Raw genomic sequence first — 72089 nt, forward strand, 5'->3', positions numbered from 1 at the left:
TTATTATCCCCTCATCCTCTGAATTTGCAATTAGGTATGCAGTACAGACTGTCATCTTCTGCAGAGAATTCAGGCTAAATGAATGTACCGGCGTATGCTCTGATTGCTATGCATATCCAGATGAAATATTGATTATGAATGGCAGAAAGAAACCTGGGCTATTGGTTGGAATAACATTTTACAAACACCGGCCTTCACCTTAATGAAGTTGAGACATTAATACGTCAGTGATGCACAGCTATCTGAGTCCTGCCTGCCACTAGGCATTACTCTGGGTTACTGCCTAAGGCTATACAAATATGAGCTGAAAATGAAAGCAACTCCATAACTGTTTGGATGGTGGATGGTCTGATAAACGTGATGAAAATACTCATGCTGTTTATGCCGTCTCAGCTGGTACTCCTGCCTGCTTTCTAACTAAATCCACATGAGAGCAGGGAGAAAGGTGATGGTCAGCTGAATGATCATCGCTGGTGCGGAACAGGGACATAACGCCCAGCAACCGAAACAACATGTTGATACATGCATGTAAACATGATGCACACACTCTTAAACACACAGCACCACCCTGTCAGACAACATGACACAACATGAATGCAAATGTATACACTGCAAGCTAATTACCATGTTAACAAGTAAATGACAAAATATGTTTCCTCATTATAACATGCATACAAAATTAGTAAAACATGACCAATCCCATGACTTATTCAGCACAGAGAAAGAGTGCAGTGTGAGTAGGATACTATCATGGCTGCAAATGATCACCAAAGAGACGAGCAGAGGCTGTCACTAAAGGCACAATGTGTGTTACCGTGGCAACATCACAGAGGCCTCCATTTTTGTAATGCTCTGGTTGTGAACAATCAACGTTGCACCCAATCCCCCTGTGAATGAAAAGCACATAGCTAAATAAAGCTCAAGTACCCTGCTGCCACACTTTTGCAATCCACTGTTTGTCTCTTCTCCGTGGGGAACTCAGTAACAACCTGTTTCTGTGGGGGAAAGTCGGAAAAGTATCAACACTCGACAATCAAAGTAGCTCTGTGTTAGCCAGAAATTTAATTTTAAAACAATTACTCCAAAGACAAAATGACAAAACTGTCACATTTTGATTGTCACACATGTAGGTCAAAGTAATTGAACGACAACACAACACAGCTGTGTCTCTCTTCACTCCTTTACAAATACGACGATTAAACACTGCTGACATATTCTTTCTTCTCCAGAAATTACATTCAGTGTCCAATTGCTCCCACGGTTAAATGTAACTAAGTTCAACTCCCCACACAGTTACTTTTCCATTATGTTCCACAACGATCTCTCTGACCAAGGTAATTACCTCCACTCTTGAGTCACTGGAGTCGAAGATAAAGCCTGCAGAGATCTTTCTGCATCAGATTAGCAGTGTGGTTTTTGCAATCCTCAGAGAGCTTTGGCACATCTTGTTCATTTCTAGACTTGCATGGTGATTGTTGTTTGTTTATTCATTAGCATTTGATCTTTCAGCCAAAGGAAAGATGTCTTTAGTTTGCCGAAGAGTCTTGTCAGCATGAGTAACGGAGATAAGGTGGAATAGTATTTAATTAAGAGGGTAGGAAGCATCCCTGGTATCTGGGTACATACAGACACTACACAGCAATTGACCTTAGTGAACATGTCAAGACTTTATCTTTCTCCCATCAGCTCTAAGCAGGAGCTGTGAAGACAGTAAATAGCTGTTCTCTCAGACAGCCCTCTGTTTTCCACATCCAGAACATGGAGAATTTTCAAGCGTTGGCTGTTTGGAATATATTTTTTCAGCCAAATGAGACAACATTTTTCATGCTTCTTGTCAGTTTATGAAATACTTAAGCGCTAATTAATGAGTGTCATGTTTGTTTTTTTCATCCTGCACAGCTAAATTCAATGTTTTCTGTCTTACTTCCAAGAATTGCAGAAAAAAAAAAAAGACGGATTTAAACGGGAAATGCACAAAAATGTAATGAGCTTCTGTTGAACCATCAGGTCATTAACTCCAAACAAAACCGTCACCCAGAGCTGCAAATCAGAGTCACGATTTGCATACAGTATTAAACCATGTGGTCAATGTTTGGAGTTGGTCCATCTACAATAATCTTTGAGATTATGTTCGATATTTTCGTAGCAAATGATTATATTTGTAATCCAGCTGTGAATAGTTAAATGTCTCCATGTCCTATTGATAGAAAGGAACAAAGAAATGAGTACAAAGAAAGGTAATCCAAACCAAACTCTTTCCTGAGTCAGCAGTGACACCCTGAGGTTTGAGGTAAAATTACATAATTTAACTAAATGACTTTGTTCTTTTTACAGTTTAAGTAAAAAACAATTGTCAAATTATATCAATCAAACAACTTTAGCAATAGTGAGAGTCATATTAATAATAATGATATATGATATGACAAAAATGATGATGATTATTATTAGTAGTAGTAAAACTAGTTGTTGTAGTAGCAGTAGCACTAATAAGAATACAAATGAAAGACAAGACTAAGGAAATTAATACTTTAAAGACACAAAAGAAACAAGAGCAGAAATGTCATACATTTATTTTCTGTTAAAATATATTATATGTTTAGCTACAATTTTCACCTGAGTCATTATAAACTTGCAGATGTTGGAGTGAAGTACTCTTTTCTTGTCAGAGATCAAAGACAGTTTGTGCACGTGTGGCTACCAGCAGTAAGAGTTTAGTAACCTGACTGAACCTGAAGCAAATAGAAATGGCTGCAATACAATTTCACTCCAGTTATTTCTCACTGTATGGTATAGACATGAAACGGCCAAGGATGCAAAATTACATTCTGACCATGGCTGTTGGTGATAATTGTTTCCTGTTTTTTCTTCAAGGCACTATTCTTCAGATGTACTGACTTACCTCTTCAATGGACTGTTGTATTTTCTAAAGCAAACTCGAAGCTCAACTGTTAACAAGGTTAAGCCAGTAAAAGGAATTCAGTTTTTCTTTCGTCGATTTCTCATCACCCAAAAGTAATTTCATTTGATCTGACCTGTGGTGAGAGATTATAACTTTAAATGTTGCCTTCTTCTCATCCTTCTATTTCCAATTATGCAGGGTTACGGCAACAGTGAAGGCTGACTTTTCATGACAAAGTACCATGTCCTTGTCACCTACGGATTAACTATGATAAGGACAAATAAGGCAGAAAATGTACTTGCAAGTATTTGCATTTTCTTTATACAGATCGAATAATGAGAAGAACTATGTCTACTCATACATAAGGAGACATCTGAATGCATCACTGACCACCAATTACTCTCAGGTGCAATCCTTCTTTTTATCTCCTATTCCTCCATTGTTTGTCTACCCCTCCCTATTGTATTTCTTAACATTGACCAACAGGTGGTGCCAAAGCATCTAGCATAAAAACAAAAGCTCTGATTTAGTTGCATGTTCTGAGCAGCAGTGTCCCTACTGAGGTTCATAGACCCCCAGCAGCACTTAAAAACATTTCCACGAGATCTCAAAGAAAATGTGGGAGAGCTTCAGATTATTGACGGGAAAGAATGAAATACTTCAAAGCAGTAGTGTAACTCAACACATAAAGTATAGACAGTTTACCACAAAACGTATTCTAAGGCGCATCAGTCATCCGCAGCAGGATGAGTAACGAATGGCGAGCCCTTGATATTAAAAGGTTATGATGAGTATGTAAAATTATGGCTACTATGAAATAGGAAAAACTTTATAGATCTCGCGAGGGAACCTTAAAATGTGACAGGAGAAGGGCAGTCTAATAAAAAAGCAGAGACATTTTATGATTCTCCCACACCACGCCGCTCCTCCGCTCCCTTCACTGGCTTCCAGTAACTGCTAGAATCCACTTCAAGACACTGGTACTTGCGTAGCCTACCATGCTGAGAATGGATCTGGCCCTTCCTACATCCAGGACATGGTTAAACCGTACACCCCAGCACGTGCACTCCGCTCTGCATCAGCCAAACAGCTCGCTGCACCCGCACTGCGAGGGGGACCCAAGTTCCCATCAGCAAAAACTCGTGGGTTTGCTATCCTGGCTCCAAAATGGTGGAATGAGCTCCCCATTGAAATCAGGACAGCAGAAAGCTTACACATCTTCCGGGGCAGACTGAAAACTCATCTCTTTTGACTCCACTTCAAGCGATAGAATTACTAACAAAGAACTGCTAACAGAGCACTTATATACTAATAAAGGACTGGTATATCTAAAGCCAGTTGAGTAGCACTTGAAATGTTTGGCTCTATGAAACCTTATGTACTTATATGATTCTGTTTTCTTCAAGGTTGTATCTTCCTGGTCGAATGCACTTATTGTAAGTCGCTTTGGATAAAAGCGTCAGCTAAATGCAATGTAATATAATGTAATTACATTAGGCTACATTGTAATGTAATGATTGATACAAAATGTGTAATAATATATTGCTCCAATACTAAGGTGTTCAATAAATAGAATCTCTTTGCCTTTTCCTTTGTCGTCAAGTTGATCTGTTATTGTGCTAATAGCTACTACATTAATATCTCAATGGGCTTTAACGGAAAATACAGCAACACTTTCTAACTCAGCCCTTTATATAGGAGGTAACACCATACAAAAATGGGACTTTGTAAAAATAATACAGAAGAGCGCAGGAGCACTAATTCAAAGAGAGACACACACACACCCTCAGGGCGTAAGAAACTGTTGTTGGGGAAAATGTCAATTATAACACAACGGTCAGTCCTTTAAAGGTCAAATGGAATAAGCCCAGAAATCCACTTCAATGTCCATACTTCACAAAGTCCAGGGTGCCAGTTGGCGGTGTTAAGGGATATCGGAGGTCAGGTCTGGATGAAGTGGGGTGGCCGATGAGTTAAGAGAGTGTAGTTTGGTGGGCTGCGGGTATGGTTTAAAAGATGAAGACGCAAAACCGCCATCTTGTTTTCAAGAACACAATAAATGACATTTGACTTCAAGAAATTCAGTGTCATATGCAAATTAGATCAGAGTGATACAATGTATGTGACAAATAACTAAAAATGTATGAGATTGCACAGGAAATAAAGAAATTAGAGTTAATTGATTATAAAGTAAACAGACATAAGGCTATGAGTAGAACTTCGATGAAAACATAATTGTGCTGTAAATAAGTGAATGAGAACAATGTTTACATTAAATAATAGCATTATATAGTATGTTTGACCAGCCTTATTTAAAAAAAGGTAGATATACCCATATTAATAGTTCAAAAACATTTTTAAGTATAGTTTATTCCGTTATTTATGAGAATAGTAAAGACTGCAGGGCCTTGTGGCAGTGGAAATGAAAAACATGTTGTGGAGCCGCTTTTTTATGGAGCTGCCTGCCAGAGAAGGAGCTGCTCTGGGCACTTGGAGATCCATGGGGAGGTAAGAGGTGTCGTCCATGATGGCTGATAATATGGCCATCATCTTTTTCTCCCCCATCCTCCTCTAGGGAGACCAGAGATACTCTGCGAGGCATGTTCTCACACTGTTAGATTTCTTGTAACCAAGATGTTTTTCATCCTCCTACAAACTTGCTCATATTCTTTTGCTGCCCTCTCCTTCTCCTAAGCCTTCCTCCTGAAACGGTTTCCGCCATTCCTGATATTCCTATTCTGCTTTTTCTGTACCCACCTTTGGCACTGACATATGCGACCTCTTTCTGTCATTCAATAACGGCTTCATTTCAGGGAAGACTAAAGGGACTTGTTGGAGAAACACTGTACCTCCCCAACGGACGTTATTTTCAGAGATGATGCAGTGTGTCAGGCAGACTGCATGTCCTCCCCTCGCGGCCCATTCTCCCCAGTCCTGTCTCTTAAAGCCTTGTCTGACCATCCCCTCACTCCATCTGCGGTTCTTTCATTTCCAGCTGACCATCCCCTCACTCCATGTGTGGCTCTTTCAGTTCCAGGGAGTCCTATTCTGGCCTGCAAATACAGTTTTAAATGCAAATTCCTTTCGTTTTCCAGATGATATCAAATTATATTTCGACCACTTGAGTAAATATTCAAGGGTCCAAAAGCTTTAGCGTGTTCTCTGTGGGGAGAAAAATCCTGCATAATGTGTTGACCATACAGTCTATGGTGTTGACACAGTAATGTGAAAAGGACTGTGTTGTTTGCTTTTTTAACACCACTTGTGAAGCTTTTGAGATCCCTCAGATTAATGTTTCTGTCAGACAGTAGCAGAAAAAGTTCATGGGATGCAGAGTGTTGGACAAAGATGACAAAGTGCAACCCACCATCTGTAAGGGACGTATATCAGAAGAAATACCCATCATCCTCTGTGGCACAGCTCCAACTCCATTTGTGTATTACTGACCTTGGAGCACATTATTAGTCATCATCATGTTTTTCCACACATTTGTTATGCTGATTTATTTTGTGTGTGTTCGTGTGTGTGTGCGTGTGCGCGTGTGTGGTTACTGTCTTCTGCTCCTAGTTGGTGAAGATTATGTTCAGTGTCGTGGAGGACTTGGAGGGGTATTAAATGAGGCTCGTATCATGCATCGCCTGTGTATGCCTCATGTTCCCTCTGCACATTTTGTGACCATGGATGAACAGTATTCATTATCATACTTTAGGGAGATGCAAAGATTTGTTGGAACGTAAGCAAAAATGTGACCACACAACATGTACATAGTCAAATTTGAAATAGCATTTCCTTAATATTTAAAAAAAAAAAAACCTGAATCCTTTCATTCAGATGATGGTGATGATTACTATTTTGCACCAGCTGAACACTTTATTATCATATTGCAAGAAACCTAAATGCTAATTTATGCTAAAATAGTGGTGTAATGATGTGGTTTAGCTAATTCTGAGAGCCAAATATGCAGCAAAAACCTCTGAAGGCAGAGAAAACAGAAGCAAATGAAATGCATGCAGGATGAATACAGTCTTCATACTCTCTAATATGAGCCACAGGCAATGTCCCTGATGTGCTTCCTCTCCTCCCATGTGAACAAGAGCCAAGTGGGGAGGATGATGGATATAGCTCCGCGAGGACACAGCGATATACAACACCATGCTTGACATGTTTCCACATGAGTGCAACTGCATCAGGTGGGGATGAGCATGACAGGTCTCCTTCCTTACCTTTTGCGCTCTGTCACTAACTGACACGACATTTCGTACCAACATGTCCCACCAGATGCTCCATCTGATATATGAAAATTAGAGAGTTGAATAATTCAGTCTAATTATACTGCCGCAAGAACTCATGCCAAAACTGTTTGTTTTTTTCCATTACTGTAAGATCAGGTGAAAACAAACTCAATAAGGGCAATGAGTCATACTCTGTGACTCATAGTTTTACATTTTATTTCAAAAATAAACAGGCAAATATAACACCATCACAAGACTACTTTTAGTTATATGTAGCTTGTTGCTAGCAGGGGGTAGATCAATATACATACCATGGAAAAGCCCTAGTGTGTGGATGCATTAGGCAGTGGATGACATGATTATTATGGCTCTTTTGCACGGGCCATATAAGCACTTTAGTGCAGCTTTTCACTGGCTGTAATGGATTCCGTTTTACAGTTCATTCAAGGGATGACTGTTACCTGGATTTTTACAAAATATTCTCACTGAACCTTTACCATTAAAACTTAACAACCTCTGACCACTGAGGTAGTTTGAGATATGGGCACCTGCAGAGCACCTTATGCACTGTGAACTACTGCTTTTCTCAAGTGGGATGTGTAAAAAAAAAAAAGCAGAGAATAAACATTACGGGATAGACAGATTATGAAAATCCAGTGGATTTTGTTTTCAGAATGAATGACATGATAAACTGTTCAACAGACCGTTTGAACGAAGGAGCGCTCATAGCACGGTGATTTATTGATATTTTTTTGGGACATATTTTCTGTAGGTAGGTCAACATCTTTTGGGGGGATGTATCTCGATGCTCCACTGAGCTGATCCTTTGTGCATGAAATGACTTGACATCCTCCCGACCACCGAGCGAGCGTGCGTGCGTGTTGCGTGCGTGCGTGCGTGCGTGAGCGTCCGTGGAGAGAGAGAGAGAGAGAGAGAGAGAGAGAGAGAGAGAGAGAGGGAGCGAGGGAGCGAGGGAGCGAATAAGCAACTTTGTTACCAGGCATAGCTGTGTCTCCTCCGGCACAGCGTCGTTAAACAGAAGCATTTGGCAGTTATGATTTATCAGCGTTTCTTTCATCCTCTCCGGTGCATTAAAAACGGCGAACATAAGCTTGTGTTTCCTCCTTCGTTTTGACGGATTAAAAATAAAAGAGGCGCTGAATTACAACCCAACGAGTGTTCATCTTCATCAATGTGCGTGAGGTATGTATGTCTACCAGGACTTGGTCAGAAATTAAGCTGACTGTTTGACGTCTTACAAGGCGTGCTTTGTCATGCAGAATCTCAGCTAACCTTCTTTACTTTACAAATATTTCAATTCAACTGATTTTATTTTCATTTTTATTTCTTAACAAGCAAACGTGATGTGGCTTCCCCTTACATTGGATTAAATCCATTGTTTCATGCTTATTTACAGCTTTGACCTTGCTTTTTTGATGTTTACATAGCTTGAGGAGTTGCTTTCTATGCTGCCTTGTTTAAGCCATTATAGAATCAGCAGCCACACAGCCAGAAGTGACCCTTGTGTTGGATAACAGCAAATTAACCTTTGACTTATGCAGGCTACAGCTTGTTGTGTGGAAGTTGCTTTCATTGCAGTCTGACTGTTTTACATCACCATGTGTCTTTTATTTCTAGATGACATTGAGGATACCTTAGCAGGACTGTGAGCTCGGCCATCATTGTGCACGAAAATGCATCTTTGGATTTCATATGTTTTGCTAAGTGCAATGTCAGTGTGCATTGTTGAGATGTTTGGCAGTTATGGAGAAATATGTCAACGACTGTGTGCCTGTGAGGAGAGAGAGGGCATTCTCACAGTGAGCTGTGAAAACAGAGGAGTTTCAAGTATCTCAGACATAAGCCCAGTGTACTTCTCCCAGTATCATCTGCTGCTAACAGGAAACCTTTTGAAAAAGCTATCTGCTAATGACTTCGTTGACTACAAAGGACTTACAATATTACATCTGGGAAATAATGACATATCTGAAGTGGAAGCAGGAGCTTTTAATGGACTTCAGGGATTAAAACGATTGCATCTCAACAATAACAAAATAGATGCCTTGAAGGAAGAGATTTTCTTTGGCCTTGAAAGTCTGGAATATCTACAAATTGATAATAATTATATCACCCACGTGGCGCCTAATGCCTTGAGCAGATTTCAACATCTGGAGGTCCTGATTCTAAATGACAACTTAATATCTTCTCTGCCAGTGAACATTTTCCAGTATGTACCCTTGACTCATTTAGACTTAAGGGGGAATCAGCTTAAAGTCCTCCCCTACTCAGGTCTGCTGGAGCACATGAACAGCGTTGTGGAGTTACAGCTGGAGGAGAATCCGTGGAACTGTTCGTGTGAGCTCATTGCTCTTAAAACCTGGCTCGAGAGCATATCATATTCAGCTTTAGTTGGAGACGTTGTTTGTGAGTTCCCTTTCCGGCTTCATGGGAGAGATCTCGATGAAGTTTCAAAACAGGAGTTGTGCCCGAGGAGAGCCATTGCTGAATATGAGATGCCCCAGCTGCCACATTTGAGCACCGATGCATACTATAGGACCACACCAGCTCTACTCCCAGCCTCCTTCACCTCATCTGCAATTGCACGGTCCTCATCAAGACCCACTAAGGGACCCCGCCAGTCAAGAAAATTAAAATCAAGGCCCACTGCTCTGATCTCATCAAACAAACCACAAAATTATGGGCAAATTATTTCATATCAAACCAAATCCCCTGTGCCTTTAGATTGCCCAACTGCCTGCACATGTAACCTTCAAATTTCAGACCTTGGCCTGAATGTGAACTGCCAAGAGCGAAAAATTGAGTCCATCTCCGACTTAAATCCCAAACCTTACAATCCCAAAAAGATGTATCTAACTGGGAATTTTATCCCTGTGGTGCGTCGATCAGATTTTATTGAGGCAACTGGATTAGATTTGCTTCACCTGGGTAACAATCGAATATCTCGCATACATGACCGAGCTTTTGGCGATTTGACACATCTAAGAAGACTATACCTTAACGGGAATGTGATTGACCATCTTACAGCTAACATGTTTTATGGCCTGGAGACTTTACAGTTCTTATACTTAGAATACAACATCATTAAAGAGGTGACTTCTGACACCTTTCAGCATGTTCCCAAACTTCAGCTTCTTTTTCTGAACAATAACCTCTTGAAAACGTTACCAGTCGGAACATTAAACGGCCTCACATTGGCCAGACTGAATATTCGGAGCAACCATCTCCGATACCTGCCGGTCAGCGGCGTGCTAGATCAGCTTACAGCACTGGTGCAGGTAGATTTGTTTGAGAATCCCTGGGATTGCTCTTGTAGGATACTGGAGTTAAAGATGTGGCTGGAGCAGCTTAGCACAGGCACGGTTGTAAACAATGTCATCTGTGGATCGCCTAAGAAGCTAGCTGGGGAGGATATGAGATACATTAAGACAACAAATGTCTGCCCTAATAACTCTGATATACTTGCCTCCATGATCCCACCCTCGGAAGAATCTTTTCCTGGCAGCACTATCACCATAGAAACATCCTTGGACTATGACACACAATACAGCGCCATTCCTTTATCTGTGATGATTCTAGCCCTTCTCCTCATCTTCATTGTGTCTGTGTTTGTGGCTGCAGGATTGTTCGTGGTAATGAAAAAGAGACATCAAAAGTGTCAAATAGAGCATAATAACTCCATGAATGCTTGCATTAGCTCTCTCAACATTGAATACGGCCTCTACAAAAAGGGATCCATTCCCAAAGTCAGAACATCTGCAGGACATGTATATGAGTTCATCCCACCTCCCGCAGAACCCACATGCAGAACTACTGCCCAAACCCCGACGGACAGCAAATCAGTGGATGGATTTAGAGACTTTGACGAGTTGAGCGGTGCTTTTCTGGGTAACTCGGATGAAGAGGCAGCCAGTAATGTAATAAGCTTGGAATACAGTGCCACTACTCCAGAGCCTCTTAACAAGTCCTCCATCCCTCACCGAGATGATCATGAGTGTTACTACAGAGATGTACTTGAACCTGACAAGCACACACACTACAGCAATACGTTACCATGCAGGCATGCGGCACGCTCTTCAAGTCTGTATACCTCAGACTTTGATGCAAGGAATCAATACGTGCAGCCAGACAGAATACAACAGACAATACTGTATTGTGCAGCACCAAGTACTGTGTATGTGGAGCCCAACAGGAGCGAGTACTGGGAACTGAAAGCAAAGCTTCATATTGATCCAGACTACCTTGAAGTTCTGGAGAAGCGAACAACATTTTCACAGTTTTGAGAGATCTGACACCTGGGCGGTCAGATCGGATGCATTGTTGCAATGTTTCTATTTTTATCAGGAATCAGACCCTGTTTGAAAAACAGGCAGAACTATTTCATGACATTTATAAGTACAATGCAATGTGACCTAGACTATATGCATTTCTGGACATTGTGTGTTACAGCATTGAGTAACAAAGTGGAACACTTCTCAGTTTAAAGTAACCCTTAACCCCTGTGGTATTCAACAGTTTGATCATTTGTAAATATCAACCAGAAATGATTGGGTTTTATGACTCATCCCTACCTAAAATACATCCTAGAGCTGTTTGATTGACCATAATGCGAGACCGAGCTTTTTTCTCTCAAATTAGCTGCATTATGATGTCAATGAAGTGTGCAGATAATGTTCTTATCCCAAAATAACTTAGATTTGTTTAACAGTTATACCCATGGCTACAAAATTGAACAAATCAAATTCATTTTAACAGGAAATGTATCTGTAAACATTAATTTGACCTACGTGTGTAGGTGTAACAAAAGACGCATCTGTTTTATACCCTGAAATTGTGCTCCAGTAAAAAATGTAGTCACACATTAGGGAGGCACTTTTTCCTCCCGCTTGCACAGCTCTGGGATGATAATATTAAGTGCATGAGGTCATAAAAGTAATTACAATTTAATATCTCAAATCACAGATTATGAGACCAGTCAATGCTCTCTTGTTGCAGATTTGTAAGAGATTCATTAATATTTCCTAAAAATACACTGAACAAACCTAATCTGTGATGAGAGCCTCCCCATCTCCAAACCAACTACAATTGTGGATTATGGACACGTGTTGCTCTTTTATTGAATTACATATCAATGCATTGTTTTAATCAGAAATGTTGCAACTAAAAGATTATAATCAAAGTTGTATTCAGATGTACTGTAGCTGTACTGGGAGCTTTAAAGATCTATATCATTTGTCACAAACCTGTATGCTCTTGCAAACATACAGCTTGAAAACATACTTGTTGAGAAAATGTAATGTGTCTTTATTTATTCGTACCAGAACCAAAGCAAAAGAAAATCGTCTCATAACATATGCAAAGTTTGACACTCACAATACTACATTTCTGTGTTTTATTGTAAACTGACAACCTTTTTTTACGTCTGAATACACTTACAAAAGCTATCTTCCAGTTGCAACATATTTGAGTAGATTGTCAATACAATATGAGTATCTTCCTGCTCCTGTCGAAAATTAAACTGAAAATGTTTCAAAATATTTTAAATGATTGCACATTTTTGTACAAAGGGATATTTATTTTTCTTCATTTCATTGTATTTTAAAAAACTGCACTATTGACTTCTAGAGGTTAACAATGATGTCACTTTATAAAATGCACAATATGGTAACATGTGCGTACTGTATAGCCATAGAAGTAGGTATGATAGCTGTGTAGGTAAAAGTACTACATGTTAAATCATTATGCGCTATGCATAGCTATGGAGTTAACTCAGACAATCTTTACCAAATGCAAACAGCCTATCCTCTCAGTTGCTCATTAACATGATATTAAAGCATATTATCAAATGTCGTAAATCTTTATTTAAAAGGGAACACTCAGAAACTCCTCAGAATATTCACATTTTGGATAATAGTTTTTTTCTAAGACTTCATTAATGTTTAATTTAATGTGTTTAAAGCAACATGCTGAGAGGATGTGTGTGTATTGCATCAAAATGAAAAAAACAATTTATTTAACATTGTTTCATTTGTGTGCTTGGTTGCATGAAATCTGGCAATTTGACTGCAATTAGCTGTCTCGTTCTGTCTCACTAAGAAGGGATTGATGGTGTGTGTAACAAATGCATAAAGGTCTTCAAGAGCTAATAGATTGAGAAGAACACCGAATGAATGCTTGAATGGATAGAGGCGTCTTTATGCACAAAATGGTCTATGCTCTAAGAAAATCAAAGCACATCATCCAGTCCTAATGCAGTCAAACACATTTCTGGGTCAATAGTGTAAGCACAGAAATGTGACTTTCCCTAACAGTTTAATACACAGTGTACATTCACCTCATATGCAGTATTATGCCCTAAACCTGTCATCTTTACTCAGCTAATTAGAGGATATGTGTATCTGGACTGTGTCTGCATGCCACCAGATACACTGCAGCATTAGTCATGCTTTTTATCAAGTATACAGTCTCGGTGGGTTGCCTTTTACAAGTCCACAGTCATTTTGTGATTATTTCGTCATTTGATCTGTGTCTGCTATGAGAACAGTTATTGGAATTAAAATGAAGTCACCACAGTGCAGCATGATGTTAACCTGCAGAGATTTGTACTACATGTAGGATTTCTTTAAATCAATATATTGGTGTAAAGTTAGTGGTGAAAACACTGTAAACCTGCACAGAAAGTTACACACACAATGTTTGTATTCTGAGCGGTGTCCAACATTTAGTTAATTGTTTTATTTCTTTAAACAATCGCTTTTTTATAAATGCTTGGTACATTTTGTGAAACAAAAGGAATGCAACAGAGGACAAAATAGAACAACACAAATACTAATAACTTAATTTTCCAGGGTTGATGGAGGAAAATCCAACATCTTTAACATTTTGTTTGTCATGATGTTTCTTTCAATCTGTATGAATCTTGAGAAGGCAGCTGTGTAATGGAACACAGTATTTACTGTATATAACAGACATTTGATATATGTTTTGCTCTTTCAGCTTTTTGTTATCAATGACCGATATCTGTCACATGTGAGAAATACTGATAATCCAAAAATATGTTGAATTGAAATGTGACTGTCCTGTGTATGTGAACAAATGTTTAATTTGCAAAAAAAGAAGAGATCCAGACAGTGTCTTATTTGACCCCAATTTTTTTACGTTTGATTTTCTTTTTTTTCATACGAAACACTGCTTTTTTCTATGTCAACCTCAGATCTGTATATAGAACACTTCATCAGCATTTCCATACAAACTTAAATTAGATCTGAAAAGCAAGAATCTGGTCTCTTACTGTAAAAAAAACACAGTACAACTAGGATTATGTGGGGTAAATATATCTACATTGTGCTGTTTCTTTAGTTGTTAGCTGATGAATAAAAGATATGCATTCGTTTGTTATACCCTGGTTTCTGTGTTCCCTTCACCCTCTAAACAAATGGTGTGTGAAGTAAATGTCATAGTGCACAGAGAAGACAGCTTTGAAAATATTGCAAAGAAAAACAATGGCCTTTACTACAATTATAATATACAACTCAAATGTTCAGATCAAGCCATTGTCATGGTTTCAAATAGGCAAATGGGATATATCAAAAATGGGTGTGTTGCATAATCAACGTTGAAGTGGCACAGATAGTACTGTGTGGTGTCTTAGCTTCACTCAGAACCACAATGTTGACACGTTGACTAAGAACTCAAACGATCAATTCTCTCATGTATAAATGAAATGATTATCTGATGCCTACAGCGTTCAAGCAGATGCACAAATAACATTAGCAGAACAGGCCCAGGGCAGTGTTACAAAAACTACTTTTCAAAATATGAGTATCTTGTACTCTTTAGATTCTAAATGTTTGTTCTCAAGCATCTCAAAGCAACAAAGGATGTTTTGTAGTGTTATTATTGGTGTGTTTAAAGGTTGGGTAAGGATATGTGACCTTACTGTAACTGTGCAATATGAACACATCTTTTATGCACATGCTACCCGACACTTGCATACATAGCAGTATCCATGGAAACATCCAATTACCTGACACAGAAAAAAAAACTCAGGAGCAAAAATATACTGCGCTGAATGTGAACTCATTTGTAACTCAGCTCTCTGACATGTGTGTTTGTTGCACGTCCTAAATTGTAAACATTGTTTATGAAAGACTCAAGCTGAGTTGCAAGAAATGCATACATCTGAATTGTATTTACTTGTGAATTTGTTGTTGTATTCTAATTTTAATAAGACAACAAAGCACAGTGGATCACCTTTGACTCAATGTGTTTGTCAGATTGATGGTGTTATGTTGCTTAGCTGCTTGAAGACCCCAATTCAGCTAGGGAGAGGGAAATTAGGGCAGATCTACATTATGTAATCTTGAATAGATGTGTCAGGCAGTGTGAAGACGGCACATGACTGTAAGAATTCACCAAGGGAAAAAACCTTTACTATTTGCATCAGGCTTACAACATTGTAGAAATACCACTGACTTAAACAACCTTGATATGTCTATATATTTCTTTCCTAGCAAAGAGCACAATCTCACATCTGGCAACATATGTATGTCTTCCAGTTGTTAGTCTCAGTCTGTGTTTCTGTCCCTGAAGCTTTTTTTGAGTCTTCTGTTTTCCTTTGCAGCAGTTCTCTCGGTCTCTCTCCGTCGCCCTTTCTATGTGTGTGTGTATGTGTGTGTGTTTGACTGTGTGTGTCTGGGTGAATAAATTATTGACTCAGAGTGTATTCATGCCTGCCTCAAGGACTTCAGCCAGCCAATGGGGCATACCTTTATCTTTTTCTTTCGTCTTTCAACGTTTTTGTTCCGTCCTACAACTTTCAGGCAAGGTAAAAGGCTTCAGTAATAATTGATGCATTACATCTTGAACATAAACTGACATTCATGTGTGTCCAGTGTCCTTGAATATGTTGTATGTCGTGGTAAGGTCCATCATTTTAGATTGATATGAAGAGAAATGTATTGCTGTTGGGGTAGCGTGGTATTTACTTAACCCAGAAAGGGGGATTTGGATCCGAGATGTGCTAAACTTTGCCAGTATATTTGCAACAACTAGAAACAGTATGTGTGAGACACACTCATATGTATGAGGGCTTATCCAGGCTTATGACTGCCAACCTGAGAAAAGTAATAAAATCCCTCTTCATCCTCCCATATACACTAAACATGAGAATAATATTTCACATCAAGAGAAAAGAAAAGCTTTGGCAAAAGGTGAAATAAAATGCTGTGTTGTGAATACAGTGAATTGATGTTTATAAGAGGCTTTCATAGCTGGAGTGCTCTGTATTACAACGTCAGTCTGTTGGCTGTATGCATAATTTCCTTCTCTGAGATTTTCCTGGCAGTACCCAGACAACTAATAATAGTCACCAATTCAAAATTATCCACTTTGAATACAATGTTGTCCCTCTTTCAGTCACTGGCACACTATAAAGCTCATATTCTGCCTGCAGAGTCACTCATCTCACATTAACCTCCAGTCCGTGCCTGATACGCACCCACTTTTTATCATCTCGTTTTCCTCATGGCTCTTCAGCACATCAAGGGCATGTCCGTCTCTGTATCTCGCCGGACTTGCACGCTTTAGCGTGTAATTTATAGTGCCAACAAACAAGCCTCGATGGACAACCTTACCACATTTGTGAATATTTTGTAAAATGTGTCTTTACACATCTAAAATATGTTTCTTGTCTCGTGGTGGGTTTATTTATAAATGCGGCTCACCAGTGATCCTCGGCAGGGTCTCTTCCTGGTTTGAAAACGATTGAACCTGAAAGGGCTCTTTTTTTCCTTATTCAAATGAGAGAGGGAGAAACACAAATCTCAAAATCAACGCCAAAATAAAAATGACATACAACAATTTATAGTTTGTATTATTTTATACAATCTTTTCTTAGTGATATAATTTCACTCTCCACATAAATCTGACTTGGCTGTGAAGCTTTTGAATCAAGTACTATGAAGTGCGAGTGGACTATTACAGATTGCCCATGTACTGTGTCATCCTGAATTTAAATGCAGCTATTGCCGCACTGTTGCACATTTCCTTCATCTCTTCCCTGACATCTCTCACAACTGAACCGTCAGCTTTAAGAAGGAGACTAACCACTCGTCTGAAAATGTTCAAGTGTTCAGTTTGTTCTGACAAGTACAGTACAGCTGATTAAACCTTTAAATGGGGGAAGAGACTTAAGTATTATTCCCCTAAAATATTCCCTATTGAGTATTTCTTTGAAGGCCATAATTACAAAGAAAGAGACATTACATGCTGTACTAAATGGCCATGTTACATTACTTTAGTCCCCCACACGCCGACATGCAATTCATAAGTGTACTGTATGTGTTGTGGTTTATTCCTTATTGTGGGCAATGTTACATCAGATTGATGATGTGAGTAAAAGTGATGCCAGCTAGGCATGGAAAAGGTGTAAGAAAAGTGTAAGGGCATAATCTCCGGGAAATGTAGGGACATGTTTAATTTGATGATTTCTTAGCCATTTATTATTACTTCACGATTTTCAAGATTGTTATAGATTCCTGCAACAATATTCTTGTGAATTGTCATTGTTGAAGTACCCATAGAGAGATTGGAAAAGATTGGATGTGATGTGCCCTGAAATACCACCATTGAGCATACTTCAGAGGTACTTTACATTTAACTGTAGATGTGTGTTCAAAAGTTAGATGGTTTGAGAGAGTTGTTCACCTATGCTGTAAGAAACAAAATTCACTTTATCCTGGATCAATTCCCCCTTTAAATCAATCTTTTTTTTTTGGGGTGGGGGGGGGGCAGGGGGGAGTCCATAAATGGAGTCTTGTCATGTCTTAATATAACTTGATTACTCACTACACTTTGGCCATATGAGTAAAAGCCATTTTCATGTTAATGTTTTTTTGGAAATGCAATATGTTTTGCCTTGGAACAGTGTCAGATAAATAATGTGCCACCTACTGAGCAGATACGGATGTGGTTTCTTGCTCAAGGAGACTTAATCAGAATAGACATGTGAGGACACAGGACAACCCAGATGCCCTCATCACAGCAAATCCTTTTGGCATCTTGTTCGGTAACTTGACCACCGCACAGGACAAGGTTTATAAAACTGTAACATCAACCCTGACATGTCAGACACAGGCTATATCCACTCTGATCACTGTTCTCTTAAGCTGTCTCACAGAACCGTGTAAAAACCTATTTCAGATTTAATGCATCTCAGAACACCCAGGAATAAATATTTATGTACACAGCATTGTCTACAAACACCAGTAGACAAACTTTCCTCTCTGTTTTCTTGGTGGCAACTCAGACACAATTATATTTAAACTTGAATAAAACTTTTTAAGCAGTACATAGTTCAAGGCATTGCAAGACTCTCATTTCATACTCGACTCTCGTGACAGGCTGCGAGCTGCTGTGTTTCCTAAAAGCACTTTTCTGTGTTTCTGTCTCTGTGCACTGAAAGTATCCTTGTGGGATTTACAACAAGCTACAATGGATCCAGACAGATGGCAAGGTGGGGGTGTTGGGTAACCATCTTCTACACCCCAGGGAGCACTGCTGTCAAACAAATGTCTTCACCCAGAGGTTTTTTAGTTATAATATAATAAGATCCTGACTTTGATGCTCATTTTCACAATTGCTCAGACATCCAAAAAAATGCAAAAACAGTGTTGAAGTCACATCCTTGGTTCTCATTACAAAGTTTATACATGCACTCCCTTTTTAATTATATTATGGTTGTGCCAAAAGCATCTTTCTATCCTCTATGAAAGCATCAGGGCAACAAGGCCATCGGGAATTTACATAACGTTAAGTAGCAAATAGGTCATGAATTGTATTAATATTCAAAAAGCAACACTTCAAAGAGGGGTAACTCAATGCCTCAGCTACATTTGACCATTCATATCTCTCCTCATTAACTACACTGGGATACATTATTTGCTGAAGGCAACTGCAGGCAGAAGCAAGTGCATCAAAAACACTTCTTTCAAGTTTCTCCTTATGTTAAGTATTGTTACACTTCACAATTCCTAACAAGCCAAAAGACTGAGAAGTCTGTGTGTCAGCTCTGGTAAAGCTGATGAAGCTTATAACAATGTATGCGAGACACTACTTCAGTTGTTTACTGTTGACTGGATAATTGACAGGCTATTGTTGGTGGACTGCCAAGATTTCCCAAAAGACATGTCAAATTTGTCCAGCCAACCACTTATAAACTTCACCAGTTTTGACAAGGATTGTTCCACATTGCTACAAACAAAGACTTATGCCTTTTGAATATTTGAAGTGCCATAATGAAGTTTAAAAAACAACAAAAACAAAGTGATGCTTTTAAGTACACTAGGTTTTGTAACTATAAACTACACCAATGTGCCTAACCTAGACGTTATCTTTTCAGTGATCCACTGCAAACTAGCTAATGTTACTATGATAAAACACTAAACTAAAACAGTGGTAGATGATAAGTATTATACTTGCTGAACATCAGCATGTTACCATTATCATTGTGTTGCCACACTATAGTGTTATTTAACTTAAACACTGTTGAACTACTCGTATGCTAAGTCTGATTCTGCCATGCATTCTTTAAACAAAATGATGCTAAATGAAATCGTTACCTGTGTTATCGAAAATAAATGTGAGATTGTCAAGCTGGAGCAAGGCACACCATTTATTGTATACCTATTTATCTTTAGAAAAAAGTTAGGATATAAAATACTGACATAAATCTAAGTGAAGGAAAAAAACTCAAATGTGCTTTGCCCTTACCCAGCACAAGTGTAATGACAAAAAGCTGAGGTTAGCACTAAATTGTTCATAACACATCCAAAGAGAGAGCGACCAATCCCTGATGAATGTTGAGCACAGCTGTATCTGCACACACAGCACAGCAGCTCAGGTGACTGCACACACTCAGTCAGTCAACACAACATGCAGAGAAGAGAAGAGAAAACCCCCTTTGCGTGTATCCTAGTTCTAAAGGCCTTGATTAAAACATCAAAAAGGTTGTTTCTTATGTTCATGAAACACAAAGCAAGCTGCAAACTGACAGATTTCTTTGTAAGGACTGAAAGGCACGTTTTGTTTGCTGTATTGTCACAGAAGAATGTGATCTTACCACAACAGGCCAAGACTGTGCTACAAGGATCCTTGAAAATACAGCACATTCCTGTGGCAACACACTCAGGTGTGAGCTAAGTGATCGCCCCTCTGGAAAGCATAAACAATAATATTTGCATATTGCGTAACAGCAGAGCCACCTGCTGCAGCTGAACTCCCTGAGCAACCTCCTCAGAGCTGTCCTGAGTTAAATATATATATAAAAAAAGGTAAGAGATTTAAAGTGATGTTCAAATTAGAAGAAATTCTTTAACAATGTGTGATAAGTTAACAAATCTATCCCCAAACTGCTCTGCGACAAGAAACTCATAAGAATGTAAGATGAATTATTCAAAGACACTATTTTAGATTTCACAATGTCTGTTAATAATTAACCACATATCCTGCATATTTGAAAATACCTGGGTTTCTGTAGAGGTTTACATGCATATTTATAGTATATTTTTATTAAAAAGTGAATGAATCCAACAAAGCAATCCTGCAGAAAATAATAACATAAAAACTAGAACTGCTTGTCCTTTTCTGTCTGTATCCTTCTAAATGTCATGCAGTGAGACACACCAGACCCTTCAAAGATAGAGATCCGTTCCTACAAGATGTGACACTCATGCGACCAGATTACGACAATTTCGCTCCCACTTCAATCAGAGTGTTGATTGTGATCCGGATGAGGTTTTTCTTTATCCATGGGGGGGGGCTCTCCCACTGGTTACAACACAGTTAAACTCCTCACCTAGCCACTGGCTACTACATCAAAGCAACATCCACCCGCAGGAAAACAGTCAAGCATGCATGCATCCCTGAAGGTCCGTTGCTATAGCAACTTATACCATTGCTTGTATGGTCTCACACTAATGTTATTATTAGGACAGAAGCATATTAAGTATGTTAATCAACCCAAGCTTTGCTCTTACACAGCAACACGCTCGCTGTGTTTATTATGGTTTACAGATATTCCATACAGTCTAATAAACCTCAATATAATGTGCATTAGATTTATTTTTATTTTTCTCTTAAGAGTATGTAGATTATGGTTTCGTTCAGATTATCAATGTTTTAACATGTGATTTCTTCATGCATGTATGTATACTGTATATGTGTATTTTTCCCATTCCCAGGAGACCGCATTTCTATAGCACAGGATGGTGGCAACATCAAATATTCACTCTTGGATTTACCACACTCGAAATAAGAGCGTCCTTGGGAGTCTGACATCTCCTGTATAATTAAGTTGTCCGGATTAAAGCAGGAATGGAGCCTATAATCAGAAGCAGGATACGTTGAAAAGCAATAAGCCACAAAGAAATTATTAAAACCCCTGTCTGATCAGAAGGTCCCGTAATGCGTCAATCCTCAGGAATGAGGTTAACCACTTGGGGTTGCCATACTGTCAAATCCATTAAAAATGTGGTTTTGACAACCGCTGAAACCTACATTGGCTGAAAACTGAGTATAAGCTGTGAAGTGAGAGAGAAAGACAACCATTAATGTCCTTCATTTGAGTGTCATTGATTTGAGTTTATTTCTGCAAATATAAAAGGATATGTCTGATACTAGACCGCTTGTTGAAGTGCAGTTTCTCTAGAGACTTGACATTTCTGGGTAACTTGAAATAGCTACTGTTTATGAATCTTTTTCAATAGGAAGCATCCTTGCTGTGCTTTTCTTCTGTGCCCGGAAATGTGTCCTTTCCCTTTGTAAACCCTCTCATTTACTGTCTACTTTGGCTGTTTAAAAGCTGAGCTCCAATTTAAAATGTTCCAATCAGTGAAATAGCAGCACCTTGAAACCTACTGGCACAGGAAGAAATGTTGTTAATGTCGCTTCTTACCGCTTCTGTCAAAATGGCTGTTTGTCAGTGTTTGTCATGAAGTGGGTATGATTCAGAAAGGCAGTAGTCCTATTTGATTAAATTGAGTCTACTCTGTTAAGGAATAAGAGCACAATACATAGTCACAATCACCATCTTCTTCACCCCCCCACCATACAATCATGAAATGGGAACGTTCTACAATATTGTGCAGCAGAGCATAATGTTTTTGCAATGTCAAAGCAATGTGAATGTACTGTAAAATCCATCAATTATTCATTAAAAGGAAGTTGGAACATTGGAAAGATTTTAAATTTCTCTAGCCATTTCATCAACTGTCTTCCCCAGCATGCCTCCTGATTCTATAATGTAGTAAGGACAGAATTCATTTCCGAATATATGTGTGTGTGCGTGTGTGTGTGTTAGTGTTCAGCTTTAGCATCTGTCTCTATATTTACCTGATCCCTCAGTGTTCAAGAATGTGTTATTAATCATTACGCAATAGTTAACCCATCACTTTGAATTTGTCTACCAGGGTTACTATAGGGTCTAATTGCTGACTAAAATATGAACTCCCATTAGGCAGAAGATGGTTTCCGTGCACTTAAAAGCAAGAGATGTAGTGGATAGGTTTAATACAGACTCATGGGTTTCCTGTGCATCTCTCCGTGGAACCGCATCAAGGAAAACCCCGTCTTCATTTCATGAGACAAATTCTGATTATGCTGTCGCAGTATTTTGCAATTCTATCTTGCACTTAATGCATAAAGGTTTTATGTAAGAGGCATGTTGGATTAAACTTTTATGGTTCGATGTTTGTACCACTTCCTGATGTTGCAATTCCTGCATCAACTGTCCTGCTTCTATTTATGACAGCACAAACACAAGAAATTACCAACAAAAAAAACCTAGAAATGTGTCACAAATCAGGTCTTAAAGTCTCAAATTTACTGCCAACAGCATATATAGCGACATAGTCATATAAACAAGAAAGATACATGTCTGTTTAATTGATGAGCTGAGAATGTGGAAGGCAGGAAAAACATAAACATTTTTGCGGTGGGCATTTGGGGAAAAAGTACATTTAGTGTCTCACCACAGCACACTGATCTACATGTGAAGAATACATGTAGCATTTTGAAATAACTCATTAAATTTAAATTATAAGGAAGGGAGACAAAAGTCATATTGAAGTGCTATCATCTTTGGAATATCTTAACACTCAAATATCAACATAAAAATATACGATTGTTCTTATTTCGAAGTAATTTATGACATTATGTATTCATTTATTTGTAAACCTGTTCCTTAATTCATTTTTTTCTTAATTTTTTTTTAGCAAGTTGTAGATCCTTGTCAGGCTATACAACTTGATCGATCTCACACTGCCATCCTGCCCTTGGTATCTTTCTGGTAGTCACTCAAGTATCTTGAATATGCTTTTTAATTTAAGATTCTGCAATCGTTTTTTTCTCATACTGATATTCTGAACAATCTGTGCTATTGTATAAACTGTAAAGTGTCTCTACTGTAGGCTATTTTTATTATATGTACAGCACTTTGGCTCGACCAAAAATCGTTTATAAATGTGCTATATAAATAAAACTTGATTTGATTTGATTTTGAATAGCTCTGTACATATATTATCCGCTCGTGCACTGAGCTAAATGCGCCTAACAAAAGGATGTAATTGATCCATGCCAAAATTGCACTCCTGATCTAGCTCATTCTCATCTTCACCCATCCTGCGGAGTAAGCATCCGGAATTCTCATATGTGTCTTACTGAAAATGAAATATACTGACTAAGCTTTTGTAAAAGATAAAGCGCAAATTAATGAAGCACAAAACCTGATCCCATTTGAAAAATACATTTAATAAATAACTGAATCTACAACCTCAGATCCCTAGACCTCGCCAAAAAAAATCCAAATGGCATGCATATATGATAATGATGCGGCTGTAGCTTAATCTAGGTTTGAAAGAAATTAGAAAAGCAAGCTTTAATGTTAGCTATAGTACAAGATAGCATCCGTTAGCTGATTGGTATATTAACCTAATTTTTTGTTTGAAATGACACACTGTTTAAACCCTGGGGGCGGCAAACAAAGCTTGAGTGGCTACTCTGTCAGAAATGCAAGAGAAGTTGCATAACTGCAGCGCGCCCACACAAAATATAGGCTCATTGTTTAGAAGGTACAAGCTTTGATGTCCAAATGTAGGCCTACATGCATCGTTTCCAAATTTGAATATCCAGCATGCTAGATTACTCCTGAATTTACATGATTATGGAATTTCCTATTGGCATGATGACCCTGTATTAGTGATTCTTCTATGCACTTCCACTGTGTTTATTGGGATGACACCCATCCTGCTCTGAGCCATCAAGATTGGTATGACTAAATGTAAAGTGTAGGAAGACTGCAATGTGGTTATGCAACACAATGCTGCTTGTGTCCTCATGATCTTATCGCACACAGTGAGGAGGACACATAATGTTAATTAGTTTGAAAACAACCCCCCACCCCCAATACCTTCATCCTAAACAAGCTGGCTGAAAATAGTCCCTGCAGTATGATGGAGGGGATTTTTAATTACAGCAGCATATGCTTTAATTACCGGAATTTCTCCTACGCAAATGTTTATTTCTTATGAACTTTTGAACTGAGAATCAAAGCTGCATATTATAATAATAATAAGGCCTACTGTTGTTTGTGTTCAACCTTCTGGTTGTAATATGCCTTCTGGTGGTGATGGATCCTTTCATGGGGAAAATGTTTCTATGTATAGCATTAACTAACTAAATCCATTAAGATAAGCAACATTTACACACAAATAGAAATCTAAAGCAGCGTAAATGCTCTAACAGAATGGTTGTGCGACGGCTTCATCATATATTTCTATGGGAGACTATAGCTTGAGTGGTGGTGTAGACATTGGGGTGAAAAACTAATAATCTAAATCCAGCCAAATCCACTGTGTCCTTGAGGTGAAAAGGTTTATCCCCAGATCAACTAGGAACCGAGCTGCAAATCTTGAACTTGGTTAAGTTAACACACGTCTATCAATGGCAGCAAAGACAAGGGCTGAATGCAAACACTCCCTATCACTGGCGTCCCTGCGGCAGTTGGTTTAGCAGAGAGTGTGTGTTTGGAATCTTAAAGGCAAGGATCCAGACACATTATTGAATGCTGCTGAATAGGTCAGAAAGGAAGTGGCACTGAGAGAGGTTGATACAGAGACAATTAGGAGTAGCAAGATTGTGATGCGCTTCATTTGTTGTCAATCCCCAGAGAAAATAATTTGCACTCAAACTAGATTAAGCCACCAAGTGGATTCTTTCTTTGACAAGAGTAGTGGTGTTTATTAATATGTGACACTAGGATTTGTGTCTGTCTCATACAATAAACCAAGTCAAGGAATTATAGCAGACAGACAGTAGTATCTTTAGGTTGAGATAGTTTAAGAAATGATGATGTAAAGACGTGAGGTTACATTGAGACGGCGCTGGATTAGTTTCCAAGCAAGCAAAAATAATTCAGATGCAAATAAAACAGGGATTACTGAGAGAGCATTCACTCTGCCGAGCCTCCTCCATTAACGGGTGAAATACTGGTCACGTTTGAAGAGAGTGTCTAAACTTAATAATTATTCTCTAGTTACTTGTGTTGAGCAAGGTAATAGAGAGAGTCATGAAAGAATAAGAGAACGTTCAGCAACTTGCTTTGTAGATTACTCAGAACACATTTTAACAGCAGCATAATGATCCAGCTGATAATCAGTCCCATTACTCCACACACTCTGATCTAACTAGTGTAATGTGGCAGTCAATCCCAAATCCCTGAGCATGTTTGCCACTGTTAGCATCAACCTGAAAACACAATGGAGCTGACACAACATCAGTGAAGAGAGGTAATGTTCTAACCCCACGTGGATACGGGATTTATTTTGATATCCAATGAGTTGCATTTGAATCCAGAGAGAATGGCGCTAAATTAGAAACTGAATCATCTCGACTTCAAAAGCATGCTTCCTGCACACCCAGCAGTGTGAAATTTGTAGCTGCAGGGATGGCACTGACTTGAAAGTGCCCGAATGTGAATTCCTTTTTGTAGTTTTTCAGATCTCTGAAGAACAGGAGAGCTATTTATCGTTCTCCTCTACCTTGTTAAAACGTAGGAACTACTCGTAATGTATTTTTGTCTCTTTTTGTTGGGTCTGCAAAATAACTGTGCAGCTAAAAACATGATATATTAACACAATGGAAATGGATGTTCCTTTTAAATGCTATTCTAAGCGTGTTGAAAATGCTTATCTTGACACAGCGATGCACAATTTGCATTTATACTAATTTGAGTTATATGAACAATTTCCACCGAGATATCAAGGATTCATGGAAATACTTCATCGTTTGCATACTGTTTCCTAAGTTAAGAGTGCCCTCTGCTGGCAAGTTGTAACATGCTTCTATTCATTCTCCAGATCAGGGAGCAACAGAGCAGTCAGCAGCTTCCTCTAGCTCCTCCTGGGGGGGTCATCAAGCGCTCCCACGCATGCTGGCTGATGTAGTGATGATTGAATTTTTCTTTCCCACTGCTCATTTCCTTTTCTCCATTCACACCACTTTTCTCCCATCAGCAAGTGAGTTAAAGAAAGTGTGTGCATGAGACAGAAGAGAAGAGATTTAGGAAAGTTCTTTGATGATTCTGTATCCTTTATTAAGGAATGCAAACCTAAACTTTCAGTCTAAAGAAATATTACACAACCATGTGCTGCAAATTCTGTCTAGGTTTCGACTGTCGACTGTACTGAATCAACAAAGAGATGGGGGGAGATTATACTCAATACAATTGTATGAGTTAAGCCTTTATGCTGCAGAATTATTTTTCTTTTCTTTTCTCTCAATTGACACATTTAGATGATCAGATCGGATATTGAGATTTTAAGACTCCTTTTGTGTCTGGGCCTTAGTGTGTGCTCTTAAAAAAATCTCCCTGCATGAAATTCTTGCCTTTTCTTCAATGTCTCACTAGTCAGGACCTTGAAGCTGTTTTTTTGTCAATGAAAAGTCTAAGGACAGCTGGCAAGATGGAAGCCTGAACATTTGTTTCTTGGTAACAAAAGAAAAGGAGGGCGAAGGGAGGGAAAGGATAAATATTTGAAGGGGAACACAACACACCTGTAGTCTCTGCAGCGTGCCCTAACACCAAGCTTTTTCTTCAGGGAGTAACAAGGATGTCCTGCATACGGATGTTCCCCAATCTGGATATGACAGTCAGCAAAACATAAACAAAAGCTTTTGTATACCTTTTTTTAAATGTGTTTCTTGTCATGTATTTCAAAGCCTTTATAATAAAACAATCTGCAAATAAATGCTGTCATGCTTTTCTGAAAAGGACTGAAGTGATGACTTTTTCTACCACTGCTTTATGGTGATTTTGGTGTGAGGCATCTCAGACCTTGAGCTGTCATACTGAATTGCATTCAAGATACATTGTCAGAAAAATAAAACACTTAAACCTTACAATAAGAACATCTGACAGCTCTTTACAATATAAATGGATCGGTTTGTTTTGTTCTACTATTCCTCCACCACTTCGTGTTTATACAAAGGTGATAGAAAAATGTTGTATGGGTCAAAGAACATGGAAGTTTTTCATTACCTCTGAACCAAAGGAAAACAATTCAAACCGTGACATCTGTGAACACATCCGGACCCTGCTGCATTGCAGGTTTGAGAGACGGACAGATGACCTAAAGAGAAAAGTCATTTTAAAACGGCTTGGGGGAGTCAACCTGGGAACATCAATTGTATCCCAGTGTGAAAGGACTCATTTCCCAGAGTCAGTGGGGCTGCAACCAGTCTGTCACTTGATATGCTCAGATAGTCCCAGAGGTGGTGTTTACAGTTATGTATGATCCGCCATGTAAATGCCATGGTTTGCATCAAGGGTTGTCACAAAAAAGTGACAGTGTAATGTACTTAATGTCATACATTCAGTTTGTGTAAAGCCTTTCACATTTAATATATTTTGGGCCTTTCAGGGAGGTGCACAATACTGCTATGGTGTTGCAGTTAGGGATAGTGATGTATTAGACAGTGCTGAAAGATGTTATTTTGTCCAACGTAAAACACACATTTATATTTTTAATTGAATGCCACACACTAGTGATTGTTATTTTAATATAATAGGTAGCTAATAAAAGTTACTGAAAAGATCAAGTAGGACGAAAGCAGGCCTCTTAAAAAAACGACAAATATTCACTGACCTCTGAGCTTTAAATGTACAGTCTATGTCTCTGAATCAGGCATTAGTATGTGTAATTAAATATGATGGAAACATTTCAAGAATGTCTGTAGCTTGTTTCTTTTTAGATAGAAATGGTGGAATTATAAAGCCTCCTTGATTTAAATGTGTATTTAGCTGTTTTAATGGAACTGTATACATGTGGCTATCCTGGTAAAATATGATGATATGCAATGATATAATACCACAACCTTAACAAGGACAATGAGAACTTGATTTTTTTTATTGCATTATTTTCACAAACATTTCTTGAAATGTCGCATTTTGACAAACTTCTTCAGAAATATATTTTTGAATTAAACACAAACAGAAAAAGCAAATTATGGATGTGGATAAATGAACAATTAACCTGTTTTTAAAAGGCCGTTTTCTGTGCTCTGCACATACTCATAACAATCCTAGACTGGCCATAAGCCAAATTGCCAACATAGTTTAAAGTCTGAGTCTGCTGGGACTTGTTGGGGCTCTTACAGTTCAGAGAATCATAGCAGACTGTTATACACTTTAGAGTGCAGGTGTGCGAGCTTCTCAGCCCTGCTTTTCCTCAGCATGGGAAACCACTCGTGAAAGCTAAGCTCTACAACCCTGTATCCTGCCAACTTCAAGTGTCTCCTCTTCATGGCATGAAGGCCCATCAACTGCTGTGAATGGAAGCAATATTGGTTTCTGCTGGAAACTTGGATGGCAAGTTTCAAGGTGTTTGTAGAGTCCTGGGGTGCTGTGTCTCGGCTACAGGGATTGGCAAGATTTTCTATAAGTTCACTGGTCAGGCGCAGCCCTGTGTCAAACCGTCTCCAACCATCATCAGGCTCTACTCCGTGAGGAGATGTACGCTCAGATGTAGGAGAAGGGGTTAACGGTTTGGTGGTGTTTTTGTTATTTGTTAGTTGTGCCAACAGTTCATCAGTTACAGTTGCTTCTAAATTCATTCTTCCCCAACCCTTATGAGAAATAGATGTTGATGAATTGTTCTCTGGAGGTATGGTCGTTGTGCGCAATGCTGGGTTCACAGGTATTGGCTTTCCACTGGAGTCAAGATGCACTTCTAGGTCGATTGAGCGAGTGTGGGGGAGAATCATTCTCTTACAAACAAACTTCTCTCCACCGAGCAGAATCTGAAGCGCAGATTCTGCCTCCAGAACCTCTGGTTTCTGGCACAAGTCTGATTGAGCAAACTTCCACAGTATTTCTGCCACTTCCTCTCTCAGTTCACAGCTCAGCCGTGGGCCACTCCAATGAGGTAACTCCAAACCCACGGTCTCATCTAAAGTGAGTAAGTCTTTTTTCAGCTCCAACTTTGTAGACTTCAGTGCCAACTTGACAAAGTCAGGACTCAAAGCTATTGTAATAAGGTCCTCTGGAAACTGGGAGACAAAGGCCAGGCCTAAAAGAGCCGTAAGAAGATGCTCAGGGTAGCTCTGGAATTCAGCTTTTCTCTCTCTCAGGGCATTTGTAAGGCTCGGATAGAAGCTTGGGCTCTGGACTGGGGGAAACCCTAATGTGCCTAAGGCCCACAGCAGTTTACATGAGTCTTTAATCCTACAGTGTGCCACCAGTGAGGGGACTCTCTCAGCAATTGCCATTAGGATGTCATCATCACGGTAATGCAGCACTGAGCAGGCCAACGCCACATGCATCAGCCCCTTGACACCCATCTTTTGGGCCCGCCGAGGAACTTCCTGAGACATTGCCTGCAGCCATCCAATGTGATACAGGTAGCTGAAACGCAGGAGTTTAAGCACATTCACAATGGCAAAGTCGCTCATGTCTTCTATAAGGGAGTGCCCCTTATCAACAATACGAGTCACTGCACCCTCAGATACTGAGAACTTGGACTTAAAGAGCCCCAGGCATACAGCACCAACCTCCTCAGGGAGAAGTTTGTGTATGTGACGCATGAGTTGCTGCTCTACAGGATGCATTAAGTGTTTTGGGCACTGCCTACCCTCTCCAATGATATACAACAGATGCACCACTTCAGTGACCCCCATCTCTTCCCAATACATACAGACTGAATCATAGAGGTGCTGTAAGAACTGGGGGGCCTGCCTCCCAATGCAACGCCACAAGTCAGCAGCTAACAGCAGCTGATGTAAACTCATCTGGTTGGCCCGGCGGATCAGCTCTGCCTCATAGAGCCCGAGGATAGTGTGGTCGGAGGGCATGCCCAGCCACACAAACGCCTGGAGCACCTCCAGAAGCTGCACCTCAGTGAAGAGGCTAAGGTGTTCCACGGAGTATCGGAGGAGCATGATGAAGCGTTGGTCACTCCACACCATTGGTATCTTGTCACGGTGCAAGCGGCTGAGCTCCGTAATAAACTGACACACATCAGATGGTTTCATGCTGCCTTTCAAAACAATCACCTTTCGGAGCAGTGGCAAGGCCTCTTCCATTTCAATCAGGCGAGGCCGTTTGGTGAGGTCAATGGTCATCGAGGCATACTCAGGCCGACATTTGACGAAAGCACGTGCATTTATTCTCACATCTGGCGGTGTGGGTTTTCTGAAGGAAGAAACTGAAGGCCTCTCAGGTTCAGGATCTATGAATGCTAAGTCAAGGAGTATGCTTTTTGAGCTGGAGAGGTGCCGGGAGCAACTCACACTGTAGCGATTTCTCTGTTGCCAAAAGGAAGGTGCGAGTGTGGAGGGACACTGTTCATCCTCATCATTATCTGTCTGGCCCCTGGAGGATGCAGCGGTCCACACAGAGGGATGATATGAGGAAGGGTTGTAAAACAGCCTGTATACTTCTTGGGGTGAGGCCTCCTGCTTTTGCAATGCTCCTTTATTTCCCTTGTGATCATCAGTCTCATCCTTTTGTTCGACAGACACATGCTGAGCTTGGGTCCGGTCCTTTCTCAAGCCTAGGAGGTATCGTGGCCTCGGCAGCCGTCGACACAGCACACAGGCAGCCATCAATCTACCAGGCTAAAAAGACAAAGACAGAATCTTTAAAGGAAGCTAGCACCAAAATCAGTCAACACCATGCAATTCTTTCTGAACATCAATCATTTACTGCAAAATATATTGTTACTTTGGATAGGATTATATTTGAAGTTATTTTGCAAAGCCATTTGTTCATCATTTACTAAAGGTAACCTATATGTATTGACATAGAAACAGTACAAAAGAAGTGTATTTCCCTTGATGAAAACCATGGTAAAAAACATTAAACGTTTAGTAAGCATAACTGTATGAAGGCTACATGTAGAACACTTATTGCACTTATTTTGGGTCGCTGTGGATAAAAGCGTCAGATAAATGAAATGTTATGTAGTTTAATGAATATTTTCTGCATGGACAACGAAATTACGTTTGACTAAAACATCCAATTAAAACAGGTACGTTTTCATCTCGTAGAAGGACTCTGCTACCTCATATTTTGTATGATGAAGTGTTGTGCAAGTCGTTTGAGTAGAACGGAAACATTGCAGAATGGTAATGTAATGTCAGACTTCGGGTTGCGAGCGTCCGAATGGGCTTACATGTCTTCCTGGTATCCGGGAAAATTCATGCAGTCGTGTATATATTTCCTATAACAACACAGTTGAACTCACCTTTGATTATACAGTAAACGTGTAAGAACCTCGTGAAGTTACATGATAGCAAAGTCAAAGGAAGGGTCCCTACTGGAAAAATGCTAGAATCACACTTTAACAGAAGTACCTTCAAAATAAAAGTCAAAGTCGTTATAAAATATACGATTATGACGATAAAAACATTAATATAGTAGAGAAAACACTTAAGAAGTCGAGTAGATGTACAGGGTATGAGATTTTTGGTGAAACGTAATGTCATAATTGGGTTTTTTAATAAATGATGTTAAAGTACTCTGTTAGAATTTTGGTATGACTTTATTGTGGTAGGGTGATACAGTGATACGACTTCCGCGGAAAGCAGCCATGTGAGTGACCTACGGCAGCCGATTAGGTTCACATTGCAGGAAGACGAAACGGGTTTTGAAAAAGAAAATAGTACCCTAACGAGAAGGGTTGGCATAGTAGTGCCAAGAGTAACATATAATTTTCTGATAACAACAGTGTTAAGATAAATGGCAAAATATATATTTGAATAAAATATGTGTATTTTGTTCATTATATTTGTCCAACATAACGTTTTTTTTTAAATAACTTACCGTTCTAAAATGTGGGATTTAATATTTTTAATCTTTTAGAATACCATTGTAGGGGCAAATCAGTGGCAATCTTTTATATAATTACAAGCATAATAATTACGCTATAATTGTTATAGTCATTTGTTCTGTAACTGGAGACTTTTACATTTAAATCCCAGTTTTTACTTTATTGCTGTTGTTATTACATTTTGAGTATTGTTCCTTATGTATCTTATATTTTGCCTATTTCTGACTATTATTATATAGGGACATTTTAATTTAAGAATCCTCCACATGTAAGGCATTTTTTATTTCCCTTTGTGCATCTACATATTTTGAAGTTAATATGTGTGCAAACACTTTTGCACATTAACTTAATCAATGGTTAGCTAATATTTTAGATGTTTGTAAAATAGTTATATTCTTTCAATAAAAAAAATACTGCCAAAAAAAGTTTGATATTAAAAAATTCTGTAAGCTCAGTAATGTTTAGGATCTTTCAAGGTCAGTATAGTGTTGGTGTTTATTTTTGTCAATGTAAGCACAACACATCGAACAGCGCCTGTGTAATAATCTCTAACCAAGAATAAAAAAATGATGTAATTGATAAACCGCAGTGAGAGACAACAAACTTCTGCATTTTGGTTGGTCATTAAGATTTTTTTAATTGAACTTGTATTGTTCTGAAAAAAGGTGGGCATTTAACAATATTGTCAGATATGAGCCATTTTATATTTGAAATGCATTTTAAGAAACAGCCTATATCCAGTCAGACATTCATTCATTCATTTGGGACCAATTATGTCCTCAAGCTGTATAGCGTTAGAGAGACTACTTACAAAAAATGCAGAGGGAAACATTTAACAGCATCCGAAAACAAAGTAGGGGTCATCCTTGCCTCCTCCTAGATCACTTAGTTTTCCTCATCAAACTAAAGGGAAATAAAATGTAACAATAAATCACATAAATTAATCCAGAGTAGATTTCGGAATATTTTTTAACAGTTTCGTTAATTGTGCAGTTACTTTATTCTCATATGTTAAGCTAAAACAAAATAGTTTATACATTTAAAATCCAGCAGTTCTTAACATCCTTGTTTTTTTACATGTTTGAGCAGGAGCTTCTGTTTTTCTTTAAACATCCATGCCCCAAATCCGGCAATGATTTCATGCATGACTAAACCTAGAGGTGAAAGGTCAACTGACCCGTGGTCAAAAGAAAGACAACCCCCGCTTTACAGCTTGGAGGAAGAACCCTCCATGAAGGTGGAGCTTGGGCAGCATACACTTTACATGTTGATTTGAATTGTTTTGTATTTAAACCTTGGCTGAAATAAATGAGTATGTCTAATGTGCATGAAGATTTGGCTTAATTAAAGTTTTACATTGATGCCGACCAGCAGTATATTGTTTATATATATAAAAAGAACAAATTAAAACACAATGTGGCCTAAAGTTTGAGAGTAATTTGTGGTTTCAATGTAATACAAAAGCAGGCCACACTCAATTTGCACTGGTTATGTAGTTTTTTTGTTACTATTTCATTTGGATTTTGTTGTGAAATGATTATGCAAACTAAAAGATCACAGTATAAGCTATTATAAGAAATAAATAACTGTATTTGAGATTAAGCTAATTATTTGTGTACTAATAAATCAAGTTTTATTCAAATAGGCCTATGTTTGACATTGTACAGTACAGATATGAGCAGGAAAAAAGTTCATGTTTAGCAATTCATTAAAAACCTTTGTATCAAAAACATAGCTTTTTCTTATGATACCTCTTAACACTTTAACCTGAAATGTACTAATTTCATCTTGCTTCATGTAACAAAAACCTTTTACATTTTGTTTCTTTAGTAGCAAAGGAAACTAACTTTTTTTTTACGTGTTCTTATTTAATTAACAATTATTTTCCTTGATATCGATTGGGCAGTAATTCTACCGCATGTTGTTTGAACAAATAAGACACTGAAACACACATGCATTTTTTTTATTTTGAGGTTTCTTTAAAGTGGTATGAATGTACATGTAATACATATCAAGACAAAAATATGCTCCTATCTGATTGATCTATTAAATTCCTACCTTAAAAAGTGTTGGTAATTAATTAAAGGATATCATTTCGTTTACTATAGAATACAAAAATTGAAATAGTGGATACAGATTGTTGTTACAGATAATGAGAATAATGTGTGCCATAATTGTATTGTTTTCATAAAATGCAATTTTTTCGTTAGAATGAAAGGATATATCTATTTCTATTTTTGTTTTGTTTTCAAAATACATGTTTTTCAGATCACAACCAAGGGAAACAACATAGTTTATACACATTTGTGGGCGCCTGTTTACTGTTGTATTAAGCTCGTTTTATGTGTTTGTTTTAATAAGAAATAAGTAAATCGATTGCGTATTTGGTGTTGATCAACAGTGTAAATCAAGGGGTGAAACTTGAGAGTGGCACTTGGAGAGGAAGTAGTTGATTTATGCTAATGAAGGAGTTGGGGTTTAGCTACGCTGGCTGGGAGCCGCCCTTCATTCACCACATGGTTAAACCTAGACTCTACTCGCGCCACTTTCGCAATCTTACTACGATTCAGAAACTCCTAGCAAATCATAATAGTAGCACATGGTTGTGCTTTATGGATTATTCGTGCTAGCTGTTACTCAATTCACCAAGTCTTCTTTTTCTTTTCTCAGTTTTGCAGAGAAGCCCTAAACAGTTTGAGTAAACGGTAAGTCTGTACAAGTGAGTGAAGATGGTGGATTTTTAGTGTCTTATAACGCGCATGTTATTGGCAGGAAACCTGTTGTTAGCATTTTCAGGAGATGCAGTTAATGTCCGGAAAGTAAAATGTTCAGCTCTGTGCAACACCGGAGCCACACTTTCGCGTTTTACATAAATGAAAACGTTTTAATCTAAATGTCCGCGTTTGAAAACAATGTTGTAAGCGGCTCATCGCATGGCAACCTCTCCTCCATGGTTCGAGAATGAGGGAGATTTGAAAAGCATGTGTTGCTGCTGCACCTCAAGTCGGTACCTCGGGGAAGTGATACTCACTCTTGAAAATTGTGCGTTACACACTTTGGTTATTGCTGCAAGTTGTAGACTCGTGGGCTATGGTTGTCGGTCACATGTTGGTTGAACATTAAGTTTTCAGTTTATCTGTGCACCGTGGTGTACACTTATAAGAGCCTGCAGAACAAAGCAGCAGCACATGGGGTTGCAGCAGGCCGCGCGCCTTGCTATCCCGTGAGCTTCTGAGTTAGCTAGCCACTGTGGCTAACATATTAAATATAACGTTGAGTTGCATTATGTTTCTTGGCTTTATTGACCACAGTTTGTGTAATAAGTGGGAATGCCAGTGTCGACAAGCACTCGGGAATATGCACTGATATTTAATGTGTTAGCCTGTAACTTAATAGAATAGCTTACCTTAGGGTAAGCTATTCTAAAGCAGCTAAATTGGCTAAGATAAGAGTATGCTGTGAAGTGGATTGAGGGTGCTATCCAACAACAGCATATTAATTTAGCGCGTCTTTTAAACCAATTGCCCCAACCAATTATACATTATGAACAATAATTGTTCTGTAAACCAGCCGTGCTTACAGGCTACACGCGTTAGCATGTTTGGCTAGCCCATGCTTACATTAGACTGTTTTGATGAGCCCTCGGGTACTACTAGCTTGTTGTGTGCTGGATTTCTGGCTCAAGTTTGCAGTAGCTCGTATCATACGCTTGGTGCGCTCAGTCACAATGAGCTCACGTTTAACATGCACCTGATTTCGTAAAGATAGTAATTTTAACGTCTCCAATTTAGTTAAACTCGTTTTGTGTTTTCCAGTCGGTGGAAGTAGGTTTATAAAACAATCAAAATGTGGACTCTTAGGCGCCATGTTAGCGCGTGGGGGAGGGGTACCGTACAGCAATGTGACTGAGCGCAAGTGTTGCTATCTCCTGGCAGCCCTTCTGCACACTCGGATTCCCCATTGAACTTTGTTATTGAAGACATTTCGACACGTGGTTGATAATCGTTTGCGTGTTTTTCCTGAATGCACCTGTGTTTGCTATTACAAAGTTTCATAACTGTATTGTGAACGCTGCCTGCATAAAATACACAGGTTGTAGGCAATTAGGCGGGTTGGGGAGATATCGCCGTGGATACCAAGGCCTTGCGCAAGAATGACATCGCAAAATGTTCACTGACTGTCTCACTGGCACAAATCTACAACAAAAGTTTTTTTTTGTATATGCTACAAACGAAATGACAGAAAACAGCGTATGAAGTTTAAACAAGTGCAACATAACAAGGGTCATTCTAGGTTATACAATGCACCCAATTTCAAGTTACAATTGACATACGTGCTTAAGTAACTGGTAATCTTCAATCATTAATACTTTTATCAGAACAATCCCTGACGTTCTCTGGTTCCAATGTATACATCTTGCCGCTTTTCCCAGTTTTTTTCTTCTAAATACTGTATGTTTTTCATAGACTCAATCGCCCTGTCAATTGCCCACTTGAAACCAACATGTTTCACAATTTCTTAACAATACAGGTGGGGTAGGTAAGTTTGAGAAACCGGCCCGAGATACACTTTTTGTTATATTCCATGGAATGCTCTTAACATCCCGATAGCAATGAATATCTTAAGTGCTTTGACAAAAAAATCCATTAAAAAATGTCATCTGTGGAAGCCGTGTAAAAAGCACGACCAATCATTTTGGCCGGCCGGCTAGAATAACTGGATGGCCTACCTGCCTGTCAGCCTATTGGTCATGTGCGCGTTCGTGTGTGTTGGAGGAGGGGCTCTGTAAGGAAGTTTCAGATTTTTTTCCGGCTGTGTATTTTCAAATTCAAGCGCACTTCAGCTAGATTTCTCCAAAATTACCTACCCCACCTTTAAGTAAAACAACTTAATAAATTGTTAATCAATGAATTTAATCTGATTTAACCTATGTATTTAACCCATGAATTGAAGTTGCTAACGTTCTTGTTGTTTTTTCTTCTTTCTCCTTTCAGACTCCTGTGCACACCTGTATCTTCTGGAAAGCTCCTCGTAGACTTTAAAGCATCCTGAATCATTATTTGATTGAAAAGCTCCCATGAAGAGTCACTGTAGTGTCAAAGTGCTTACAGTGCAGGTAGTTTTATAAGATCTACTGCAGTGAAGGCACTTTCAGCACTATTCTGATAATGGTAACTAAAGGAGTAGGCGTTTTTACAGACATGGCTGGTTCATGATTGTAGAGGATAGACTAAATCCAAAAAAATAAAAAAAGATACACACCTCTTCACTGATTTGCTATGATGTACCCTGCTGTTCCTGAAAGAGGCCCCTCTTATCAAACATGATAATTTTGAAGTCATTCTGTCACTGTTAATAACGACATTTCAGTGTTAAACTGTGCATGAAATCAGTAAAACAAAGTATTTCCATTCAGAATTAACTAAGTTTAAGACCACATGATGTGAAATTGGTCTTGAAGGCTTCCCTCAATATGTACTGTTGAGAGAAATCCTTTTGAATGGGTGTTTTGCGTGGCTTTTACCAGTCCTTTGCTAAGGTGCATCTAGTGCAGATAGTGAAGTAGACTAGCACCTACTGCCCTAAGTGCTCCTTCTGGCATAAGATTCTGGAACTCTCATCTGATATGTATCAATTGTTGTGTGTATACATATACACACTTTTCATGTGGCAGTTCTCTATTAGTTTTGCATAGTTGTACTGCAAGAAGAATTGAGTTGTGCAAATCTATGCAAAACTGATGGTGGCCTGTGTTTTCATCTGAAATCCCAATTTACTCCATGTTGATCAATAGGATTCCCACTACAGCTCTGTAAGAAGGGTACAGAAATGTGTCGGTAGTATTAAAGTGCTTATAGTGCAGGTAGTTGTATGAATTTCTACTGCAGTGTGAGCACTTACAGTACTCCTAGATGTGTGTTTCTTCTTGGAAAACGGCAGTGGTAGCTAATCTACATGGGTCTCTGGTTAGTTTTGCTGGTTTGCTTTCAGCTTATCACTGTACTGCTGTGCAAATCCATGCAAAACTGATCATAGAACTGAAATGAGTCTATCAGAAGTTATCCCTTTCTGTGCAGGTTGGGAGAGGAAGCAATGCTCTGTACTTGTGTGGTATTGCACTTGTCCCGGCCTGTTGAGGACATGGGGAATTGTTCTGCACGAAGTTCTACCACATGCGTTAAGGATATATTTGTGCTGCTCTATTGCATTACCATCCTTGCGTTCACCATTTACCTCTTCTCTTATTTGTGATTATGTAGTATTAATCAAACTGCTAAATATGTCTTGATTCATAGTTAAGGCAACATTTCATTTCTGACAATTGACTCTTATCTATACCGCTAAGGAGAAGTTTGCTTTCTAAATGTGACTAAACAATGTAGGTACAGTATTTTTGACAATTCAATGTTGAAAATAAAATGTTTCATTTGGCTCACTACGGATTTGGTGCTTTTATACCACATATTAATCATCTTGACGAATGTCTACTGATTTTAAGAACAAACATTGGTTTACTGTTAAACCTATAATTGTGAGAAGAAAAAAATCCATACAATCTGGGGATGTTCCTTTAAAAAAAAAAAAAATGTAAACATGAAGAACAATGTCTTCGTTTCAGGGTCAATCTGTTAGAATCTTTGTGTAAAATTGGATTTCATTTTTTATTTCAGACTCGTTTGATTAATTTTCCCTCAAATCTATAATACAAAAATGTATGCCTCTGATATTTACCTTGCTTTTGAAAATGGATCTCTTGCATGGAATTTTTATTTCATGTTATTGATTACTCCTAAATTACTACATTTATTTACATAACAGTTTAACTTTCTTATAAATGCATTACACGTGGTGCTTGACTGTTTGAGTTTAGATTAAATGGAAATGTAACATTGATAATTCATTAAAAAAACATTTTTGGATTTAAATTGACATGTCGAGTAATACATTTTTGTTTAGGTCATAACACATCTTCCTAAACACATGCCAAATATTATCTGTGAAACATCTAATATTAAAATGCATTCTTGAAACAATTGAAGATTTTACATGATGTAAAAAAAAAAAAAAGTAGTTATGCTTTAGGTGAGTTTTACTCCTGGTACTATAAGTCCTGTCAGAGAGGCTTAGTTACAATTGTGTATTGAGTTCATATTTATTTTTATTTAAAGAAACTATACTGTACAGTTATAGTTTCTTGTTTTGAAGAAACTATAAATGTTTTTTTTAAATTGATTGTGCAGTTACCTATTCTTCCAGCAGAGGGAGGTATCTGACTGCCCAACACATATCTTGGGGTAAGTCACCAAAGAACTGCATGAGGAATTAAATTATTGTACAAACAGAACGGCACAATATGAATAATTTTTATACAGCTATGTTATGTTTTTATATTACTAGAAGGGTGTTTGTATTTCTTTTTACCCTAAATTCCATTTAAAGGAATGGGCTACAGAATTAAAATAGATGACGCACACACACACATTTAGTCAAACCCCAGGCCACTGAGCAGAGTTTTCATTATTCTGCATTGCACGGTAGGCTGGCAGAGAGAGCCATTCACTGGAGTGTTCACCTTTCATTATCATGTCCTCTTTCCTTGACAGTTGAGATAAATGGGAAGCATCCAGAAAGGACATGAACTCAAAAGATGCATTCCTGCTTGTCAGCCCATGCTGGTTACTCTAGCAACCTCTATTTACTTTGGTGTCTAAAGAAATCCAATGCCTTTATGGGACATGGATTTCTGGGTCATTGTGGAATGCCAGGTTTTAATTTGAGCAAACTGTCAGAGATCAACTGATTCGTTAGTCTTCCATCTTTCAAATACATATTTAAACATACCACTTGAAGCAAAGCTCAGTGTTCTGAAACCTAATCAATTAATCCAACAGATCAACAGCTTCTTGATGCATTTGTTTACGAACATTTGTGGTGCCCAGTGGATACATGTAGTAAATGTTAGCTAACATGTTAAATGATGATTGTTGTAAACATTATACATAAAGCCGTGAACCGATTGTGACCATTCTAGCATAGACATAGCATTTAGCTGGATTTAAATGCACTGCTGTACAAATAAGGCAAGGCCTATTTATTTTAAAACCAGAACAAACAATGAAAAGATAAAGAAATAATAGCACAGACTTACTAAGTCATATGCAATATTTTGCTAATTTGTTCCACATTAGATTAGAAGATGTACTGATGTACAGTTTGGCATTTTACAAGAGGTATTTATGGGGATTGATTGGATTTAGCCTCAAGTGGCCATTAGAGGAACTTCATCTTTCAACACCAGAGGTTCCCTGTTGGGTGAAACTGAATAAGTATGGACATTGCATAGCCGTGGGAACATGTTTCAAATGGGGGGTGCTGTGGGGATGACACAAGGGCTGGTTCTGACAAATTTGCTGCCCTAGGCAAGATTTTAGCTGGCAATGAAAAACCTCTACAAAAGACCAATACACAACAAAAAGAGAAACGTATTGATATGGTGGACAGCTTATATAAAAAGGCTTCAAATGTATTTAGTATTACATGAACATGTTTTAATTGGGGGGTGGACTTCACATCCCTCTAGGGGGGTCCGGGGGTGCCCCCCCGGGAAGATTTGTTTTAAAATTTTAAAGTAAAATACTTCAATCTGGTGCACTTTGAGCGCCCAATTACTAGAGACTGATCTAGGGGATACAACTCTAAACACCCATGTGAAAAAGATCGGTTTACATTTTAATAATCAAATAAGTATGTGAACATATCCAATAACCTACCATAACCAATAACAAATAAAGGTATGCTATCTTGTTTTATTTTTGTGGTTCATTTATATCTTATTTTACCAGTTAACATTTATTTATTTATGCATATTTTTAAATATCTCCAGTTTTAAACCATTTTTTGGGTTTACTGTCCTATAGTATACATTGGAATGATTTCAAACCTGTTTTTATTTATCCTAATAATTATAAAGGAGTGCCTTGGAAATATTTGTTTACATAAATTGTGATCAAAACGCTTGAGACCCACTGAGATAACTTAGACTAAAGTGAACTACCTAAACACTCAAAAGTCCTTTACCTCACTGTTCCTCTCAGTCTGACAGGACAGAACTCTCCCTCCACATCATTGTAGAAACAGCTTCTTATATCCGTTAGCGCAGCAGAAGCTAACAACAATCCCCGCCGGTACCGGTGCACCCCCTCTTTCTATCTATCTATCTATCTCTCTTCTCTCTCACTTTGGCTGTGAGCTGCGGGCGCCTGATAAGCCAACATCCCCCACTTTCATCACTTACAGCGCCCATTGTACAGGGCAAATGGAAAATGTAACCGGGGTGAAAAGGGTGTTACTTACTTTACTTAATTATGAATGTTGTTACATCAAAGCTGAAAATTCGTTTTTTTTGTATTATATTTGCATTTAATCTTGTGGAAGTGCAGATCCCCTGTCCTCCACCAGGGTGTGCTGCAGCACCCTCAGCACCCCTACTTCCCAGTCGGCCCTGGGACATTGTGTCTGAAATGAATGTGAAAAGTATCTTATTTTAAACGGACTTCAACACAGTATTTCAATCTTCCCGATAGCAATGAATACATTAAATGCTTTGACAATAAATAGATTAAAAAGACGTCATCTGTGGAAGCCGTGGCGCTGTAAAAAGCACGACCAATTATTTTAGCCGGCCCAGCTAAAATAACTGGATGGCCTACCTGTCTGTCAGCCTTCCATCTCGTGCACAGACTTTTCTCGCGCCCTCATTGTTCATGCGCGTTCGTGTGTGTTGGAGGAGGGTCTCTGTAAGGAAGTCTGAAGGAAGGAGCAGATCTTTTTCGGCTGCGTACTTTCAAATTCGAGCGCACTCGAGCTGGTTTCTCAATTCTGACCTACCCTACCTTTAATGTTAAAATAGCCGCCCTTGATTGTTGTTGTTTTCCCCTTGACAGCCGTATTACAATAGAATATAAATTATCACCATAATACCAAGATGGCACGCTCAGGTTATTACATATTTCTGTATGTTGTTTGGGACATGTCTTAGTATTGCATTTGCCATGAGGAGTTGAAAGAATATTAGTTCAAATGCTATTAGATGTAGCCATGGGAAATTAAGGTCTGTCTCTTTGCAATTGCCAGTTGTCGGAAGTCATTCAAAGGCACATTCTAATTAAGACACAATCCTCTCAGCACAAAAGTAGTCTTTGCTAGAAGTGTTGGGTTTTCTGCTTTTCTGCTTGATTGTGTTATTCTCGTGGAGCCTAATCTGTATTCAGAGTTCAGCCTCGCTCTCTGTGCCGCTCTCTCTCTGCGTCCTTTGCTAGAAATTATAGACATTTTCTTATCCCCTTTAACCCTTGGCTGGTGTTTTCCCCCTATGTCTAATGCAAGACTGACCTTTTATTGTGAATAGTTATTGCCCCAACACTCCCTGGATTAGAGGAGATGATATAGAATACATCGCCTAAATTAAAGAGTGCATTTTCAGGATGTATTGTTCTCTCCTTTCCTCTGAGGAACAACTCAAGGCAACACTTAATCAATATGCAGGGATTCCTTAAGGACTGATGGGAGGCTGTTTGTGCATGCTCAAATTTGTTGGATTCCCTGCATGTGAAATTATTGCTGAGACTTTGACAAGCGTTTTGGAGAAATAGGATGTAAGTCTGATTCATTCTTCAAGCATGTTTATCTGTTGTTGGTTTCATTGAAATTGAGTAGCCCTCAATTCACTACATGCATCCTCAAACACCTAATCAACGTTGTTCTTAAACATCGACTCTCATCCTGGTAATAATTACCCAGCTCCCAATGTTTCCGCCTATAACTACATGTGGCACCGATGAGAGTCTCAATTTAGTAGCAATACATGTGTATTTGCTTGAAGAGTCTTTAACCTAGAGAGCTCCATAAAAGTGTGGTTATCAGTGTGTGACTAATTGTACATAAACCTGTTTAGCTCCTTTTATTACTTGTAGGGCTAATTGAATATTCAGAAGGAACCTTGTGTGTGTTGATGTTATGTGTCTCAGGGGATTGTTTAATTCTGCTAACAGACACAAAAAAGCCTTTGTCAGCCATGCTGCTGAGGCTGCAATCCACTGCTGGCATTCACTCTGACGGGGGTCTGCTCCTTCACCTGACCTCTGTGAGCTAACCGTGACTCTATCTCCAGGATCGTGCCCGACCGGAGAATGAACTCTAATTTTACGTATGCATATGGAACAACGCAGCTGTCAATTTATGCTAATGCACTTTTGAATTAGCAATGAAAAACAATTAATTTCCTGAGCCAGTTGATGAGGAGTTTTCACAAGGAGCTTAATCACAATCTTTTGTGCCAGAACACTTGCTGACTCCGTGGCTTGTGAAGCAAGACACCGACAGAATTCCAAGAATGTCCAAACGAGATTAGGAAAGAATCTCTTGCCTGCTTAGTAAACACTCCAGGTTTGTTGTGATGTCGAGATGAACCCTAGTGATTTGCTTGAGTTAGTAATAATTATATAATTCTAATTATATAAGTCATGCTACTTATACAGACTGACACATGTTAGCAAATAAAGGAGCTTTCACAAGTTACAATACACAAGTTTGACACAAGGCCTAATATTACACTGCTTTAAGACCTTGAATGAGCGTATGCAAATTAATGGTGTAATATATTAGTAAAACCTTTCACCAAAGTTGCGTTTACACACTATTGTTTCGTCCTGCTGTGATTAAAATGAATGTTTTACTATGCAACCTTTTTACAAGAAATACTATTAAAATATAATTACTGGTGTTTAAATCTAGAAAAAAACGTCCTTGTAAAATATAGGCCAGTTTGGGTATAGTTGTGAACAATTCTAGCCTTAAGTAGGGCCTCAAAGATATCATGTGCAAGAAAGAGCACGGCTGGGGTTACTGAGAAAAATGGGCTGCTAACCCACATTAACTGTCTTTAACCACAACATTTCACAGCTACCAGTCTGTGTCTTATATTTTTCACTCACCCTTCGGGAGGCCAAGTTGCCTTGAAAAACTCTCCTATATTTTCTCATCAGCTCAACTAATTTCCAGTACACCAGACAGTAAGACAGAACTGGGAGAAATTGCATCACTGCAGGTGTGGAAGCAACAAAGGCTCTACTCTTTTCTGGCCCTGTGACAATTTCAGGGTTATTACTGCGGGGACAGCAACAGCTCCAGTGTTTTACGGTATTTGTAATTGTGTCCTTCCCAAGCAGTTTTCTCAAACCACATTCAATGGTGCTGTTCAGGACTTACATGCAGTGTAGCAATTCTCTTTCCTTAGTGTTTTCTGTATAGAATGGAAGAACATAATGTTGGTTTATGGAAGTGGGATACACATTAAACTGGCTACTATCTCTTGGGTTTGGGTTGTCGAAAGTCCACACAGGGCAAATGGCCGTGAAACATCTGTGTGCATCAATCAGTATTCTATAGTTCAGTCTATCAAAAATGTACCATCTGGGCTTCTGGAGCTTTTCATGAACAGTAGCACTAACACTCAACCTGCTGCTCTCATGTGTGTGTTTCTATGGTGTGCAATGATCTTTATAAGTCAAATACATAATCTTATGTCAGTAATTATGTCTGAAAAAAAACAACGCAGGCATTTTACGCTGTGAAGTACAATATTATGTTTGTTCAAACTCAAAACCAAATTAAAACAGTATAATTGAAAGCTGTGAAAGTAACAAGAAATTCAGCTGAAAGACGGATAAAAGCTCCGTATAGAGGTGAAGAAACAGCAAATCTCTATGAAAAAGTCATCTTTTCTCCCTAAAACATGAAATGTCCTAACTGGGACTGTAAGAGGGATTCTGAAAGGCATGTGGTAGATAGTGACTATTACTTTGATGAGAGGAAGGCTACCATCTCCCTCGACTACTGTTTCATTTTAATCTACTGTCAAAACATCAGCTTTATTAATCCATACCGCAATATTTCAGATGTTCTGTCCCGTTTTCTGCTTACAGATGAATGGCTATTCACACTGTTCATAACACATAGGCTGATGTACTGTATATTCTATCCTCACTCATACACAAGTTTCACCAAAAGTCAGGGCCAACAACAAGAACACAGAAATGTGTTTCAAGAGAATTATTTTCAGCACATTCCTATGTTTAAAATGGCAACATGGAACCTAGCTTAAGAAACATTACACATTTCTTATATTACTTAAGGCATTTAATCATTTGAGTTATGCTTAATAGAAGAAAGGCAACGCTTTAATTTTAATTCTGCGCATAACTTGTATCCCTTCAAGGAGTGTATATTCTCTCTGAAAACATATGGGGTGACGTCTGCTTGTAGAAAAAATCCTTTTGGTATTAAATCTTTATGGACAACAGTCTATCTGTAAAAAGTTCCCAGTGACACAGAGATCAACCAAAGGAATGCTCCACTGATGTATTTGTTGATTTACATATATTGGAAAAACATGTAGACACTTTCAGTGGTTATATCTGCCGACCCAAGGTAAGATGGCTCATTGGCGCGGCCTTCATTGCATTGTAAATCTGTGTTTCTCCTGTGAGCGAGCAGGTTTGCACGATGCAGCAAAAGCAGCACACACATTGCTTTTACCATTATGTGATGTTAAGGTTTAACAAAGTGTATTTCTTTCTTAGGAAGCATGAAACTGAATGATGATACTTAAGTCTCTGGGAAATAAAAGCTTGTGACAAGAGATATTTACTGACAGCTCAAACGACACACAATTTTTTCTCTGAAGAAACCGACTGAGAGGAGTAAGATACAAGCCTCTTAGCAGCTTCTCATTAATTATAAATCCTCTCAAGGGGAAAATAAGTGGTTTTGTAACACTGTGTCTTGTGCTGTTGTGGGCACTGCGGGTGAAAAGTTGAAGAGCTCAGCGATATATATATAACAAGTCTCCATATGTCAGCTATAATTAAGAAAGGTTTTTATAATGGGACATTGCTTTGGCCATTTCCAGCATAATATTTGGTGGTCAGAATTTGCCAAATGATGTATCTCATCACGATGTGTTACATGGTTTGTTTCTACATGTACATGGGTTCATCCAAAGAGGATGTTTTACCTGTATCAAACATCTTAAAATAAGCGAAAGTTGTCTCGGATGTGCTTCTGAATGTAAATGCATATTGTTGAAGACAGGGATCATTATTTGCAATCCTCCTCCTGCCTCACTCACAGTGAAATGATGTGTTTACAGTTCCACTGTGGCTAATGACTCATATCATTTGTCATCACAGAGTAATTCCCCCTTGAGTTATTAGATTACTATGTCGCCTAATTACTCTGTCTGAATTAATATTTCAGACCCATCCTCTGAAAGTTGACAAAGCAAAGCTGTGGGAAAGTATCTGTCACCATCTAGGGTCCAGAGAATTGATGGTTTGACCCCACTTGTCTGAACATCACACTTGGCACTCGTACTCCTGCAGGCAATGTCAAATGAGACAGCTGGGGCTGACTCTGGATGACACACATCACTGACTGCTGCTAAAGATGTACCATTTGTCAGAAATAAACTCATATTTCCTTTTAGCCTTAGCTCTCTGTTCCACTACATTTAATAATTGCTGCAAGGCAATGTGGATTGGGGAGATCTCCTGTAGTACACACAACTATACTAGCATGCCATTTGTCCTAGATGTAAGAATCAGTCTAATATGATCCAAAAAGCGCTCTTAGAGTCGGGTGGAGATTTACTTTTCGTTAACAGTTTTGACAAAAACTTGGCGACGCTGCCAGACTAAATTCTGAAAGGAATTAAGTGACTTGCCCACCAGAGAGACAGCCATCACAGTGCATTGGGGCAAACATCCTGAAAACTACAGTATAGTTTATCATGGCCTGCCACAACATACCAGAAAATATACTGCACATTGTATACAGTGGACTCCACTTATATAGTCTTATGGTATGTCACTGTAAAAGAATAGAGGAATCAAAGAAGAACTGCAACTATAGAAATGTGTGGGTTTGAATGCAAACAGGAGGCTTGAGGAGCTTATTGATTAATAAGTGGGTGGATTGTGATCCAGGCATATCTAAAGCTACAGAAAGTGCATCTATAAAGTTCGGCTCCAGGGTAACTGCTCTTTTGAAACCAAATGATTACATTTAAGGCGATCTTGTCCAAAGCAACAGCTGCCCGTCAAAATGATGAGCATAATTTGAATTTACATTCACATACAAGAATTGTACATAATGATGGCAGCTGTCAAAACGTATAGTCATGAGGTATAACTATTCTTCACTCTCTTAACCCCCATCTTCTTGGTACAAGTCATACAGGCTTTGAATTAATGAGCTGTAACCTTTGTGGCAGCGGCATCTCGGTAATGGAGCGTGCACCGAGCAAGTTCACATCATCTCACTGTAACTGGGTGAAAGAGCCTAGAGAAACCCGGTATGATGTAAATGAAGACTGATATGGATTTTATTATATAGGGTCTGCAATTTTCTTGCAATGATTGGCTCAAGAAACTTAATTATCTATGAAAATTCTAGGTTTAAAAAAAAAGGTTGAGTAGGATACCCTACAATTACTCTACAGTAACTAACACATTTGTTCCTGTATATGTACCAATTCGCCTTTGTATTGATTTAAATCAATTAACATATGTATTTCCCCCCAAAAAGGGCAATTTGTGAAACATATTTTAAACAATTGTTAAAATGCAAAGATAAACAGTACGCAACTTGATAAAAGTATAGAATGTAAATACAAAAAGAAGGTTTATATATTATTGAAATAATGAGAATAATATTATTATAAAATAATATTAGTTAACATAATGAGTTATACACATCATGATAATAATGATATGAGGAAGAGAAAGAGAAAGACAGAGAAATACTTTTAGGACACCACAACAGTTTTGACACCAATTCAATATAACACAACAAAATGTGCCAACAGTTTGAAACTATACATTCCTTGAATATAATAAAAAGATTAAACAAAGGGATAATAACAATAAAAGGTATTTGAATAAATATTAACCTGAGATTAAACAGTCCCTATGGAAGGTTTTAAAAAAGACCTGTTGTTTTTTACCTCACTGCAGTAAAGTTAGATTGGCCCTTATTGCTGCCAGACTGCCTTTGGTGCTCTCAAACCATCAATAAAATAAAAATGAAAACGTAAAATGCTAAAGTCAGAACATTTTTAAACGCCTAGAGACCTGTCATAAATAGTGTCTCATGTTTATGGCTTATCACTTGCTAAGATAGAACAAAACAAACAAAAATGAGAAATGTACAAGACCTAACATAAACTCAGTGGCCAGTATCTGTCTGCCAAACACCACGATTGCCCGAGTATGTGGCGCTCGGCTCTGACTTTTATATTCACAGAGTGTTTGTAGGTGAGCTACCAAGGCCACAGGGAGGAAAGAAGAGGCAGGGCTGAGCGAAGAGCTTTCAGGTCTATCACATATTGCAAAATAACAAATAACCTCATCTCCATTACCTTAATTCACGGAAGACTATTATAACCAGCTCGAAATTCCTGCCCAGCCTCAGGTTGGTATAGCTAAGGTTATTCCTGCCTCATGGCACAAAACGACCTTAAGAGGTTCTGCTAGCTAAAAACCCACTTTTCAAAACATCCAAATATGATATTATTAGAAATGTCCGTTTTAGATGAACATGGATTTCTCTTTAGATCTCTGCTCTTATCCGTTGGTATTTTTCTTTTAATCATTGTGTTTTCTTTTAATTTCAGGCCACTGTAAACTGCCAGAAACCTGTCGATTGCTGACACAATTTCTTGGCTACAGATAAATGTCAATAATGTACCGTTTATTTTTTAATTCCATCAACTTCTTGCCCTTGAATGACATCATGTTTTGTGAGTGCATCAGCATTGATTTTTCTTATAGTATGGACTGACCCAGCATCCATTTATGTTTACATGTAGTTACTTGTAATTTACAATGACAGGGGTGATGCATAGTTAATACAGATATGTAGATTTGTTTTTAAAGCACAACATACCTTAATCAAGTGGTATAGTGGAAAAAAAACACAACATAGCCACTAGCTAGCTATGACAAAAAAAAGACAAGCACCAAAGAATATTTATCTAAGCAAGGTTTGCATTTGAAACTTGTCTATTTATCAAGGATTCCTTAAGATGTTATTATTATTGTCATCACAGTGAATATAAAGAAAGAAAGTTTCCAGGGACACTGATTCTATGAAATGTGTGATATGAAAATGATATGCTCTCCTACAATGTAGGGCAAATTGATGCATATCATTTACTTTTAAATGTAAATGTCGTGCTTCACATCATCTCAGTATCGTTGCTAGACTTAAACTTGCACTTGCAAGATCTGCAGAGTTTAGCCAATTAGTCAATTTCAGCTTTTACATAAATACTAAAATGAAGAAAGTGGTTATTAACCTTTTGTTTTTATTTATAGCTGTAATAAGTTTGTGACTTTCAATAACACCTCCTCTAATTAAAATGGTGGACCATACCACATACCACATAGCACAGGGGCTAATAGTGTTTCCAACTTGTCAAGTCTATCAAGGATTCCTTAAGGTTTTCCCCCTGACATCCCACTCATTAATTCAAAGAGTTTCATTTGTGTTGCAAGCAGTTTGATGTTTGAAATTGAATGTATTCTTGATGAGGGGAGCTGGGAATTGGCTGGCTGTCAGATCAGCATTATTATCTGCCTTTTAGGTTTGAAGCAAATTAGACTTGGGGTCCCTGAGGTGCCTGGACCCTTGCATTCTGGCAGTGTTGAAAGTGTTGAATTCTCCAGAGCGTGTCACTTCTTTGATGGAAATTCATTTTAATCAGAAGAAGACTCACATCCCCTCTGGAACTGTTCACAGCTTTTTGACTTGTTTGCAGGGTGTCAGATAGAATATGTTCACCTGAAACTAAGAAAGGCATCAATAAGAAAACACATGCAATGTTTGACCAGTTTTAGCCTGCTGCAGGGTTATTAGGAAGTCATTATGTTACCTTAATCATGACAATTCCAAAAGTGAAGTACAAATACTTTGATGTTGCAGGATGACGATGGAAAAGTGAAACTAAAGAAAAACGTAAAATATAGGTTAATGGTTATAAACTGGACTTCTGATGAAAACAAATGGATTGAATTAATACAGAAAAAATGTCTTGGTGCATAAATTGGAAACAATAAATACATTTAATGATTTCCAATATATGTTGGTCATTGAAACAGATTTGTTTTGTATTTACTGTATCTAGAACTCTGCCAAAACAGTTGGGTGCAGTGCCTGGACTAAAACAACATACATAACATGATTTGCATCTTTGTAACACACCATCAACTTTTTGTGGTAACCTTTCTTAAAGAACAGAAAGGCAGACAATGAGATTTTCTTCCTGACGTTTCTTTTCAAAGGAAATGTAGATGCACTGCAGGATATCCCTTGGTGAGAGAGCTTTGGAAATGTAAATAGCTTAGGAGCTAAATATCGATACTGAAGAGGATGATTTAATTGGGTAAATAGAAGGAGCGTTGAAACGTGTTTGTTTAGAATTCTTTTGAATTGTGGATTGATTGTTCAGAAAGAAGCAACATATTCAAGTGCCCAGCTAAAGTCAGTTTGGGTAACTGATGCCAATAGGATTGCCTGCCGACCCTAATTGTTGGTCTGCTTTTGTGTGAAATGCATGCATTTTGAAGTGATTTTTGTTTTGGGATCAACTTGGTACCAAAAAAGAACCCCCTAAGCACACACAAACACACATCCTCCTGCATTAACATTCACACCGTCTCCCACATACTACCTCTGCTTTTACATAAACATGCCTGTGCACACACCAACGCAAATGAGTTGAATGCTATCAGTGCGCTTTCTTGGGCATTTCAGTACCAGCACAGTTAGATCTCGCTGCAGCTCCTCGGTTCCCATCCATCTTGTCTTATCAGTGTTTATAAGCCATCAGGTTTATTGTGTCCGACCGATTCCCACAGGTAATTTGACTTGCAACATTATTTTTAAAAACATCTTCCAGGCGCCCAGAGCAGTCCAAATCATTATGGTTTCTGCCAGATACAGAGCAAGCGAAGGATTAAACCAGAGAAGAGCCAAGGAGTGTCAGGATTGTGTTTGTTTGTCCCAGCTGTGTTGTTTACAACTCCCTGTGCTCTAGTCAGCCTGGCACAACAGACGGCAGAGAGGCTTCGGACTCCAGGAGCTTTGTCGAGCCTATCTTCCCTGCACTATTATTTGCAGGCTCAGTGTGTCCACCATTAGAAAGTGATTGACCACCAGCCTTAGATTGAAATTGATTGTATAAGGGCTATAACAATGAAAGACTGTTGGTATTCTGGCAGTGGCAGTGGAGGAGTATCAAAGGATGGGATGCTGCTGCCACAAGAACAACTGGCTTCTATATTAACATATTGTCCAGTAGTCACATCCCTAAAGATGGGAGTAGGCCTTTGATCCGAGAGATACTGTGTTTCTAATTGGGTTATATTGATCCGTCCTGCTCTTGTGACGGCACAGTCTGGATGAATGTCAGTCTGCTGTGCTGAATAAAAAAATTGAAGTAACCAGCCAAACGTTGCCTTAAGTTCACCTGGGTTGTCTCAGTGATTTATGTTGCCAGGTTTCAGAAGTTTGGAAAAGAATGACACTTAAGTGGTAGAAAATCATTATCAGTCTGCTTTGAAGTGTTGGCTCAAAAAGTTGTACTAGTTCAGAGTCTAGTATTGGTAATTAATTACTATGCTACCCTAGGAGAAACACACCTTTGCAGTGTATTTTGATCAATTACCAAAAGCCTAATAACTAAATTAGATGAACAAATTATGGAGGAAATTCTTTGACGAATGTATTTTCGTGAAAACCAATGCAAATGATTCCATGGGAAGGACAGTTTGCTGTACTCAAACTAAAGCCAACAAATAACGACTGACCTTCAAAAGAAAGACCATGCCTCATCAAATTCTCACATCTGTTGTATTGATCTGCCACTTTGAATGAACAATATGATAAACTGATATCAGCAAAAATAGTCATTTCACATCAATCAAAAGTTTGTAATAATTGCAAATTATAAACAGGTTATCATGGTTTGTTTGGCATTTGTTTTTAGAAGTTCTGACAGTGACTGCATGTGTTTTCTATTTGAAAAGAACCGTAATGCTGTATAAAAAGGTGTTGCTTATTTAAACAATGGCAGAGCCAAAACCATAACTTTTAAGTCTTATTTAAGTGTATTTTTACATAAAACAGACACTTACACAGTACAATAAGGTAATTGTGAGCCGATGATTAAGTGTGAAGGAGGAACAAGGGATAAACCTAATCTCACCCCGAAGCTCATTGTTTTGATGTTGTGTTTATTATTCAGACATTTGTGTTTGACTATAGATTTACACAACCATCATTTTTTTTAAATGTTGCATGGCATTTATTTTAGTTGCTCTCAGCAATTGACTTTAAGTAATTAGTCATCTCACACCTTGGAAAATGCATCTGACATTTATAAAAAAAGAGCACTGCAGAAATATACAAATGCATGACATGTTTTGGATCACTTCTAAAACGATCCATGGCATTGACGTTGACACAGGCTTCGTCTAAGAGTATCTGCCACTGATTCATTATGCTGCATCAGATGTCCTGGAATGAGGGAAGGGGCCAAGCTTGAAGGATTGCACAGCATATTAAATCTGTCTTGCTGAACATCAGTAGAATGAAGAAATCCCAGGAAGATCCAAATGCAGATTTAAAATAACAAGTCGCTGGTTGAAAATGAATGGCTTTTAAAACGTGCATGCAATCCAGGGAAATGGAGGGTAGCATAAATTGCAGGCAGTGATACGATAAAAAACATTTTCTCTGAAGCGGATAAATGGTATGTCACTCATTGTAAATGATTTTTTTGATGGATTTGTGATGCTGTGTGGCCTGCGATGGTTACAATGGTTCCTCTGAATTCGATGTCGTGCATGTGAACTAATTAGAGAGTAATTAGAGAGAATAAACACATTTAATCCTCATTAAATGTAATCATTAACATGTGTCTAAGTAATCTATTTTTAGATATTTTCAAAGTCTGCAACAACATAAGGAACGTTATAAATGAGGGCCAGCTAAGGGTTTATACTTGAAAACAAACCAAGATCTTTATGCTCCCCTAACATAAAAGAGCTAAGACTAGAGACTGGGGGCAGCCATGGCCATCACACCAAAGATAAGTCATCGAAATGGTCAGGTCTAATGACAGCACACTTATCTTTATGTGCTAATCTTCCCAGCTTTATTGCTTTATCCGACCTGTTTGCTAGTGTTTGCAGAATCTGTCAGGTGGGATTCCTCTTCGCACATTCAGATCAGACTGCAATCCAATGTTGGGAGAATGCAAGTTAATTCAGCATGTTGGGGGAAAAGGAGTTGAGCTTTACTTTTTCATGATTGGAAAGGATAATGATTTAAAATTGTGCATTTAAGTGTGTTTATTGTATTATTGTTTCTGAGGTTAACAAACTGTAGTACATTTTGGTTTTGATGGTCATATCTGAATAGTGTTGTGCTGCAGTGAATTGTTGCAGACACAAAGGATCTATCATGCAGAACATGTTTTGTTGGTGCTGTATTTGCATACTGTAACTGTTGATCGTTCTTCATTATATAATGGATTCATTTCTCAAACTCAACCCAAGACATGCCCCAAAGACATGTTTGTTTCTAATGCAATGAACAATTGCTGAAGTGATGAAGAATGAGTAACAGACCCACATGCAGAGTCTTCCCTTGCCCTGGGCTTGTTGAGAATGTGTGGGACCTCTCTGGCCATACTTTAGAGAAGATGGAAGGTAGTGCTAACTCAGAGACGTGTAATTTCATCACGCAGGCCTCCATTTAAAAACGTTGGTTCGTACCTGTAAGGTGTCGGTATAAATGTGACGTACCTCATGAGATGTCAGATTAATATACTCTACTGAAATAGAATTATCTTACAATGGATAAGTATAAATCTTGTATCATATCCAGATGTTATTTATGTGTACTTAAGAAGTGTTTATTACACAAAGGTACTCATAAAGGAACAGGTACAACTTCTTATACAGCAGTTTCATCCCAGCAGTAAGGATAACAAGCCACATTCCACAAACAAATAGTAACATGCCAAACAGTACTTACTTTGCCCTTTATGTGCTGGGCTCTGATTGTTGAATGTCTTTTCTAAGATACATGATTTTATGACACCTTTTATTTCATAATAATGACATAATTAAATGTTCACACTGTCACTAAGCCCAACAATAGAGAATAATCAGATGTTATGGTTCTTGGTAATCATTTTCATCCAAGTACAGTCATCAGTCATGGTGAAACAATCAGAGATGATCATGGGACTTCTGACTCCCTAATTCTTCCGATTAATTATGGTTTTAATTTCTTTCCAGGGTATAATTGAGGTCTGTAAATTCTCATAATTTGTGTCCTAATCTGGATCGTTTAGAAATAAAATCATAAACATTAATTCAAGACTATATTTGAAAATGCATAGTGATGCAATAAGGAAACGCTGAGTAAAAAAGTGGTTTAAAGTGAATGAATTAGAATCACTTCACTTGATTTCAGGGGACGGGAATTAGCTTTGCGTCCGATGTGATTAGTTATTTTGGGCATGCAATCTGCAGTTAAGAGAAGTGAGTGCAACCAAGGTGTTTTATGATTCATGATATCCCAACAGAAATACTTTTCAAACTGATATAGCAATGTAATATGTAAAATAATGAATGTGTTTATTTTTAAGCATTTTTGGACACATAGGTAAGATTGAAAAATCCAATTGTGTGGCTGCAAACGCATCTTATTTTAGTGACAGCATTCCCACTATCTGTTATGCTACGCACAAAATTCTTCATTATTCCGCCGGGTTATTTTGCGCCACTTCTCCTCCCGCATTGAACATCGCAGAAACTCTGTTCAAACATCAAAACTTTCAGCTCAGTCAGGAATCAATGGCTATTACTTTTATCATTCATAACTTTCATGATTCCAGAGATACATCCCATAATTCATCCCATTTTTAACATGGAAGTCAATGGAGAAATCTTCAGACTTCAACAATCTTCATGCAACTTCAACTGCTAACTGCTCCTTCTTCAACTGCTAACTGCTTCTTCATACCTTCACTCAAAAACCTCATTCCAACTTTAAAATGTCACACATCTTTCTGACATTATTCGTGTAACACAACTTTTAAATCTGATTCTTACTTTTACAGATATTAAACATTGACGTGCTGGACGCAAACGGCCAAACTTCGCTTGTATATCAACGATCCATGCCTCAACAGCTTTACGCCAAATCTAAGATCTCATCATAGGCTGTTGCCATGGGAACGCATCCCTTGCCATAAAACACGATGTTGCTCTAGCTCCAATGGACACGGTCAGGTCGTCCCACAATCTTCACTTGTATATCACCTCTCCATGCCTCAACAGCTCTACGTCAAATCTGACATCTCACCATATGCCGTTTCCATGGAAACGCATCCCTCGCCATAAAACACGATGTTGTCGTAACGCCTATGAAAAGGGTAAAAACAGCACCACACTTCAGATAATGGTTAACGGTCCAGCCCTCAACAGCTCTACGTCAATTATGGGGTTTCATCATATGCCGTTTCCATCTAAACGCATCCCTCGCCATAAAAGAAGATGTCGCTATAACTCCTTTGAGAATGTTCAAAAAGTGCTCAAACTTCACATGTGTGCTAACAGTCCAGCCGTGAAGACATCTACGGGACAGTTTTGAGATTTCTTCAAATACCGTTGCCATGGCAACACAATGTTCACCATGAAACAAGGTTTTCTCATAACTTCAGTGAAAATGCTCCAAATGGCCCAAAACTTCACAGGTTTGGTAACGACGCAGCCATTAACGCATCTAAGCATATTATGGGATGTCACCAAATGCCGCTGGCATGGCGACAGATCATTCACCATCAAGTTAGTTCAAAAGTTTGCAGTTCAAATCTTCTGCTGCTTTTCCAAGCCTTTTCACTTTCTTTTCTTCTCTCATCACACATTCAAGCTCCCAGTGTTCATGTATAATTTCAATCTAAATTCTTCAATTTCTTCTTACACATTACATTTCAGCATAGCAGTTTAGCGTCAGCTTTTCAGCATAAAGCATTCCCACTAGCAATTTCTTCAGGAATTGCATTCTCTAGTTCAAATTGAAATTGCAGGCACAGTATGGTGGAGAGTTTGAAGGCCTTGGACTCCATGATGTTGTTTTGAGCCTCATGCTCCTTGAAAGACAACACTTTGTAAAGGGTCCTCAGGTAGAGGTAATCCGAGAGCAATACAAGAGGAGCTTTAACAACGGTTTGGTATAGCCTTCACATGTAGTAAAATCACAAGAGTCCACTCTAGGCGCAGGCTTGGGACTGAGTGCACACAGTCAAAGGTTTGGTGGCTAGAACCCCTTAGGCTCAGGAACAGCCTAATTACTTTGATTAATAATCCAGCATCGGTGTAGCCGCTGATTGTTCATTCCTTTCTCAATGGGTCATTCTTTGAAACACAGCATTTCGTTTAACTGGGAGTGGATGAGGAGTCCCTGTCCTCTGAGCATCTGTTCAGTGCAGCACTATATGTTCCAGACACCTCCAAACTACTTGTGCAAAAGACTGTTTTCATATCTCAGTGACATTTGAATGGGGACTCTAATGCTGATATAGACTAGTTTCAAGTTTCAAGGCTTTTATTGTCATGTGTGCATAGCTACAGTGTAGTTATGACAATTAAAATCTTAGATCACAGGCTCATCCAACAGTGCAACACAATACAACAGATAAAAATAGTACAAGTAAATACAATTACATAGAACATAATAGAAACAGAATATAATATAAACAGTGCAGAGGAGTCTATACTGTATGTAATTGCAACATTGATATATGAGTTGCAAACAGATGAATGTTATGTACGTTCTTTCAAAGGTTCAGGTGTTTTTTCTCCCATTTTCAATGCAGGAAAATACAACCCCCAAAATTAAGAGGCTGATAAAGAGAGAAAAACACTAATCACTGAAACATGAATGTTCAGAGTCCCCCAGTGAGGGGTGTGTTGGTTTACAGGGTTGAGAAGTTCACTGCATAAAATTGTTGAAAGTAGATAATTTATTAGTGACTGCTCAAAACTCTCAGTTGGAAGTGCGATGGTTTGTGATGACAATATTTTTGTTAAAAATAAAAGCTATTTATTGAGTTTCGGAAGCGGTGTTAATGAGTGATATGAATTATTCAAATACTTAAGAAAGCAAGAAATAATAGGACTCAAAAAATCTAAATGATTTGTCTGGTACATGACACACAAATGAGAATAGAACATTCCAGTCAGGTAGATAACTACTTCTAGTATTATTACTCATATTGAATAATTTCAGTTATTTTACAGTTTCTGATCTGTTCTGTGAACCAGAAATCAGTTAACCTGGTTATATCAGTTTATCCACATTCTCACTATACATTTTCAAACACCAGTGAGATGAAACACCCTGCACACACAGACTTGAATATAAAACACAATTAAATATAATCACAAAAGTATGCGCTTAAACCATTCAGCCAGCTAATGTTATACTAGCAAATATTAAACAATGTTCATCAGCAAAACCTGGTGAATCCTGGTATACATCTGGCCATCATTATCCCAAACATCATCAGCATTTAATAGTTATTGGTCTCAGCTGCAGTGATGCATGCTGGATCACATAGAGATGTTATGACCCCATAACCTTTAGCTGATGACCAAAACATAAAAGGTTGCAGATACAAAAAGCTACAGGACTCTCCAAAGGTGGTTAGTCTCTCTCTGAGATATTGTGAAAAGTTATATTAATCACAAATGATCTCAAAGCTGCATAATTGCCTTTTCCTAAAAGTTGTAGCGTTGAGGTGTTTCAGTTACCTGGTAAGAATGTGGCACTCTCCAAGGTGCTGATTAAGCATCTGTCCTTTTAATGACCCGTTTAACAATTAGATCACATGAGTTATTCCTCTTGGTTTTCCAGTGTTCAGTGTGCCTTCGCCTGATAATGCATTCGTTAGCTACTAATATGGTTTGACTGTTTGAATCTTTATGCACTGTAAAGCGATTTCCAAAGATGTAGTTTAATCACCTTGATTGATGAAGTGTTGACTGTTTTGCAAAGGAATGTTTGTGGTTTTGCCAAGATAATAGAAACAAATGTCTGCATCATCAGTCTCCTGCATTTTAACATTGTTACTTTTTTTACACCGTCTTATGGAGGAGTGCTGGGTATGACCAGCTGGAAGGAGACCCCAAGATAAACTCAGAACACAGAGGAGGGTTTGTACATCTCTGACAATGTTGGCAATGCAATGGTACTGAAAATAAAACATGCACAAATTGTTTGACAAATGGTGTGCGCAGGCAGCATTTAATGCAGCCCATATGCACACATATAGATGTTCTGGAGTACAAGTAGTGTAGTTAGGCAACTTGACTGAGAATATACCATTAAATTAATTTTTCATTGTATCAAACATTTCCATTTGGATGAAACGTCCCTTGAGTTTCAAAGTTGGATACGTTAATTAACTGTGTCCAGTTAAAAAAGGATCAAAAAGTAGAGCAGAGAATATTTTGGGAGTGGTAGGATGGCTAAGAGTAGACTCACCACTCACAGCATAAGACATTAGTACCTTGTATTTTGTGAACAAAAGCATTTGACCATTTGTAACATATCATACAAATGATTACGCTTCAATCATTTTATAATTGTATTTTACAAATTCAACATTGTTATTTTTGGCTCATAGGAGATACACAAACTGATTCTGTGGTTAATAGAAATTACATAATTCAACATGAATATACAATCTTAAATAATAACAGACTTTCCAAAAATAATTGATGTCATAAAAGCATTGGATTTGGTTATTTGATACAAAATCGTCCAGTGCGTGGTCACTCTCTGTAACAAGTATCTTTAAAGCACCTCTGAAAATGTGATATCCCCATATCAATAGGAACAAAGTGATATATATAATAATACATACAATTTAGCTGACGCTACAATAAATAAGATGCATCGGTTTCAATGGGGAATGTCTTTAAGCGCTAAATATATGTTTTCTTTTTTATTTAATTGTCAAGGTACAAGCAAAACATGTGGGATTTCCCTTTTCCATGGCAGATATGTATATACTTGATTGAGAACATTTTAAAGCAATTGTAATTTCCTGCCCCAGATGAGGGAGAAAGAAGCACCGTGTTTATATAGCCCAACCCCTAGTCTATACTAATCCATCAATAATCAATCATGATGGCACGTGATGGCAGCCATGTTAATCCACTGATGATCTACCTACCCTGTATCAAGCTTGCAAAATCAATAAAGCCATGAAAGCTTTGCCTTCTGGTCTTCCACACATCATTTAAATTATCTGGTTAATACAGTTTGATACCATACAACTGTTGTTTGCTTTGATGTCAGATGAATGAGAAGAAGAAAAAAAGAAACTGTCAGCATTTACATTTTCTGAATTCAGGAAAATCCCCATCACTGGATCATACCATAAGACAATTAAATTATGTTAAGGAGCTTGGATGTCATATTTAGACACAAACATTAGGTGAACAAGACATATACACATGTTGTTTGCAATAAGGCTAAATAAGCATTTAGACTTATTGCATAATTTCCCCACATTTTTCCTCATGGTTTTAAAGATTTTCCATTTGAAACTGAGTGTGTATACTATACCTGAGAATAACATAACACAGTCTGTTAAAACAGATTGTATTACATTCCACAGTTAACCCACCTTCCTACATAAGTAACCTATTTGTTCAAATGTATGTATTGATTTATTTCCAAAACGTCCCTGTTGGTCTATGTGCCGACCTGCAGCCACTACCAAAACGGATGAGACTGGACTCCACTCCACATTTTGTGTCCCTCTCTGGCTCCTCAGTGTATCTGATGTGAACACAGCGCTCCTCTCCACAGCAGTTCCACTTCAGCTCAGCAATCAGCGGCTTCGTCTGCTCAGCGAAGTTGAGTCAACACGCTGGGAATCGCTCTGCCTGGATTCATGTGGCACCTCCACATCTTTTCTTAAAAGGGACTTTTTCTGTCATTCTCTGATAGAAACCCGTTTTGCTTGAAATGTGTTGTTAGATACTAATAGTTGAGTTGCAACCATTAACCGCCCAGTCATTAAGTACCTGCGGATCTACTGCAGGGGAGTTTTCACCAGCAAGGATACTGCAGAAAACCTTAAACAATAAGGATCTTCACAGAAGTGAACAATGCTCAGACTAGGGACCATCATTTGCACTTTTTCTGTGCTGGCTATTGCAGCAAGAGCAGATTTTAAGGCACGGAACTGTAGCGAGGTGCGGGAGGCTTGTATCGGGAAAGGCTTCAGTTTCGCACATGTTCCTCTTCAGGAGATCCCAGGTAAGTGGCACCAGTCAATGAGGCTAACGACCTGCTTAACAAGACAATATAAAATTGCTTTGTGAGAAAATAGAATGCTTAAAAAAAATATATACTTTGTTTTTATTATCAAGCTCCGTATGGTTTGTTAAAAATCCCACACTTTTAATATGCAAAGTGGCTTAATAAATACACCATTACTGTAGATATGTTGTTGGATGTTGAAACTGTAGCTGCATCAAACTAATCTGTCAAACAGCAGCCCAACCACCTGTCACTCACTAAGTTGCTGCAAATCAAACGGACGAAAGTTATATCAACATATTCTGCATTTACCTCCCTGGATGGTCACCAACAGCTGCTGCAGCCTCCTGCAACAAGCACCCATCTGGAAACTGACAGGCCTGCTGTAATCAGGAACACTCCTCATTTAACACGCCTGAACCCAGTTAAAAGCTGGTTTACTGATTGTATATCCATCCTGCCATAACAATATATCATCAGGTGCATCAATACTGAATGTGTGAAGAGTGAGTGCCCCAGGCAGCTGTGGGAAAGATCTGTGTCCAGTAGAGGTCTGCGACTGTACTAACCAAGCAGAGATAATGAATGATCAACTGTGCAGATTAACTCCTGTCTGGCGAAAATTAAGTGATAAGGTGAAGTGGAACTGCTGGCTCTTGCAGTCCTTAATCATGAGTCAACTACATCATTACAGCCACTACTACCCTTTGGAGCAGTTATTTTAAATGACTTACATAATAAATGTCCTATTAGCGTATTAAATGGACAGAGTTAATACATAAAACGACACCATTTTAATAATGTCTAGTTAGAGCACCTACTGACTTGGGAACCGAAGTAACCTTTTTAAAAGAGAGAAATTCTCAATTCATGCATATACATTTTATTTTAGCATTTCAGATCATTTCAAAATATGTCAGTCACTCCATTCAAAAATATTATTGTGTGATTTCACATGATCAGTCAAAGTCATATTTTTCTTATCATGTTAATGTGTGCAGCTGTAGAAAAGTAATTACTCCAGCTGAGTTGTCTCTCAGGTTGACATTGTTGTGCTTCAGGGCCAATCATTCTCTCTATAAAGCAGGAAATCTGGCACATGTAAAATGCTGCATATTTGATAACAGGCACACCTGTTCAGAGCTGGGTTGAATAACCTACTGATTAAATCCTTTGGATCTGAGTCTCTGACATCACAATTAATCTCCTAAATGAGTGAAAAATTCAATCTCTCTCATCTCCGAGCGTTGTCACCCTGAATAAACGTCTTTTGATGTGGTCTTTGAATGAGTCATAACCTTACGTGTCTGCAGGAGAGACAACGCATTATCAACACCTCAGCAAATTCACACAGTGATGGGCATGCCCTTCAGCCGTGGGACTTATTGCCTCTCACTCATGCAAACAATAATCGAGGTGAGACCTACCTTAGCTAAGGTAAAGGTTGAGATACCTTTTATTTAAAAAGTAGCAGAAGCTGAACTACATTTTCACTTTTCAAACTCTGGAGACTAATATAATGTTGAATTGGTTTTGAATTGTATCATGGATGGTACTTTTCTGTGCTATTTCCAATGGGTCTATTGAGAATAGAGTAGTATTTTGTCAGTAGTCTATGCTTTAAATAAATCAGGCATTGCATATGTATGTTCTATTTCCAATTAAAGTGTACTTATACAATATACAAACAAAGATAACATACAGTTAAAAATTGTGTGTAGGACAAAAGCAGTTCATTTAATTGAGGTATATTGTTCACATTTTGCAGGTTTTACTGACAGACATAAACACTGCACACATATGGCAGATTACATTACACACAGATTCCTAATATAAGAAGTTTATTATGTGTCACCGAAGGGGTTAAGAGTCCATGTGGCAGATGGGCAGCATCCTTACTGATGACATTACCTGGAGTTAATATTCCAGCATGCTACTTGTAGATTAGTTGGCCCTCGTGGGACTCTGTGTAGAGAGCCTCTTAAAGCTTCCCGTATAGCTTATTGTTTCTGTCAGCCTTACAGCTGCCATCACACTCTATTAACTTACTGATGATTTGGCAAAAACGTCAACCTTCATGTTACTGGTCCACCTCTACAAACGATGGTTTGACTGCTGCCATATCCTTCATGTTGCTCTTTGGAGTTTGATTTCTTGATATCTCTGTCGTTATCCGAGACGCCAACATCAAATTGTAGTGACAACAGGATGTGTTTGTGTGTTCCTTTTTCTTTTTATATTAGAGACCTTATAAGACATGAACTTAGACAGAAACCACTCTCTATCCCTTTTGACGTTACCTACAGTTTAATCCCAGATATTTGGACTTATTCATTCAAGTAATTCCCATTATACTACTGTTAAATTATTATCACACTTACTATGTTAATGAATGATTGTTTTACTACGAGCTATTTGCCTTTGTCAGATGTTTCTTTTTATTCATTCATTGTTGCCTTTCACATTTTGATTACACCATATGTTTCTGGCTAATATGAAGCACTTATTACAACCATACAAATATAATGGAGAAAAAACAGCAGGGTTTTTGTACTCAGCGCCTTTACACTGCTCAGCCACTGAAACAATATGTTCTTTTTGAAGCTAAGAATGAAAGGCTTACAATCCCACACTCTGGGTCAAACAGAAGGAGCAGGTCAGGTGGAATGAAAGCAGTGGTCAGTGTTATTGACAGAAATGTTTTTAAGATCCAAAGCTTAAAGGCTCAGTTGGAACAGTAATTCCACAAGACTGAGGCGATGCTTCTGCCCGCTGACCAGGCCAGGCTGGAGGGTGTCAACAGCTTTGTGGTGAAGTCATTTTAAACCACGGGAGCATGATCTTTTGGATTGCTCAAGTGTTCACATATCTAAAACTGCCCAGAGCGTCTCCCCCTCCACTGCTGAACCATCCCTTTTAATTCTACTGTTAACAAGAGTGTCACATTTTTGCTTTTTAAATCTGCTTCTTTGCTCTGGGTAAAAATCAGACCTGCACCCTGCAGTCTAGCCCCAGCTGTCACCAAACGTCTGAGACGAGATGGAAAGATATGGGTAGGGAGTCACACTCCTGACTGCTGGATTCAGAAGAACTTCTTAGCATGTCATAGTCTATTGACGGCCGGCTCTGTTTACTCGCAGTCAGGAGATGGAGATGGGACAGAAATAACGGCGCTGATGTTTAATGTGATCCAGTGCTGCCTGCACAACATAGCAAATGATCTCTGCTGAAGCGTGTAATGTGCACAGGTTCTCTTCTGTCATGTAATGGGATGGAGAGGATTAAAAAGGGCTAAATGGGAGTGCCTGCAGAGGAAATGGCCGCGTGCCCTCACAGCATAGTGCTGCTGTGATGTATCGTCAGATTATTGTGACCTTCCTGCCACTCATTCATGTGGAGAGAGACCTGGCCAAAGACGGGGATCACAGCTTCTGATGGGTTTGTGGTGTGTCTATGTTTTTTAATTTCCCTCCACAAACATCAACATCTTTGCGATAGATTTTCCGATAATTGGACTTTTAGAAGCGTGACTTATTGTTTGAGTTTGTAGCCTATTTTGTAGCGCCAGTATTTCAGGCTGCATTCTTCTATATAAAGTAATGTGAATGTGTCCTGCTGAGAAGCAGGGGGGGGCACTATCAGGGAGGAAGAATCCAAACAATCATCATTTTTTTCCGGCGGCAGAGGGGATTTCTCAAACGCTGCTTCCATCTCTGTGTCATCAATCATGTTCATGAATGCTAGAATGGCCTCATGATGGGCTCTCTCTGCAGGTGTTCCCTCTGAGAGCGGTAGGAGACGTTGTGTAGAAGGGTTTTAGGGTTGAAGCTTTGGAATCAGAACAACACTCAGCACTTAAAGAATATCAAAGCATAGAATATCCTATCTCTGATCAAATACATTTTTTAATTTAAATTTGTTTTGACTTGTGTGGTACATTTATCAAATAGAACCATAAAATAGAGTTTCGTGCAGACATGTATTATGTCAAAGACCCTGAAAACTTATTTTCTTAGTAAGTTTCTCAATGTTAAGTATGCGTTCCAACATGGAAACAAACTTTCTGTCAACATTTTTCTTGATTTCACAAAATAAAAACATGTTTTTTCCCTTTCTATTTTTGTTGTTGCTTATGTTTCCAGCAAAAAATTAATTGTAATCCAACTTCAGGGTGCTGATTAAGCAATTTAACAAATAAGAGCTTCTGGGTGTTGAAAACTAATACATACAAAATATATGAATTTGAAGGTGTTTGTCCTAACTTAAAACTTCATTTTATTCAGACATTACACACAAGTGTATGGTGCTATCATTGTGAAGCTATAGTGCAGGTAACCTTTAGAGATGTGTAGTTTTGCTCTTGGGTTATACTTGATTTCATTAAATATCTTTATAAACACTGGGGACAGGAGTATTGGTTAACCTTTGGTAATGGTTGTCTTTTTTCATATTTGTTCCTACTTTTAGTACAGTATGTGTAGTACAAGTTAGTTTTAAGTCAACCTCGGCAGATATTTAGTGTCAGTTTTTGCATGGCCACATGACCACATGCATGAACACACTCATAAATCCAGGCATTAGCATATGTTATCTGACCAACAGTGCAAGACCCAAACTTTTTTATTCTGTCAGTCAGTTGGAAACTGACAGACTATGCTCTGGTGCTTTGTTTCGGCTTCTAAAAGCAAGATGCTGTGCATTTTGATGGATCTGGGTTTCCTTAGAAAAGGAGGGAAATTCATGTCCTCAGGGGTAGTCTTTTTTTTTTAACACACTAAAAGTCGTTTCTGGATAATATTCAAAACCATAATTTTGTTTGTGACCCAGGCTTTCTGTTTATGGTTTTTGTGTCCTTCAACAGGGTTTATGCCCAATTTTCTGTTGCTGGTTCTGAAACTTTAATAGAGCCGACACAGTTTAACAACAACATGGATTTTAGCTGGCAGTTATGAACTGCTGTATGTTTTCCTAATTCACAGACAATATTATATATATATATGGGTGTGAACACAGCCATAAACAATTAACGTTTGTCACAATCATCTGAGATAAATCCTCTGTGAAAAACAAAGACAATTGATTGAAGTGATTCTCCTGAGACGGCATGGCTGTTTTCATGGCTTAAGAATAATTTGAAATGCGAAAGAATGAGTGCTCCTGTTGTCAACAAGAGATTGAATAGATGTTATTTTGATGTATTAGTTCCTGTCAACAACTGTCCAATTAAATTCTAACTTGGAGCCCCTGACAAGGAGCTTTTTTATTCCTTATTTCACAAGCTGGCATAAACACATCTCCTCTAGTCACTGATTCTGTTTTTGTATTGTTTTTCATTTTTCGAAACTCTTGACCCGTGTAGACCACACACTGAACAATACACGCCTGATTTGTAACAGAAACAGAAGCTTTCTACTCCTTTTGGTGTATTGATACCCATTATAATTTGTATCAACCAAAGGCAATTCATACAGGTGACATAATTCTCTTCAGATACTACAAGGCTCTTAATAAACCTTTTTTATTTCCTCACTTTGGAGTGGGAGATGGATAAGAGGTGTTACCTTGGATAAATTCTGAGATTGATTTCACCGTCATATTGTTTCTCACCTGCAAATCATAAAATGCCACCATGTTGTCCTGTGTGTGTAAGATTTGTGGATGACTAGCCCCGTTAAATTCTCGAATGTCCCTTAACTGATATTTTTCTGACATGTCAGAGTCTGTTTATTTATTTATTTTAGAATTGTTTAAACATTTCACGTAGTATATCACTGTCTCTTTTTAAGCCTTCCCTGACTTTTCATAAAACAATCCACAGGATCAATGCGAGTCTCGTCATTGACATGAGGATCAAATGTAGGCTTATGACTGTGACGTATAGCTGGTACTTTTCCCTGACACCTCATCTGCCTGTCAAAACCTAGCCATCATGAAACAAAGCCCCCTCGAATGCCTCATCGCTGTTGTTGGATCTATCTTTAGCCACACGTCTACCACTCCTGTTGACAGTGTCTGACTAGACATGATGTGCAACCGGATAGGACGCTTGCCTTTTACTCTGCTCCTGACGACGCTCAGGTGTGTTTTAGCAAGCTGCAGTGAGGATCTGTGTGTTGTACAGTTGTGTCTTCTCCTTCTTACTAAAGCAGCCTGCTCACAAGAGGACACTGCAACAAGGCAGCAGAGTTAATAATGGTCGGAGTCTGTAAACTACGCTGTAAATGCTGAGTGAAAGGTAATGATCAGTGCAGGTCTCAAGGCCCTGGAGGTCTCCAAACAGCCACCAGCTGCTGCCTGTAGCGCAGTCCTCCGCCATGCTCCACTTAACAAGTTGACGCAGAAGAGAGTGGCTTGCCTGCTCACGTCTCATTCTCAGGGGCTTCTAGGCGTGCTGCCCACGTGGATCGAATATCCACACCGTCTTGTCATGCCCCCACTAGGCTTTTTATTACACACTCCTCAATAAATATCAAAGCCAGACATAGTGCTACATGCGCTGCATATTTGGTGCTTGTCATTCCTAAATGTGCTGCACATGGTGTTAGGGAATCCATACATTAATCTCAGCTGTAATGATATTGGTGCACCTTGCAAAAGGGTATGGCACATGAATATTCCATAGGTATTTTCTCAGGGTCGTGGTTGTATATATCTTCTTGGCAAAGATTAATACGAGGGAGATCTAGCCTTTGTGTATTGTTTTATATGTATTCCCTCACTGTAACAAGTAAAGCAAGGCTAGAACAGTCTTTTAGTGTTATTTGTTTTCTCATTACTTTCTCAACTATTGGTTTGGTTTTTAAAATATCAGAAGATTATCATAATCCAAAAAAATAAACATTACTTTATTTACTTTTTCACATAACAAAAAAAGTATTTTTCCCCGAAATTAACTGAAATAACAATGAAATTATTTAGATATTTACCAAATAATTTCCTTAGTTCTAAAGGATTAGTTTACAAATTACATGTCACTTGTTTGACGCTTTTAACCAAAGCGACTTACATACTTGATACTGTGGGCACTCCCCACAGGAGCAATTTGGGGTGAAGTGTCTTGCCCAGGGACACAACGACATGCTGACTGCAGTGGGGTTTGAACCTGTGCTCCCCTGATACAAACACCAACGCACTAGTGCACTGCGCCACAGCCTCTCGGAAGAAATGTATTCAATCAGTCACCCTTAACTTTTATGGCCTTATCTTCTGTACTAGAATACCCAAACCTTTCATATATGAACCAAAATGAGTAATTGCAAAATCAAAGATGGTTCTATATTCAAGAGCCACAGTGAAGCCCAGTTTCTGGGAACAATTACCTTTTTTATAGAAATATATTGTCTATAAAAACCCGTTCCTCCTCTACTACTTCTTCAAAGCCTCTACACATTTTTTTTCTGCAGTGACAGGGGCGACTTATGCATTTATATTTTTCTCCTCAAAGAGATTTCTTTATCGTAAATTTAAACATATTTCAATATGAATCACCACACCGTTGAGGCAACATTTGGCTGTTTTATCATATACACAGCTTTGCACATGGCATGTTGCTGTGAAATATCTTGAAATATTAAAAAGAAAATACTGACACATTTGCGAGGGGTATGAAACTGTTCCAACATCTTTATTCTTGTCCTTTTTCCCTTCACGCTGACTCTCCTGAGGATGTAGAATGCCATCATACCATTGTACTTTGCTGCTTTTATTGTAGACTGTTTTATGTCGGTGAGAATTCATTTCTCTTGAACCTGTCCTCATTCACCCAAGGACATACTCCTCTATATCAGCATCCCCCAGTTATTTAAAACATGAGCATGCCTTTCATTATGACTTCTGACATGACCCAAAATGTGATGGGAATAATGTCATTCAATTTTGATTGATGCAAGTTCGAACTTGAGCGAGAAACTTGTCTATTCTGTACACAAAACCCTCTGGAGACACTATTATGTAAGTGTAAGGGAAGACTGTGTGTAGTGCACACATGAATAGGTGCATGCTGATTCATATTCTTTAAATTCCATCCTCATTTGCTGTGGTTGTTTAGGAACTCAGCGTCTGATTAGTTAGAGGAAATGTTTCAGGAAAACGGAAACAATTTACATTGACTGCCTTGGATGTCTGAAAGCATACAACAATGAGTGGATATGAAAAGTGTTGGATAGAACAGCGATGTAAAGCAACCAGTAGTTTAACTATTTTATTACAAGGTAAAACGATTTTTGATCTTTATCATTTATATATGTGATTATCATGAAGCCTGACAATTACATGCATGTTCATTTATTCATTCGTCTATATCCAACCACCCACTTACATTGGAAGTTAGACTAATTCATTAGTTGATTTGGTCATGCATTTTCTCATTTATTCATAGTTGGTCTGCTCATGCATATGCCCTGAAGACGTCACACTTAAACAGCCTCCTCCCTACAGTGTTTAAAGTGCATGCTGCTTTGTGTTGTGTCCGTGCTTTGGATTCAATAATGTGACTAAAATAGCCTTGTCTCAAATAGGCCAGCCTAAATCACTTTAGCTCAGATTTTAAAAAAATGTTTAGCAGGACATCTTCCACTGAGAATCTCTCAAGCCCATTAGCTAGAAGCTCTAAATAAGCCCTATAAAAGCTTATATGATAACAGAGTTAGAATTGAAATGAGTGCAATACTTTTGTATGCAGCTCTAACTGGTCCAGGCCGATTCTGTTGCCCATCCGGCATTGGATTAGATGCAGAAAGTATTTTCTCTTGGTTTGTATTATCAAAGCAAACATCAACTGAACCATTTCAGAGCACATTGAGCAAAGCAAAATTGAATAAAAATAAAATTACATTATACCGTTTTCATGTGGGGTTACCATTTTTTCTTAAGTGACTGACATTTCTGAAATAAGGTGGTTAAATATTAAATCACCAAGATGATTGATGACAAGGAAAAATGCATTGACTCAAGTCATGTCTGACTCAATATTTCCTGAAAGGAGACAAACTTTTTTTGATGACTAAAATAAAGGAATCCAGAGTTATTGTTAACTACGAATTTGACTAAAATATAAAGGAATTCTGACTTCAACACATGAACTCTTAAGCTAAGACATACATGTTACAGCTCCATATTTCAGATGGCCTTTTATTGCCTTAAGATGATGAAGTGATGTGAAAAGGAGCAGAAACTGCAAGGACACTAAAAAAGCTTATCTTATTAGGTTTGAGTGTGGCTCCAAGTGTGTAAACCCATAGAGTTTGTCGGAGGGAATCCTGGGACACAGCAGATGGCCGAGCACATGCTGGGTCTCTTTGGCCAGGTACACTGAATAATACTTCTGAGAGTTGGCCCGTGCTTTATGCAGAGGGACTTGGACTCTTAACTCTCCAGGCTGAAGTTTGTAAACAATGTCCTCATGTCTTCATATAGAGATTATTAGAAACGATTGTGTTCAACAGAGCATATTAAACATGTAAGTATTTATAAAGCTATGTGTTTAGACAGTGAAGTTCTTAGTTGTGTTCATTGCTTCCTCCTTATAATTTTCTTCCCTTCTACATTTATGCAGGGACAATCATATAAACCTAATAGAAATTATAAATCAAAAAGTATGAAGAAATAATTAGATACAAAAATGTGTTATATTTACTTTACTTTTTTAACAATGACTTTCGTATTTTGGAACATGCATGGGGTTTAGGTATTATCGCATAATTAGAGATATACCATAAGTAAATGAAGTAATGAGAATATTTAAAAACAGGTATCAGAAAAAAATATCTAACCTGTAGGATTATACACTATAACAGGAATCTTTGACCTGGTGAATGATGGGGAAATGATTACCAATGTTTACAACAAAGGACATTATAAGTTTATTACATTTGCAGTGCATAAATAAATCAATGAGATCCTACTAACAGAAGAAAAGTATGCACCAACATGTTAGCAGAACTAGTAAGAAGGCAGAATACATTTCTTTTTCCCGCCCCACCATTAGTGATAACAAGGTCAATTACAGACATGGGAGTGACGTGAAGTACTGTAATTGCGACTCATGATGATAGCTCGTATACAAAGGCGTTAATAAATGCGCATGCATAAACCTCTATCATTAACTCTCAGTTTTATGTTTTTTGCAGTTTTGGCAAAGAGTTAACACTAGTGACGTAACATTAGTATGCATTGAATCTGCGTCTTGTCATTAATATGATAATGTGTGCAGGATCTGCTGCTCTGTATGCATGTTAAACATCTGGTGCCATGGCTCGATGCAGAGTCAAGTTATGCGTCTTGCTGGTGGCTGTGGACAAATAAAGGACAGGGAACGGGTTGGTACAGTGAGGTTAGGCTGGGACAAGTCTCTCTGTCTCACTTCAACAGCCCTCTTTATTCTGGATGAAGTGCCAAAGGCCAGCTTTGATACAAGGCTAGAGAAGGGAAATAATTCTCCCTCAGCAACTAAAGTAAGGCTTGCTCAGAATCAGCGACAGCTTCAGATGGAAATCAAACTTGATACCATACCGTGTCAAAAATCAAACAAAAAAGTCTATCTGCATAAGACTTGGCTCAGTGCAGATCCTATAAAGAAACAAACTATCCCAAAGCTGTTCTGAGACATGAAGAACGCTTTTCACAACTGTTTCCACAGACCCTTTGTAACTCTCATGGATCACATCCTCACATCGCTCTATTTTTCAGTTTTAAAGATGGAACCTGAGGTGATAGAAAAGTTGATACAATCTTACAGCAAACAAAATGGGACCCTAGAAATAAAAAAGTGCAAGTTAAACCAGGGGATGAAATATAGTAGAAATTAGACAGTTATTGCAAAAATGAATAAACTGAATCCAAACCGCATGCATAAAGATGAAGTACAGTATTGAGTATTGTACATTTAAGTTTTTTGTATGATGAATCAAGTTGTTTTACCTGTGCTATAAGCTATGCTATAACAATGGATGGTGTGTTTGCGTTGTAGTTTTACAGTATACTTAAATGATTGACAATACAGAACTGTGCCAATTTACAGTTTATCTGGAGAAACTTGCTGAGTTCCATAGAAATGCTTACAATTACACTTTACTACCTGGCAAAGGA

General features: G+C 38.3%; 3 protein-coding genes across 5 annotated transcripts in view; 2 read left to right on the forward strand and 1 right to left on the reverse strand.

Annotated features, from left to right (window-relative positions):
• The first annotated feature begins 8796 nt into the window (after nt 1–8796).
• On the forward strand, nt 8797–12696 carry slitrk5b (SLIT and NTRK-like family, member 5b). Its single transcript, XM_010773536.1, has one exon. The coding sequence runs from the start codon at nt 8826–8828 to the stop codon at nt 11430–11432; it is 2607 nt and encodes an 868-aa protein (XP_010771838.1). The 5' UTR covers nt 8797–8825; the 3' UTR covers nt 11433–12696.
• A 15904-nt stretch (nt 12697–28600) lies between these two features.
• Nucleotides 28601–32017, reverse strand: fastkd5 (FAST kinase domains 5). The gene is made up of 2 exons (XM_010773537.1): nt 31947–32017; nt 28601–31317 (listed from the first exon to the last, which is right to left on the reverse strand). The coding sequence occupies exon 2, from the start codon at nt 31303–31305 to the stop codon at nt 28870–28872; it is 2436 nt and encodes an 811-aa protein (XP_010771839.1). The 5' UTR covers nt 31306–31317; nt 31947–32017; the 3' UTR covers nt 28601–28869.
• A 28560-nt stretch (nt 32018–60577) lies between these two features.
• gpc6b (glypican 6b) overlaps nt 60578–72089 on the forward strand; it is a 79898-nt gene continuing 68386 nt past the window's right edge. For all 3 annotated transcript variants that reach the window (XR_798568.1, XM_010773539.1, XM_010773541.1), the window contains exon 1: nt 60578–61001. Coding sequence is in view for 2 of the 3 variants with exons in the window: in XM_010773539.1 (XP_010771841.1) it covers nt 60851–61001 (151 nt within the window). In the remaining variant the exon portion in view is untranslated. The remainder of the gene's footprint in view (nt 61002–72089) is intronic.

The sequence above is a fragment of the Notothenia coriiceps genome, unplaced genomic scaffold (assembly GCF_000735185.1).
Source record: "Notothenia coriiceps isolate Sejong01 unplaced genomic scaffold, NC01 NC01_scaffold00012620, whole genome shotgun sequence".
Taxonomy (NCBI): Eukaryota; Metazoa; Chordata; class Actinopteri; order Perciformes; family Nototheniidae; genus Notothenia; species Notothenia coriiceps.

What these genes read in the sequence shown, in the direction of transcription:
- slitrk5b (XM_010773536.1), top strand. Translation starts at nt 8,826, where the DNA reads ATGCATCTTTGGATTTCATATGTTTTGCTAAGTGCAATGTCAGTGTGC.
- fastkd5 (XM_010773537.1), bottom strand. Translation starts at nt 31,305, where the DNA reads ATGGCTGCCTGTGTGCTGTGTCGACGGCTGCCGAGGCCACGATACCTC.